Source organism: Juglans microcarpa x Juglans regia, chromosome 3S, assembly GCF_004785595.1.
Source record: "Juglans microcarpa x Juglans regia isolate MS1-56 chromosome 3S, Jm3101_v1.0, whole genome shotgun sequence".
NCBI lineage: Eukaryota > Viridiplantae > Streptophyta > Magnoliopsida > Fagales > Juglandaceae > Juglans > Juglans microcarpa x Juglans regia.
Genome location: NC_054599.1, coordinates 2,655,818 through 2,727,906, shown reverse-complemented (window position 1 = coordinate 2,727,906; position 72,089 = coordinate 2,655,818). Strand labels below are relative to the sequence as shown.

The 72,089-nt window shown below is 34.8% G+C and overlaps 3 protein-coding genes across 3 annotated transcripts; all 3 read left to right on the top strand.

Annotated features, from left to right (window-relative positions):
- Positions 1 to 36,221: 36,221 nt before the first annotated feature.
- Positions 36,222 to 39,995, top strand: LOC121257851 (O-acyltransferase WSD1-like). The gene is made up of 5 exons (XM_041159098.1): positions 36,222 to 36,772; positions 37,657 to 37,723; positions 37,981 to 38,093; positions 38,894 to 39,031; positions 39,810 to 39,995. Exons 1-5 carry the CDS (start codon positions 36,230 to 36,232, stop codon positions 39,993 to 39,995), a joined length of 1,047 nt encoding a protein of 348 aa, XP_041015032.1. The 5' UTR covers positions 36,222 to 36,229.
- Positions 39,996 to 45,981: 5,986 nt separating this feature from the next.
- Positions 45,982 to 48,033, top strand: LOC121257114 (heavy metal-associated isoprenylated plant protein 37-like). Its single transcript, XM_041158007.1, is given in 4 exon segments — positions 45,982 to 46,170; positions 46,330 to 46,405; positions 46,695 to 47,462; positions 47,465 to 48,033. Coding segments are annotated over 4 exon segments (1,161 nt in total). The 5' UTR covers positions 45,982 to 46,131; the 3' UTR covers positions 47,743 to 48,033.
- Positions 48,034 to 55,194: 7,161 nt separating this feature from the next.
- Positions 55,195 to 59,098, top strand: LOC121258089 (multicopper oxidase LPR2-like). The gene is made up of 3 exons (XM_041159444.1): positions 55,195 to 55,641; positions 57,146 to 58,603; positions 58,887 to 59,098. Exons 1-3 carry the CDS (start codon positions 55,315 to 55,317, stop codon positions 58,938 to 58,940), a joined length of 1,839 nt encoding a protein of 612 aa, XP_041015378.1. The 5' UTR covers positions 55,195 to 55,314; the 3' UTR covers positions 58,941 to 59,098.
- Positions 59,099 to 72,089: the final 12,991 nt, after the last annotated feature.

The following is a 72,089-nucleotide window of genomic DNA, read 5'->3' as shown; positions in this document are numbered from 1 at the left end:
CTCCAAGCATTACGGGCAAGCTTATGAGCTGCCCTATTCCCTTCTCAATACACATGATTAAAAGAACAACTTCCAAAACAACTTTTCAACCTTTGTACCTCTGCAAATAGGATCGATCCCGAGAATAGAATCCTCCATATTGTTTACCTTTAGAGATTGCACTAGCTACAAACAATCACTTTCAACAATTAAATTCGAAATACCCATAGTGCTACTACAATTAATAGGTCTTAAAATTTAATGCCACTAATCTAGTTGATTCTGATGTCTTCTTAATCCTTCCCTTTTACCCAAAAAGATAACGAAAAAACTTGTGGTACTGATTGGGTCCGTGTAATTTTCAGTATTGCTCACAAGTCATATCTAGCTTAGGTTAATGCTAAAAAAATCAGTTTTCCATTCAAAGATAGGCCAGCTTCCTGTAATTTTCAGGTTGTGGAAAATTCACTGCCGCACGCCATGCATGCATTGGTGGTGTCAATATTACTGGAATAGGCAATATTTTGATGTTTTAGTGATATATAAATTAGGACGATGAGCAATGCATATATAAACTGAGAGAGAGAGAGAGAGAGAGCGAGAGAGAATTGGGGGGGGAGGGGGGGGGGGGGGGGGGGGGGGGGGGTGGTTAACTTTTGACTTTTGAGGGGCCTTGCTGAGGCAATATTTCTGCACTCTCTTATCCATTTATCTAAATCGATCGAAGTTTATGTATCTAGGAAAGAATACAGAAATGCATGCGACTTCATCTCTATCTGTTTAGCTATATATATCAGTTTTATATTGCATGCTAAGCCATCCATATTTAACCGTCACTATAAAAAAATTACTCAGTTGTTGTAAGTTATTTCTTATAAAAATAATTATTTTCTATTAAAATAAGTCTGTTTTTATTATAAATAATTTTTTGATCGTACATAATTCGTCACAAATGTCATTTTTTTTTTGTAGTGCGTGGCAAATGATCAAAAATAATATTATTGGCACCTGGATACTCCACTAGAGGGCATACAAGTAATTATAATAAACTTGTTCTTATAATTGGTGATCCAGAAAAGTGGGTGAAAAGAGACATTCTCAAATTTTAAAAAAAACTTTCGTCCTGCAGTAATCTAATCATACCTAATAAGTATTATTATATGAGAAATATTTTGGCCACAAAGAAATTTTATAAAAATAAATTCACAAATTGATGTAGTTTAATGTAATACGTTAGATTGTAAAGTTGATTTTATTATAAAGTAAATTCATAAATTGACGTGTCTTGATATAATATGTCAAATTGTAAAGTTGATTTTAATAAATTCACATGATTTTATTATCATGTAGATTTATTTTTATGAAATATCTTTGGGCTATGTATGTATTTCTCTTATTAAATTTGAAGTTTGATAGTGTCATGTAAGTAGTTTGGTTCTGTTAACATGTCAATGTGCTATAAACATGATTGTTATGTACGTTTTAAAGAATCAATGAATAGATTAATGGGGAATGCCACGTACAGTTTCTTTTTCCACGCAAGAGAATATTAGAAATCAGAATATATAAAGAAAGAATGAAAAAAAGAGAAGCCGGGTAAACGAAAGTTATATATGAAAGATACATGATGTATGTAGATCAGATCACATTGATTGCATGTTACACTTCCTTCGGAAGTTTGAAATGAAAAAGAGAGGGAGATGCCACGATAATTTGTGTCTAGCTAATGGAAGTGGACGTGCATGAACATTAATTATTCTCCCAAAAGTAATGCTAAACATTTATACATTTGCAGCTAATTCTTCATGATCTGTTATTGCTTTGTTCTAGATTCTTATTAAGAAGAATAAAGGCAGCCAAACCCTCCATTCAACTATTCCTAGCCTTCCATTATCGACCACATGAACTACTTGATCATGGCGTTATGAGTTCTTAGTTAAGCAATGCATCAATTCGGTTAAAATAATTAAAGATGTACCAAAACTCCAAACTAGCTAGGGGTGATTCCATATAATATATGTCATGACATGCACGTCTACTGAATACAGCTTAATTGGATTTCAGATCTTTTTCGATCTTCTTATTTCTTTGAACTTAAGGTGGTAGATGTGACTCATTCCAAGTACTGTTGCGTTATACAAACAATAATATATGTTGTAGGACCTATATCTCTTCCACTTGAAACCCTCAAGTTCGCCGTCTAGCTAGCTAGCACCTTATGTTCGGTTCCCAACAAGCAGAGTGCTACTGTATATGGTCATACATCAGTAAGGAGGTCACCTAGCTCAGCTTACCCCGGCTTCCTTCCCTTTTATGCTAAAAAGAAACAATAAAATACTGAGGATGTCTTTCCGAAAGGTCTATGAAGCTGATCATGGATTAGAACCCAAAATCATTAAGATGCCAAAAGGTTAATTTGTTGGTAACGCAAGTCATCATGACATATGTCTTGTTTTTCCAAGCTTGAGTACTCCGAGTCTTTTTCAAAAGCATCTCATGTCAAAAGCATTTTCAGTATTCTAATTTTGATATTCTTTTATCTTTTTCTTTCACTGTTGACACAGCTAACTTTTTTCTTTTTGTTTTTTTTGGGCTCACAGATAGATCCCAGGCACAAAAAGAAGAACTTTTATTCATCAAGCTGTTAATGTATCAATTCCAGTAGAAGTTAGTCACGTTCAAAGGCCCTAGTAGTTGGGTAAATCCTAGTCCACCTAATTAAGGAGATAAAATTTAATGAATTACTATATCTTAGTGTCCCAAATTCCAATGAAATATGGAAATGATAGAAAATATATATAATAAACCATTAGATCATACACATGTAAATGTAATCTAATTCATGTTGAGAATATTTAACATTTTTTGTCATAACTGATCTTCTTGATCATAGGTCGAAGAGAGTAATATTATTGGGGGATGTAACTAAGTCCCGGTATTCATAAAGGGGGAATCCCAGTACTATCGAAACTTCATAGACAACCAATTAGCTAGCTAGCTAGCTAGGGAGTAATATTTTTTAACAATGGCATTTGCAACAGCATCAAAGGGGCCCTTATGCAAAACTTTATACGAAGAATCCAGCAAAAGACGCAATTTGACAGATCAGGATAGGCTTGTCATGAATTTTTATACGAAGAACCCAGGCAAAGCATAAAACGAGCATCGGCTTATCAAAAGCATGAGTACTAGCTAGCTTGTTTCCCCGGCTACCTTTCTTACAAAGTTTGAATGTTCTAAACTTGCTAATGTAAAAATAATATGTTGGCATGTTCTTATGATATTAAAACATAGTCCAATTAAGTTGTAAATATGTTGGATAGAGTCTAGGTTGAAATTGAAACAAAAAGTACAAAGATCACAAATTTGCAAGAGCTAATGAGATCGACCTAGAAGGCGTAAATTAGTCATGACGTTCGGTTCCCATATTGGATTAGGTTATCTTGGTGGAGTTGGAAAGCTAACACAATTATCTACAAATTTATGTTTCATAATGATCTTCAAATGACAATGTTCATGGGGTCAAAAGAGCTTGACAATGTCACGACTAGAAAACTAGATAGAAAGAGAGTTTGCTCAAGTGAAAATTTCAAAAATCAGTTTCTCATTAGGTATGGACTCTTTAAATGACCTATTTAAATCATAAGTATATATAAAATAATATACATGACTTGTAGGGCATGGAGAGAGGCTAAAGTTGCAGTATTCATTGTGTTCTTGAAATAAAATCCTAAGGAAATCCATTGCACATTGAAGATTAATTCTCTCTTGATAAACATACTTTCATCATATTGTACTCGTGTTCGAGTATTGCTGAGTCTACTAGTGTGAACGTATTCATTGGCCGAAAGGATTTTCGGAGCTGCCTGAGTACAGAGATTTAGTTGGTGCTCTTGATGAAATTATAGAAAAAACCAGTAGTCTGAAGTTGCCAACCAGATTTAGTAGGCCACTTGATCTCTGAATAGTGGCAATTCTAAACCATTGGCTTTTTCTATAGTTTCACCATGAGCATCTACTTGATCTCTGCGCTCAGGCAGCTTTGGAAATCCTTCTAGCCAACGAACACATTCAAGGGTTAATTTGTTAGTGTTTTTAAATTGGGTGTAACAAACTCAAATCTTTATAGTGAATTTTAGGTAGTGACTTACGTCTGAAGTGGTTTTAGATTTTGAAGACCTTTTTTAAATGAGTTTTCACTTTTTTATCAAAATTGATGTGTTGATTATTTCTTTTGATTTGGTTGATTGTTAAGTTGAATAGTTTAATAAATTTGGAAAATACCTATTCACCCCCTCTATGTATATTTGGGATCTGAGCCACTAAATTTTCATAAGCAAAATTTGTACAACAAAGCATAAATGTTTGTTTACACACTAACCAAATCTTGTTACTGTTAACAACGTTTTAGTAAAGCATTAAAGTACCTTTTAGATCTCTTTGTTTTTATTATTATTTCTTTTAAATTTATGCGTAGACTTTATGCCAAATCGAAAAAACCATCTAAACCAAACATCTAATGTGGCTTGTTGTTGTAGATCAGATTGTAATGTTTTTTTTTTTAACTATAAAAAATATCTAACGTATCTTATGTAGTTATATCGGTTTATAAATTTTACTTTTGTGAAATATTTTAGTAAACCTGCTAACATTTATCTTTTATCTCCTTAAGAATTCAGAATTCACGTTATTTTGTTTTAGAGGTGATGTTATGGGCTTGTCCGACCTAATTGGTAAAGTAGGCCTGGCAGGTCCAATTCATTGCTCATATAGTTTCGTCATTTGCGAGCATAGAACCAGTAGGTTATCCATAAATTAAGTTCCATCCATGTGTATTAGAGGCAACCTGGGCAATGTGCTTTCATAGAAAGCTGAGGTCCAGACCCCATCCGAATACGGCCCACCCTCTCCGTGTCTCTCTGTGTTTATCATCGGCATCCAAAGCAGACGAACTTGGATCCAAGTGTCAGAACTCACGCACCACCCCATTTCGGGGGTATCGCTCCAGCTTTTCTTGTTTGTTCATGAGACGAGGTTTCTTCCCCCAACCCACTCCCCCCCCCCCCGCTTTTTTTTTTTTAATTTTTAGGAAAACACAATGGGATGATCCAATCACCGGAAACACATGAAAGCAAGAATGAAAAAGCACGCCAGGATCTTCTGAAAATTTAAGATTATATTTTGTATATTGTAAACTAAACTTGTACATGAAAGGTTATCTATATGCAAGAAAAGAATTGTTGATTATGCGTGTAGTGAAATTGCAGACTAACTTTATGTTATGAACCCACTAGGTAGAACTCATTCTTGAAAACTAGCTTATAAGAGAAGGGTGTCTAGGGGCTTATAAACCATCAATCAATCTCATACTTAGACGATGTGAGATCATAACAACCACCATGCTCTGCAGCCGACGTCCACTGCGGGCCCCGTGCTCACACTAGCAGGTTGTGTGCTAGGTCTTTTCCCAGCTCCGGGCGAACACTGTCATGCCAGTATCACCCCTGTGCCGCACGATTGCAACCTTCGTAACATGACCTTAGACATGGGGTGGCTCTGATACTATTTGTTATGAACCCACTAGATAGAACTCACCCTTGAAAACTAGCTTACAAGAGAATGGTGCTTAGGGGCTTATAAACCATCAACCAATCTCATATTTAGTCAATGTGAGATCATAACACTTTACAAAGTAATTGCTACATAATTAGTCTGCTAGTGTGTAAGAGAAATTATATTTGTAGTCTTAGGATATACAAGTTTCGTGCAGCCCATTAAAAAAAGGGGTAAATGTTGGACCCACATGAAAAAAAAATTATTTTTTAATGGTGGATCTCACTTTTTTTTTAAAAGGAGTACGTGGGGTTTGCACACTCCAAGACTGTATCTAATATTACTCATGTGTCAATACTCCCCCTCAATATGGAGTGTGAATATTAAGCTGATGGGAAGCCAACAACAACAAGAAAAAAACCTAGAAGAACAAGTTAGTTGCAGAGTTAGAGGAAGGGAGTGATCTGAGTTACGTTCGTAGAAGTGAAGCTAAGGGGGAGTTTGAACAAGAAACGTCTACGTGGGAAGCTTGAAGGAAGTGCACCGTATGGAGTAGTCAAGTGAAATGGAGAGTTTAGCTGCTTTTAGAAGTCTAGAGTTATTTAATATGCAGCATTTTTTAATTGCTTTAATAAAGGGTAGTGTTTGTAAAGCACAACGTTTTGGGACTTAAAAACACCAAAGCCGTGCGTTTAAGTATCTCTGAGTTTCTAAAGTTGTAGTAGTCTGTGATGTGTTTTTATTATGCATGAGTCATGTTATCAAACTTGGGTAGTTTGTTAGAATATGTTTTGGAAGGAGACGAATATAGAAGGGAAGTGGGAGGAAGGTGAACCATCTGGAATATGTCAGGACTTTCATTGTAAGGAGGTTGGAATCCCTCGAAGTATTCCTCTTTTGAATTTATGTATGGCTCTCTGAAGCCTTTTCTCAAACACCTGTTGTCCACTTTTCTACTACATTACTGCAATATCTATTCTACTTTCATTATCATTCCTGTTTACATTCAGCCCACACTTAACAATCACACAGGTTCTTATCAATTGGTATTGGTATCCACCGATCCTATGGCAGAAAATACTAAATCTAAACTTCAACAAGAGGCACTTTTATAGCAACTCAATGAGGTTCAACAACAAAATGAGCAAAACCAGCAGACTATACGAGACCTTAAGGCTAATATGGAACAACAAAATGACATGATGCGCACAATAATTATGGGCCAAAATCAACAACAGCAGCAACATCAGCGTGGGCTTTAATATGATGTCCAGTTTGACCATGAACAACCAGATCAAAGGCAAGGCAATTTTAGGGGAGTAAAGTTAGACTTTCCTTATTTCCAAGGAGACCAACCAACGGCTAGGATCTTCAAGGCGAACCAATATTTTGAATTTCACCAGACCCTTTTGCCTCATCGTATGCTCATGGCCTCCTATCATATGGATGATGAAGCTCTGGTATGGTACCAAGAGTCTTTGAAGGGGGGCCATTTCTGCGACTGGGATACATTCACCAGGTCGATGCTAATTCGCTTTGGTCCGACGGCGTATGATGATCCCATATCATTGACGCGATTCAAACAAACCAGTTCCATCATTGCGTACAAGGCACAATTTGAGGCATCGGTTGAGAGGGCTCTCAGATGTGCACAAGCTGAGTTGCTTCCTCAGTAGGCTAAAAGATGAAATCCGTTCAATCCTGTCAATTTAAATGTAGTATATGGGTTAGCCAAAATACAAGAGGAATACCTCTTAAGTACAAAAACATCCAGCAAGCCTATAATGGAGAAAACTAGTGTAGCAGTTGGGGTTTTTTCCCAAGGACCCTTCTCGGGTAGCAATGGCAGTAAGTGGTCTAGGCCCATGGGCGCCACTAGATAGGTATCCTTAGCTCAAAGGGATGAGAAAGGCAAGAAAGGGCTATGCTACCATTAAGATGAGAAGTGGAGCCCAGCCCATAACTATAGAAATAAGGATTTACTTGTTACTAGCTAGTGAAGAAGAATTAGGGGAGGAAGAGGGCACCCAATCAGATGATCGTGTAGAAAAGGTTAAGAAAAAAATGGGTGCGAATAAGGAGGAGGAACTTGAGATTTCTTTGGCTGCGATTGTTGGAACACCCACGGTTAGAACAATGAGGCAGGTGGGCAACATTAAGGGGGAGAGGTTGAACTCGGGCAGCTCACATAATTTTATTGATTCCTCATTGGTTTCCAGACTAAAGCTGCAGGTGGACTCCTCTATTCAGTCAAGGGTGAGGGTAGCTAATGGCCAATGTCTCCTAAGTGGGGGGCTGTGTAGAGTTGTAAATTTAAGGGTGCAAAGTAATCTGTTTCAACCTTTCCTTTACTTACTTGATATTGCTAGATGTGACATTGTGTTAGGGGTCCAATGGTTAAAGGTCTTAAGCCCTATAACTTGGGATTTTTCAAAGATGTTTTTGAGTTTTTTCCATGTGGGAAGACTGGTGGAATTAAAAGGGTTAAAATCATGCCACTCGGTGGTAGAGGATGGACCAAAGATGTTAAAGGCCACGATAGCCAAGGGGAAAAGGGTTGTTATTACAGATTGTGCTTGATGAGAATAATGGAAAAGATTCTTATGTTGAGGATAATGAGGCTAATGAATTGCTATAAAGTTTTCAAGGGATTTTTAAGGAACCTAAAGGGTTACCCCCTACTCGTGCCCATGATCACAAGATAATTCTTAGGGAGGGTGCTCAACCTATAACAAATAGGCCGTATCGGTACCTCTTCTATCAAAAGACAGAAATAAAGAAGATTGTGTTTGAACTATTGAAATCATGGGTGGTGAGACCAAGTTTTAGCCCTTTCTCTTCCCCTGTTTTGCTGGTTCGCAAGGCTGATGGAAGTTGGAGATTTTGTGTCGATTATAGAGAACTAAATAAGGAAACGATGAAGGCAAAGTTTCATATTCTAGTGATTATGAGTTGTTGGATGAATTGTTTGGCTCGATTATTTGCTCTTACCTTGATTTGAGATTGGGTTATCACCAAGTGAGGGTAATGGATGAAGATATACCCAAAACATCTTTTCGAACTCATGAAATGCATTACGAGTTCTTGGTAATGCCCTTTGGCCTAACTAATGCCCTGACCACATTCCAAGGGTTAATGAACAATGTCTTTAAACCCTATCTCTGAAAATTCGTGCTGGTATTTTTTTGACAACATCTTGGTGTATGGTAAGAGCTAAGATGAACATTTGGGGCACTTAAGTAAGGTCTTATCCTTGTTGCAACAACACAGCCTTTATGCCAAAAGATCTAAATGTAAATTTTCTATTGGGTAAATTGATTACTTGGGTCATGTAATTAATGCTGATGGAGTGATGATTGATGCTTCTAAGGTGACTTCTATGCTAGAGTGGCCTGAGCCTAAGAATGTGAAGTCTTTAAAGGGATTCCTAAGGCTAACGGGATATTATTGGAAGTTTATTAGAAATTATAGGGGTACTGCAGCCCCCCTCACAACTTTACTTAAGAATAATTCTTTTCTTGGAATGAGGAGGCAAGGAAGGCATTTGTGGCCTTGAAATCGGCTGTTGCACATCCCCTAGTATTAAGGCTGCCAGATTTCAACAAACTCTTTACTATTGAATGTGACGCTTGTGGAACTGGGTTGGGAGCAGTTTTAATGCAGTCGGGGCAACCCATTTCTTATCTAAGTAAGGCCATTAAGGGTAAAGCCCTTTTCTTATCTACCTATGAAAATGAGATGTTGGTTCTTGTGACAGCAGTCCAAAAATGGAGGCTTTACCTCCTTGATCAGTCATTTTTTATTAAAACTGACCAACAAGCCCTCAAGCTTTTACTTGAATAGCAAGTGGGTACTGAGAGACAGCAAAAATAGGTGGCAAAATTGATGGGGTATGATTTTTTGATTGAGTACAAAAAGAAAGGGAAAATAGGGTGGCGGATGCCCTATCTCGAAGGGAAGAAAATGTAGAGGAATCTATGTGTTCTGCAATGGTTTCATTTCCCACTCCATTGCGGGTTGATGAATTGAAGCAGAGTTACCAAAACTCTAAGAAGTTGGCTGAATTGTTGGAACGAACTCCAGGCCAACCAAGACATCCCTAAGGGTCTTTCCCTACAACAAGGACTGGTCACAAGAAAAGGAAGGATAGTATTAGCTCCTGAATCTGAGTTAAAAAAAAAAAGTGTTACATTATGTGCACCAATATCCCCAAGTAGGCCATTCGGGCTACTTGAAAACATATCAAAGGGCTAACCGTGATTTCTACTGGAAGGGTATGAAGAAATATGTTAAAAATAAAGTGAAGGAATGTGACACGTACTAAATAATGAAGTATGAAACCTCACATCCAGCGGGGCTCTTTCAGCCCTTGCCTATTCCTCAACAACCATGGTCTAACATATCACTGGATTTTATTGAAGGATTGCCAGTTTCTAAATGGGTAAGTGTGATATTGTTTGTGATGAACCGTTTCACTAAATACGCCCATTTCATGGTATTGACCCACCCTTACACAGCACAAGTTGTGGCTGAGGAGTTCATGAAGCATGCTTTCAAGCTTCATGGATTTCCCGAGTCTATAGTATTTGATCGGGAGCCTCTTTTTTTAAGTTCTTTTTGGAAGGCCCTTTTCATTCTCAAGGTTCCTCACTAGATTTTAGCTTAGTGTACCATCCATCCATTGAAGTGGTAAACAGGTGTATTGAAGGGTACCTAAGGTGTTATGCTGGAATGAAACCTAAGGTTTGGTCACAAAGGATCTCGATGGCAGAGTGGTGGTATAGTACCACCTACCAAACACTAATCATGAGACTCCATTTGAGGTTGTTTACGGCTACTCACCCCAACTCTACTTTCATACATACTAGGTACTAGTTCAAATGAAGCAGTAGACCAACTAATGAGAAGCAGAGATCAGATTATCTATTTACTTAGGCACAATTTAACAGATGCTCAGAATAGAATGAAGCACTATGCAAATAAAAAGAGAACTGAACGAGAATTTGAAAAAGGAGAATGAGTGTATATGAAACTACAACCCTATAGGCAAAAAACAATAGCTCTGAGGCACAACATGAAGTTGGCCTCTATATATTACGGGCCGTTCGAAATTGAAGAAAAAGTTAGCAAGGTGGCTTACCATTTGAAGTTATCTAAGTCCTCCAAGATTCACCCCACGATCCATGTCTCTTGCTTGAAGAAGAGATTGGGCTCCCAAATCCAAGTGCTTCCAACCCTTCCTCCAAAGGATCAGATTGGGGAGATACATCCATAACTAGAGAGGATCTTAGAGAGGTGCATGAAGAGGCACGGCGACAGGGCAGTGATTGAGGTACTAGTGCAGTGGGGGGAACTTCCTAAGGAAGAAAGTAGTTGGGAGCTGCTATGGAGGCTTCAAGCCCTTTATCCACACCTTGTGGACCAGGTGCTCTAAAGGAAGAGGAAATGATAGGAAGCCAATGGTTGCAAGCAAAAATCTAGAAGAACAAGTTAGTTGCAGAGTTAAAGGAAGGGAGTGATCTAAGTTAAGTTCGTAGAAGTGAAGCAAAGGGGGAGTTTGAACAAGAAACGTCGTCGTGGGAAGCTGGAAGGAAGTGTATCGTATGGAGTAGTGAAGCGAAACAAGCAGTTAGCTTCTTTTAGAAGTCTGGAGTTATTCAATATATAGCGTTTTATAATTTCTTTAATAAAGGTTAGTGTTTGTAAAACACAGTTTTTTGGGACTTATAAACACCAAAGTCGTGTGTTTAAGTGTCTATGAGTTTTTGAAGTTGTAATGGTCTGTGATGTGTTTTTATTATGCATGAGTCATGTTATCAAACCTAGGTAATTTGTTAGAATTTATTTCGGAAGGAGACGAATGTAGAGGAGAAGAGGGAGGAAGGAGAACCATGTGGAATTTGTCAGGACTTTCATTGTAAGGAGGTTGGAATCCCTCGAAGTATTCCTCTTTTGAATTTATGAATGGCTCTCTGAAGCCTTTTCTCAAACACTTGTCATCTATTTTTCTACTCCATTACTTCAATATCTATTTTGCTTTCATTATCATTCCTATTTACATTAAGCCCACACTTAACAATCACACGGATTTTATATCTTGGATAGCCTTAAGGTCATTGATGGCCATAATCCTATTATCAACATATATCAAAAGAGCAAGAAATATTTTACCAGAAACTCAAGTAAATAGAGAGTAATCATACTTGGATTGTGTAAAACAATGTTGTAAGAGGCAACTAGTGAGTTTATAATACCATTGCCGAGAAGCTTGCTTTAGTCCATAGAGTGAATTTATTAATCTGCACTTCTAAGTCTCCCTTATCTGCCATAACCTTGAGGTAGTGTCATGTATACTTTCTCATCCAAATCTCCATGAAAAAATGTGTTATTAACATCTAATTGATGTAAATACCAATTTTGTGAGGAAGCAATGGCCAATAAACATATAACACTTGTAAGTTTATCTACAGGAGAAAAAGTATCAATAAAATCCAAGCTTTCTTGTTGAGTGTATCCCTTATCCACAAGCTTAACTTTATATCTTTGAATAGCACCATTTGATTTGTATTTAATTTTGTACACCCATTTACAACCAATGGAGTGTTTATCATGAGACAAATTAGTGAGAACCCAAGTATTGCTTTCCTTAAGAGCATCTAATTCAGCTGCCATAGCCTTTTACCACTGGGAAAATTTAATGGCTTGGTGGTAGTATTTAGGTTGAAAGTACAATAGTAAAAGAACAATGAGTTGGAGAAAATTTGTTATAAGAGGGATAGGCAGGCAAGAAATAAGGAGTGCTCACCTTGAAAAAAGCTGCAGCCATGGAAGAATCAGCATTAGACAAAGTAGAAGTGATCAAATCACATTGATATTGCTGCAAGTATTGTGGTGGATGCTTGATTCTAGTAGACCTTCCAACGGGTGGGTGATATATGAAGTTGGCTGCAACTAATCAAGGCTAGTAGAATGATTAGAAACTTCTAGAGAAACATTATTGATTGGGGTAAAATGATAGTAGGTGTGTTTGATGTAAAAATGAGCAAAACAAAGAATCTAAAGAGATAAATTGAAGACCTGAATAGATAGTGTTGATATTTTTGTGAGGAAAAATATGTTTATAGAATACTACATCTTGAGAGAGGAAAACATATTTAGAATGCAAACAATACAATTTGTAAAAGGTAGTTAAGGGTAGCTCACTCACTTGTATATCCTGTGAAATTGTATTAGATGGATTATCATCGACATAATTTACTCTAGACTTTGTGTTCTTGTAATTAAGAAGATACACGTGGAATTTGTAGCTTTTTTCTTTTGTGTGTCTCGTTAATCTACAATGACTACAGGTTGGCTTGATTTTTGTGAAGAGAATTTGGATCTTGGCTCTAATTTATGATAATCCTATGATTGTCTTATGGAAATTAAGGTAGCAGACTCCAAATTGGGAACTTTATCTAGGTTAATGTTACGATGATATTCTTCTGGAAAAATTAGAGAAAAAACCCTTTTTATGGGTGGCAAGGGATCTATCAAGAGTATTTGGGCTCTAACATGCGAATAACTCATTAAGCCCTATAAAAAATCTCATCACATATTCTTGTTGCTTAGATTCAATCATTCATTTCAACACCCCCACAGTTACAATTTGGTCCACATCCACAATTCAAAAAAGGTTTAAGATTCATCAACTCTTTCACATAATCTTTAACGGAGTATAGTAATCGCTCATCGACATATGTTCTTGAAGCAAGGATGAAAGATCCTTTTGTAATAGGAAAGTTCGTGGCCCATTCGATTGTGAGAATTATTCTTTTAGATTAGTCCAAAGTGCAGCTGTTGTATCTATGTAAATGCAAGATGTTGTTATTTTCATCAAAATTGAATTCATTATCCATGATAATACCATATCATTATATTGAAGTTAGGCATCGTGTGCAGGATTTGAAGGTAGATTCAAATTATCGTCAATAAAAACCATTTTATTCTTTTCTCTTATAAGAGCCATCATCATAGATCGACTCCAAGAATGATAGTTAAGTTATCTCCATCTAACAATTGAGAAACCAAAACACGTATACTAATTCTCAACTATGGGATTGATAGCAAGCTGCGATATTAATGCAGAAGCAGAAGCCATCAACGACTATCAAGTTGCATTTGATACCATGTAGGAAAATATAGTACTGGGATGATTCAATCACCCAAAACACCGTAGGATTCAAAAATTTTCTAGAAATTCAAGATTATATTTATGTATATTGTAAACTAAAACTTGTAAAAAGGTTATATATACACAAGAAGAGAATTAGTGTACGTGTATTAAAATTGCAAACTAGCTGCTACATAAGTCTACTAATATCTCAATTTATTTTGCCATACTTAAAGAGTGTATATAGAAGAAGGGCACTGCTTGTATTTTCAAATAAGAAATTTTCCACACTTTCATTGACCCTTCATAGGAAGTTATATACAAAGTTTATAGTTCTATTTTAAGCAATATACAAACAATATGATACTGAATTTACAGCAGTTACAAAGAATTATGGACATGATTTTTGGCTAGGAATCCGCCTCTGTTACTGAGCCTTGAGTTGTGCAATCTTCCTTAATATGCCCCCGCAAGATTGTGTTTCCATCGGCAAGACCAATCTTGTTGTGAAGAAGTTCTGTGCGTTGCCATGACAGTGCTTTGCTAATAAATCTGCAAGTTGATCTTGGGTGTGAACGTGACTGACATTGAGTGTTCCTTGTTGAACTAGATCACGCACAAAATGAAGATCTATTTGAATGTGTTTCCTCCTTTAGTGTTGGACATGATTGAAGCTAATGTGGGTAACTCCAAGATTATCACATAGGAGAGATGGTGGTGCATTGAGTGGAAAACCAAGTTCATGAAGAAGAGCAATAAGCCACATAGTTTCAGATGTTCCATTTGCAAGGGCTCAGTATTAAGCTTTCGTAGAGGAACAAGCAACAACTCTTTGTTTTTTAGAGCTCCAAGAGAATGGGTTGGAACCTAGAAAACTGATGTAGGCCAATGTAGAGGTGCAATCATCAATATTTCCAACCCAATCTATATTAGAGTATGTTGTTAAATAGGAGGCTGTAGATTTAGTAAGTTGGATACCATGAAAAATTGTTTGCTTTAGGTAATGAAGGAGTCTCTTGGTTGCTGTCTAGTGTGTGGTTGTTGGCTTGTGCATGAATTGGGATAGCTTGTTAACGACAAATGAGATGTCGGAACGAGTCAATGAGAGATATTGTACGCTACCAATAACACGGCGAAATTCAGTGCTGTCAACCGCAGACGTGCCATCAACTAATTGAGGAAAGGTGCTAGTGGAAAGAGGAGTAGAGATGTCCTTTGCACCGAGCATGTTTGTGTTTGACAGTAGATCACGAACATATTTTTATTGTGATAAAAAAAGACTTGCACAAGTAGGAATTACTTCCACTCCTAAAAAGAAATGAAGAGAACCCATATCATTCAATGAAAATTTGTCACCCAGTTGTTTAATAATAGAAGCCACAAAACTGTAATCACTTCCTGTAATGACAAGATCATCAACATAGACTAGAAAATAGCATGTTATAAAGCCATGTTTATAAATAAACAATGATGAATCAGCTTTTGAATTATGAAAGCCGAGCTCCAATAGAACATTCTTCAAAGTTGAGTACCATGCCCTAGGAGCTTGTTTAAGCCCATATCATGAGTACTTGCACACATGATCCGATTTGGACATATCTTGAAAGCTAGGAGGTTGCGTCATATATACAGTTTCAGTGAGTTCCCCATGTAAAAAAGTATTGTTAACATCCATTTGTCTCAATTCTCATCCATTCATAACAACAATGGTTAACACAGTCCGAGCAGTGGCTAATTTAACTACTTGGCTAAAAGTTTCTTTGTAGTCAAGTCCAGGACGTTGATTATACCCCTTTGTAACAAGTCAGGCTTTGAACCGATCTATAGAACCATAACTTTACTCTAAATACCCACTTACATCCCACAGGATTACAGTGTTTGGGAGTGAGAACCAAGTCCCAAGTGTCATGCCTCATAAAAGCAATAAGCTCATTGGACATGGCGTCAAGCCAAGAGGTTGTGATATGGCTTGACTCACAAATGTTGGTTCAAGGGTCTGAGGATGTGGATGTTTGGTAACTGTGTGAATTTGTTTGGGTTGAAAAATTTTGTTCATGGACCGTGTGGTCATTTGGTGAAGACGATGAGTTTGAGAGATTGGATTTTTGGGTTGACCTAGACTATTGGGAACAAAGGGTTGGAGTGAATTGTTTGGAATTGAGGATGAGGGATTATTGGGTATAAGATTTTTAGTTGAATTTGGTAATGATAGATTCGGATTCAATGCAGAGGAACCTAGGTTAACATCTGAAGTCACTGGTGGAGGTGATGTTTGAGTTGACGGTGGCACCGGTACTAGTGTGATGTTGAAGGGCTGAAGACATGGTTCTAGGGAAGGAGAAATTGCATGGGTGAATTGGGGCTTCAAGTTTCATTGAAAGTGACATGCCTAGAGATGTAAATCCTTTGAGTTTCTGGGTCTAAGCATTTATATGCATTTTGGGCTTGTGAGTATTTATGAAAAATGCATGGAATGGACTTGGGTTGTAATTTATGAATGTTGTAAGGCCTGGTGAGTGGGTAGTAAAGGCACCCACTCACCAGGCCTTACTACCCACTCACCAGGTGGGTAGTATTGGACCAACAGACAGCTTTATTGGCTCCAGTAGACATCCGATTTGGGCCCTGAGTGCGCTGAGGCCCATGCGAACTAGATTTTCTGGTTGTATAATTTGCAACAGCAACAAGTTGCTGGGTAGCAGTGTCCATCCAGCGTAGATAACTCTCATGTGCTACAAGAAGATCATAAAGGTATTCAAAAGTCAGGATTTCTCCCTTGCCCGAATAGGTACAGTGATCTCTATAAAATCGGGACCTAATCCATTGAGAACATAGAGGGTTAGGTCATCGTCGGAGATGGAGTGATCAATAAGTGCGATTTCATTGGCCAAAGCTTTGACAACATGCAAATATTCTAGAATCGATCGATTCCCACTCGGATCAAGGTGAGTTCTTCATTGAGTTGCATAGCCCGTGTGCGTGATCTACTAGCATACATAGGATTAAGTTTCTTCCATGCCTCATGAGAGGTTTTATCAGTGGCGATTAGGGGGGTAATGGTGGAAGAGGTGGATGCTAGGATGACATTAAGAATGAGTTGTCCTACTGAAGCCAGTGGGTTTTGTTTAAGGTAGAAGATGAAGTGCCATCGGAGGGAGGGCACATCGAAACACCATTGGTATAATTCAATAGATCATAGCCAATTAGAAGGGTTTCAAATTGAGCACGCCATTGTGAGAATGTGGAGGGTGTTAATTTCTCATTGATTTGAGCAGTGATGTTAAGAGCAATGAGTGGTGTTTCGGTGAAGGAGAATGGTTGGGTATTTAGATTTATGGAGGAAGACATTTCGAAAAACAGGATTGTGGTCTAGTTAGAGAGTTGGTCTCTTGATACCATATAGAAAAAGGGCATTGCTTGTATTTTCAATTAAGAAATTTTCCACACTTTCATTGACCCTTCATAGGAAATTATATACAAAGTCCATAGTTCTATTTTAAGCAATATACAAATAATATGATACTAAATTTACAACAGTTACAAACAATCAGAAATTCCAAAAATTATGGACATGATTTTTTATTAGGAGTCTGCCTCTGTTACTGAGCCTTGATTTGTGCAATCTTCCCTAATAGTATAAATGAGTTGAAATATATCGAGTAGTGTAGTGGGCGGTCACAAACACTTTATTGCTTTCTGTCTTATTCTTCTTCTTCTTTTTGGAAATTGCTAGACGAGAGTAATCTTCTTGCCACACAGCTTGAAGTTGTCTCCGTTGCATGGACTGGCCATTTTTGATCTTTTTCGTTTGCTTGTGTTTTATTAACGCTAACCCAAATTGCAACCGTACGTCTGATCTTTATTACGCTGGGAGTAGTTGTACCTAACCAAAATCTTTTGCACATCAAATTTAATGAGTGGTCATCTGAAATGGAGGTATGGACGTTACTGTCTACGAAATTATAATAAATTAGTCGTCTTGACTTTTGGGTGGAAGCACCTGCCTTGCAACTATATACGTACTCTTGTTTAAGGAACCAAAAAAAAAAAAAAAAAAGTCCTGCTAGGGCCACATGAAGTGCAAAAACAAGTGTAAAATGTATTTTTTAACAATTCTTTAACAATTAAATAAAAAATATTAAAAAATAAAATAAAATATGAATCGATAACTTTTATCGTGCAAGATTTTGTTGAAGAAAATTGTGCGGATATAGTAATCTGAAAAATAAATGCGACTTTGAGGCGTGTTGATCACTATTTTTAAGGTGATAATTGCCTCATCTCGAAAGAGTTTGCTACCGGGTTAAAAGTAATTCACCTCCAGGATACAACAAAGTCATCAACTGCAGATAGCAATTCTGAAGTTTTTCCTTCAGAGTTTCTCTACAAAATTGCGTAAGGAACTGGAGATACGGGAGAATAGAATGAATGAAATTCGTGGGTCTCATCCCTTATTTATAGAGAATGAAGTGACACAATGTGAAAGATCACAACTATTAACTTGTGACTTTTCAACTGGCAGTTACTGATTTAAAGGTTATGATGTTTCACTTAAAGACCAAATGGTATGTGCCTATCCTAGTGGTCAACAGGCACCTCCCTTGAGAAGGGAGGGTATTGGTTCGAGTCTCCAGAAGTGCCTATTCGGCCCATGTGCAAATATCCAAGTGTTGTGACTCTTTGGCCCACGTGCAAGGCTTGGCCGGCCCAAGCATTATACCTGTCCAAGTCCAACACTTCACAAAATTATAAATCGAATTGCACTTGTGGAGTTTCGAACTCCTACCTTTCATTTGAAACAACACACCATTACCACTGAACCAATGCATCTCTTTGAGATAATGGTTCACGTAAATAAATAATAACCCATATTCAATAAACTCACATATTTAATATCACAATATATAATAAATATAACAATCCCCTACTTAGATTGCGACATTAAATTTTCAGTCAAATACTGATATCCTCATGCATATAAGAAGGTATCTCTCGACTTAAACCTTCAATTAGTGTAAGTATTTCAAATTCTTAACAATGTCAATGGTGGCCTAGGCTTAAACCAAGACTCTATACGCTAAGAATGGAAATACCACACGCACGATTCTATCCAATTTTAGCGAGATAACTCACCAATTATTTGCACTAATGCATGTGCTCCATCCTGTCATTCATGAACATTTACAAAAGTAAACCTTAAACCTTTGCTAGAAGTTGTCCCCACCTCTTATGTTCACATAGGTAAAGTTCTTTTCTATGTCTCTCTTACTTCAGACACTTATACAACTATTGAACTTCATTAAGAGTATAATACTCATCCTACATTTAGCGTAACAGCCAGCACTGACCATCCTGGAAGGGTTTCTCATATTTAATTAAATTTCAGTGCTATCCCAGCCATATAACTGTAACTTGTTATTACCAATTAAACCTTAGACTATTTATTAATAGTGTAAGGTTGGGTTCCTATTACAGATGACTTTTAAAAGAAATGTTTCAAACCCATTCCACTAAATGTACTATTCACCATACTCTCGAGAGTCCATTTGTTAAAGGATCCGCCAAGTTTTTACTTGACTGCACATATATAATAGTGATAATACCATCACTTATTAATTGTTTGACATATTCATGTCTCAAGCTAATATGTCTAGATTTTTCATTATAGAGCTTACTATAAGCCCTAGACATAGTGGCTTCACTATCACAGTACAAAGAAATGGCTGACATCGGTTGTGGCCACAACTTTATGTCAAATAACAAATTCCTCAGCCATTCTGCCTCTTTGCCTGCTGCCGCAAAGGCTACAAATTCAGATTCCAATATAGAATGTGAAATACATGTCTGTTTCTTAGAAGCCCATGAAATAGCTCCATTACCAAGGGTGAAAACCCAACCAAATGTAGCCTTATTATCACTTGCACTAGTAATCCAACTAGCATCACAATATCCTTCTAGTACAGCAGGAAAATTGATATAATACGGTCCTAATGAACTAGTTCTTTTAAGATACCCAAGGACTCTACCAATTGTTTTCCAATGCTCCGTACTAGGATTACCCGTATATCTAGAAAGTTTACATACTGCAAAGGAAATATCTGGCCTAGTGCAATGCATTCCATACATTAAACTGCCAATTGCACTAGCATATTCTAATTGAGCAACCGCTCTCCCAACATTCTCGGTTCATTTAAATGAAGAGTCGTATGGGGTATTTGCTTCTTTAATTCCTAAGTGTTGAAATTTAAGAAGCATTTTTTCAACATAATGAGATTGACATAAAGCATAATCCCCACTATGTTTCTTTACTTTGACACCCAAAATAATGTCAACTTCATTAAAATCCTTCATTTTGAACTTTGAAGATAAATACTTCTTAGTTTTAGATATTCCTTCCATATTTGTTCCAAATATAAGCAGGTCATCCACATAAAGACATATTATAACACCATAACAATTCGTGAATTTACAATAAATACACCTATCAACATTATTATGCCTAAATCCATGAGATAAAATTATCGAATCAAATTTCTCATGCTATTGTTTTGGTGCTTGCTTTAATCCATACAATGACTTAATTAATTTGTAAACTTTCTTTTCTTGCCCATGCATAACAAATCTCTCAGGTTGTTCCATGTACACCTCTTTATCCAATTCACCATTTAGGAAAGTAGTTTTAACATCCATTTGGTATACATATAAGTTATATATTGAAGCCAGTGCCATAACCACTCTAATGGATGTAAATCTAGCCGCTGGGGCATATGTATCAAAATAGTCTATGCCCTCTTTTTGTTTAAAACCTTTGGCTACTAATCTTGCCTTAAAAGTTTGAAGAGACCCATCTGTATTGTATTTTCTCCTAAATACCCATTGACAACCAATAGGTTTTGATCCAGGAGGCAAGTTTACTAAAACCCAAGTATTATTCGACAATATTGAGTCCATTTCATCATTTATCGCCTCTTTCCAAAATGCAAAATCTCTAGAAGTCATAGCTTCTTTAAATGTTTTTGGATCTTTTTCTATATTTAATAGAATGGGTATATTATTTAATACATCATCTCTATTTCCTTCCAAAAGGAAAACAATAGCCTGAGATGACACAAAATCTGGATCCAAAATTTTCTCTTTTCTAACTCTTTGACTTCTCCTTGATTTAGTCAATGTGTAAGGAATTATACAATTCCTTTTCCGATTCAAGTTAGATTCTAGTGTTTGAGTAGGATCTAATACTGCTTTAGAGTCATTATAGAATTTATCTTCAATAAATTCTACGTCCTTTGTTTCTACTATAACGTTAGAATCCAAATCCAAAAGTCTATATGCTTTTGAATTCTCAGCATATCCTACAAATACACTTTTGATTGCTCTTGGACCTAATTTTGTTTTTCTTGGGTCCGGAACTCTATAAAAGGCTAAACAGCCCCATACCCTTAAGTATTCTAGATTTGGTTTTCTACCTTTCCACAATTCATATGGTGAAATTTTGAATTTAATAGAAGGTATTCTATTATGCAAATAACATGCCGTGAGCAATGCTTCTCCCCACAAATTAAAAGATAATTTTGCATTTAAAATCATAGCATTTACTATATCAACTAGTGTCCTATTTTTTTGTTTCTGCTAAACAGTTTTGTTGTGGGGTATAGGGTGCACTACTTTGATGTATTATGCCATTCTCTTCGCAGTACAAAGAAAATTCTATAGGAAAATATTCACTGCCTCTGTCACTGCGAAGAATCTTAATTTTCTTTTCCTTTAGATTTTCAACAACAGACTTATAAGATTTAAACATATTGAAGGCTTCATCTTCACTTTTCATTAAATATACATATGTATATTTTGAGAAATCATCAATAAAAGTAATAAAATATCTATTGCCTCCTCTAGTTAAAATACCATTTAATTCACAAATATCATAATGCACAAGTTCTAATAATTGTGTATTTCTGTCTGTTTTAGGAAAATGTTTCTTTGTCATTTTTGCTTGAATGCAAATTTCACATTTAGCATCATGTCCATGATTATATGGAATTAAACTATTTTTAGACATAAACTTTAAAGATTTAAAATTCAAATGTGCAAAACGATTATGCCACAAAGTAGAAGACTCAACTATATAAGTAGAATCAGAACTTATTTTATTAATTCTTAGTTTATACTTTCCATCACAAGAGTACCATTTTCCAACAAATACTCCCACTTTGGAAAGAATTACATTATCAGACTCGATTACGATCTTGACACCCTTCTTACAAAGCAAATTTGCAGATACAAAATTTTTCTTTATTTCTGGGACATGAAGAACATTAACAAGAATAAGTTTCTTCCTAGAAGTGAACTGAATTTCCACAGTTCCTTTTCCCTCAACTTTTATAGAGTTGTGATTTTCCATTAGTACTACATGTCCATCTGTTGCAACTTCATAATTTTTGAAATGAGATTTCTGTTTGCAAACATGAACGGTAGCACTTGAATCATACCACCAATCAGAAGACTCCATTATTGTAGCCATATTTAACTCTGTAATCATACTAATGTGCATTTCAGAGACTATGGCCACAATTTTCGAAGTCTCATTTTTCGATCAGATTAGCACTATAAGGATTGCCATTTTCTTTCTTGTACAACGCTTAAAGTGCTCATTCTTTCCGCAATTGTAACAAATTTTTATTTTCTTGGACTTGTCACCATTGTTGGAAAAGTCATTAAATTTTCTCTTGTTTCCTCCAAAATTACCTTGAAACTTATTTTTCTCATCAACAAAATTCACTTTAGAGCCATTTTGAGAAAATAATTTCTTATCATGAATTCGAGTTTCCTCTTCAATTCGTAAATTTTTTTGAATTTGCTCTATAGTGAAATCTTCTGTTGTGTGCATAAGTTTCTTTCTATAATTATTCCAACTTGGAGGAAGTTTGGCAATAATAGCCCCAACTTGCAAAGATTCAGAAACTTCAACATTAAGATCTCAAAGTTTATTCATCAAAATTTGCAATTCATGGACTTGATCCATCAAAGAAGTATTATCATTCATTGTAAATTCAAAATATTTCATAATAAGGAATTTATCCGTACCTTGCTTTTCGGTTCTATATTTTAATTCCAATGCATCCCAAATCCCTTTTGATGACTTGATTGATGTAAATAAGTCGTAGAGACGATCGGAAAGTGTATATAGAATGAGTCCTTTACATACCACTTCATCTTCTTCGCGCTTCTTGTGTTCCGCCTTTATTTGATCATTATCGTCAGATTTGGATACTGAAAGTATTGGCAAGTTCGAATCCAAAACATATGCAATCTTCAATGTAGTAAGAATGAACATCGACTTGTCTTTCCAGCGATTAAAATTTGTTCCATCAAACCTATCTAGTTTGACAAAGTCTTGATTCATCATCTTGAAAGTCGTCATATCAGATTCTGATCCCATTGCAATTATCACCTAAAAATTGTTGAAGAAAATTGTGCGGATACAGTAATCTGAAAAATAAATGCGAATTTGAGCCGTATTGATCACTATCTTTAAGGTAATAATTGCCTCCACTCAAAAGAGTTTGCTACCGAGTTACAAGCAATTCACCTCCAGGATACAACAAAGTCACCAACTGCAGATAGCAATTCTGAAGTTTTTCTTTCAGAGTTTCTCTACAAAATTACGTAAGTAACTAAAGATATGAGAGAATAGAATGAATGAAATTCGTGAGTCTCATCCCCTATTTATAGAGAATGAAGTGACACCATGTGAAAGATCACAACTATTAACTTGTGACTTTTCAACTGGCAGTTACTGGTTTAAAGGTTATGATGTTTCACTTAAAGATCGAAGGGTATGTGCCTAGCCTAGTGGTCAATAGGCGCATCCCTTGAGAAGGGAGGGCATTAGTTTGAGTCTCCAGAAGTGCCTTTTCAATTAAATTAATTTTTGAAACATTGCACTCTATTAAAGTGCCTGTTCGAACCATGTGCAAACACCCAAGTGTTGTGTCTCTTTGGCCCACGTGCAAGGCTTGGCCGGCCCAAACATTGTGTCTGTCCAAGTCCAACATTTCACAAAATTATAAATCAAATTGCACTTGTGGAGTTTCAAACTCCTACCCTTTCATTTGAAACAACACACCATTACCATTGAACCAATGCATCTCTTTGAGATAATGGTTCACGTAAATAAATAATAACCCATATTCAATAAACTCATATTTAATATCACAATCTATAATAAATATAACAGATTTTTCCAAAAAAAAAAAATACACTTTAGGCACTTTATTTTTATTAGTAAAAATTAATGATATATTCATTTTTTTATAATTATAATTTAAATTAAAAATATTTCTATAAAAATGGCAGCTGTAACCTGTACTAAGATTGAATCGACTAATGCTGTAACTGTTTCAATTCCTTTTCACAATATTTAAGATACCCCAACTACTTTCATTAATCAGCCAGTTTGTAATCAATTCAATCTAATTTTATATTAAATCTAATATCCAAACACCAAATTTTCAAATTATTAAATTTATTTCAACTCAAAACTTTTTTATGCAGAAGACACACAACCTTTTTCAACTCAACTCCTCTTTATATGCGGGACCCACAATATTTTTCAACTTCTCAGAAATACATCTAAACTCATTTTAGGTAGGTCTCACAAAACTCATTTCATCATCTTAACTTACTACTATTCATAAATAACTCAACTCGAGTCAATATCCAAATGTGATCTAAGGCATTACTACGACTAGTTGGGGTTGTGACCAATCTCTGTCTAGAACTGGTGGCAGTTGTAACTTGTACTAGGACTGGTTGGGCTTTCTAATTAGTCTCTTGTCCCATTTGCATGTTGAGCTGAGTTGATATGAGTTAAGTTCTTTATGAATAGTAGTGAGTTGAGATGGTGAAGTAGATTTTGTAGGGCCCACCTAAGATGAATTTAGATGTTAAGATGAGTTTATATGTATTTATGAGAAGTTGAAAAAGGTTGTGGGTCCTGTATGTAAAGTTGTGTTGAGTTGAAAAAGGTTGTGGATCCCATGTGTAAAAACTTTTTGAGTTGAAATAAGTTTAGTGATTTGAGAGTTAGGTATTTGGATGTTAGACTCAACTTAAAAGTAGACTATTCAATCCAAATTCCAAACAGGCCTCTAATGTTGCATTTGGATAGTGATATGATCTTAGATATTCTGTGAATAGTAGTGAAAAATTAATGAAAAATTAATGATAGAATATTAAATAGAATATTAGTGAAAAGTAAATAAAAAGTAATAATAAAATAATGAATAATAGTAGAGTATTATGAGAATACTCAACTACCCAAACTACCCTGAGTCACTGACCCCACAATCGTTATGAAGTAATGCATATCGTATATATTTGATAGTTAATTCATGGGATCTCTCTCTGGCCACAACCCTCTATGGTTGGTTCTCATTCACCGTGAGACAGTTCCAAAAATTAGAATAATGGTTCATATTTTTCTCAAAATCTTAGGAGGAAGAAAGAAAGATATAACAATATTTTTTACAACATTTACGTAGTTTTTACAACATTTACTAAGTACTTAATCAAGAAAAAAAAAAGAATCCTCATGGAGGCAATTACAATCGTTTAAGTGTTTGCTTATCTTCTATAGGAGTTCAGATAAAATTTGTCGAAGTATTTAATGTTATCAGATAAACTCAAATATAGAGTAGTAAATGTTAGAGGATTTACTTTATGTGTCAATCTCCTTTATACTTAATGTACTTAAATATTTGTCTTTGAGTTCAAACAAGAATTACATCGTGCTAAGCACTATGTAATTCTTGTAAAATTTAACTTTATTTTTTTCTTGTTTGGTAAAATCTTCTGGCTAAAACTTCTCTACAAGATCATATATATTGTCAATATTATACGGTTGATAGGTATTTTTGGGAGCTAAAGGAGAAGTACTAAGCACAAGAATCTCCATTGTCTTTGCACTAGATCTATTATTTAACTCTTGTAATTAAGAGTCTATATTAGCAATGAATATGTCCACTCTATAATGATGCTCGATTGTCATTTCTTGTAAATTACGATGAATGCAACTAGCAATAAAATGAACGTTCATATTATGGATCTAAATCTCGTGACTTTTACAAAATAATAACACACTTTCAAATAATGTTTCCCTACCCCTGTTTCTCAATTTTTGAATAAGTTTTTTGTACTTGACACCAAATTCACAACATTCAAAATGTCTTGGGGATTTTTGTTGTAATTATTGACAAAGACTATCAATGAGCCCCATATTTTCTTCATCAAGTGCAAGATAAATATAGATTAATATGATGTTATTGTATCATAAGTTGATGAAGCATCCCTACGTTGGCTATAAGAGCTTCCTTCATCAATGCATAATATGTTTTAGAACTAAATAAGTTGGACTAAACAGTCTTATCAAACAACGAATTGACTGAAAATGGGAACCCCAATGTGTATCTCTGGCGCATTATAATATTCTAATTTGATTAAGCCATGTATCAATCTCAACTTCATCAGCTGTAATCAACTTGGCAGTTTCACTTGCTTGATGGATGGAGATATCCTCCCTTGAGGTTGTAATAAAAGTTAACTATAGCTTGTGTGTTAAGCAGTGTACGTAGTATGCACATGGGCAATCATGTGAAAATAAAGCTTGCAAACCATTATACTCACCTTGCATATTATTAGCGCTGTCATACCCTTGACCTCAAATATTTTGAACATTGAAATTGTGATGAGATAAAATATTAGATATCTCATTCTTCAAAGTTTATGAACAAAATATTAGATATCTCATTCTTCAAAGTTGATGAACAATATCCTTAGCATGTACAAGATTAATAACCAGCTCTTGAATAAATCCTTCTCTGTCAAGAAATCTTAAAACAATAGCTATTTGTACTTTTGTGGACTCATCACAAGATTCATCAACAATAATACAAACATTTGCATCCTCAATATCATCACGAATTGCACTTTGAACATATATTACAAATATAGACAAAATCTCCTTTTGAATTACTGATGAAATACATTAGTCATTTTGCTGGACATTTTTCAAGACTACTTCATCAACATCTTTATTTATTTATATATTTTTTTGATAAAAGCAATCACATTTCATTCATAAAGAATATACAACTTTGATTTAAAAAAGTTAGTTACAAAAGTTAATAGCTCCCCAGCACACTTCTGTGGCTGACATGGTCTAGTCCATACGACAGATCTCTAAAGACTAGGTCTAAAGGATCTGTCATGCACAAATTCTGTCCCCGACAGAGAAAAAGTAACCAAACGACAAAACCCATACCCCGACTACGCGGAGTAGGGCAACCCCATACACCGCCTAAGCGGAGAGGGGACATCACACTGTTCGGACCAAGGTCCGAAGGGACAACATTTTTGAATTTTTTTTTTCAAAAAAAGAAAAACAGGACACGAAAATAAAATACAATGGAAAAACTACTGTAGCAAACAGAAAAGAACAATGCTCCACACGGCTACGGTGGCGCGTCCCTGGGAGAAAACCGCCGACCGATCTTGGAAGATCCAGACTCACAGACACCAGTGGCGCCGCGCGTGACGACGGCAGAGGGCCTCTTGGCACCGAGAGAGAGCCATTTGCCGAACGTCTCCGAGATCTTTTGGCCGCGCGTGCGAGCAACTCGCCGCTCTGATTGGCGCCGCCTTTGGAAGTCTTGAAGATCGGCGGCTGGGCAACGCCATGGAGAGGCGCGTGCTGATCTATAGTAGCCGGACATCCAAGATCCGCGATTCTCCCTTGTTTAGCTTGCAAACACAACAAACACAAAAAAACCAGAGCACTACACAACGGGGACGATGGAGGATGAGGGGAGGGGAAGGAGCCGAAGCTCCCACCCCCTCAAGACAGGTCTGTAATGAGGGTTCAAGAAGGACGGGGGTTTAGAGGGTTCGAGAGGGACGAAGCTCTCCAGATCGTTTTCTCTGCATGAAATATCTTGTTCTAACATCTTTATTATACAAGGCTAAAAGTTCCAACATTTCAATAAAATTACCTCGATTTTTAGAATTTAAGTTTGCATTCTGACCTCTAAAAGCATTTGTTTTAAAAGTGAGCTATCAAATGACATATATTGAAGCCTTAAGCCAAACTCGATTCTTCAAAATCTGTTGTATTGTCTGTTGACGCATCACTTTGTCAATATTCCATCAAATCTTCATAAGCTTTGACCGCAACATTATGTGGTCAACTGAAGTCTTTATTTACATGATACAAAAAGGCACAGTCTTTTTCGTTGTTAACTTTTTTCCAATTGCGAAAACCCTCTATCATAAACAAGTTTGAGCACGGTGTCTAGTTGGTTTCTTATTGAAAAGATAATATGGAAGACAAAACACAACATATTTTGTTAGTTAATACTCCAACCAATCAGGGAACTTAAACCACTCAAATTGAAATCGACACGAATGACCAGCTTTTTCAGAATATGGGTATTTTTCTTTAAGAAACTGATATGAGCCAGCTATGAGATATGCTCATCTTATTTCATCACGTTAATTTATATGATAATCTTATATTGGAGGAAGTAAACCAGGATCACATACTAATTTAGAAATATCAATTTCTGCAGGTTGAACTTTAGGTATTTTTGGAGAACATTGCATAAAACTTGAAGTATCAACATTGGTGGCCGAAGCAAATACAACATGCGAAATATCAATATCTTTTTTCTTGAAAATGATTTAATAGTTTTTTTATTGCCCATATCAATGAGCCTAAATTTATCAAAATAAAATAAATAAAACGACCTATTAAAAACTCACAAAATAAAGTGCAAAGCTAATGTAATCAATTTTTTGATATGGCAACACTAACATATGGTTAAATATTTAAGAGTACTGATACCCACACAACATATTACACAACATATTTTACAATACATGATATAAAATAAGGATATTTTTATAAGATGATGTTACTCACATGCGGCATACCAATTCTGATGTGGCCTTTTTTTTTTTATAAATAATAATTTAATTCTAGCTAAACGTGCATTTAGATAGAGAGAAAACGAAAAATCATTTTCGAATCACCCCGCGTTCTCCCCACCCCCCCGCCGGCGCGTTCTTCCTCCCCCCACATTCTTCCTTTGCCAGCGACTTCTTCGGCACCATCTAGGATCGCCGAAGCCACGATCGACCCACTGCTGTCTGCTAGTGAATCTTCTCCTGAAGATTTTTTTTCTCTGTTTTATAATCTTTGAGAGGAAACATATTTAAGCAAGTTCATAGGTTTATTTTCTTTGCTCAGGTGTTTTTCTTTGCCTTTTAATATAAGTTTTTCAGATGAAGTAGATAAAGTTTTAGGTGATTTTCTTTGCTTAGTTTATAGTTTTTGAAGTGAATCTTGCAAAACCTTTCTTAACTTTATTTGGGCTTGAAGAAGCAGAGAACATTGTAGTTAGTTTTCCAATTAGCAACTAATTATTTTTTGGGGTTTTATTGTTAAATTTTCTTCTTTGTTGAAAAATCTTTAAATGAGGCTATAATGACGTTATGGTTTTTCATTGTTCAGGTGGTTATTTCAGTTCAATGTGGAAAGTTTAGATTATGGTTTGGATTTTTCTTAAAAGTATCGAAAATCACTGTAGATAAAGTTCGGATTTTTCTTTGCTTTAATTTTTTGTTTACTTCCTATTGAATTTTATGAACTGTGACTTGGCTATATAATCATCATGTACAATGTAAGCATTGGAATTGGCTATCGCAAGTTCATTACATTGATTTTTTTACTCTTTTGTCTATATATTTGATATATTTCATTTCCCAATTTGTTTGGAAACTTGGAACTTGGGGTGTTAGTGCAAGGTAATTTTTTTTTTTATGCGTTGTATAATAGTGTGAACTATTTTTTTGACGTGTTGTATAAAAATGGGAATTATTATTACTACTTTTTTTTTTTTGGATTCAAATCCAAAATTGAATGATTAGAGCCATATGTAGAATATTAGTTTGAGTTGGGTAACCACGTTCTTTGTTTTTTTTTAGTTGGATAACAATTTAATTTCTGTATCTTTAGTTGAAATAGCAGGATGGACAAAGAGGAAAATGAAACACCACCTACGCCATCTACATCGATTTCATCAACTCAGGTATGAAACATAATGGTCATTTGGAAATGTCGTTGTATCTGATATTGCCATTTAGTTAAATCTATTTTTTATTTGTGTATTATAGGGATATTATGGTCCAGGAAACCCGTACTACCCACCATTTATCATGCCTCAAAATACATATTCAAATCCAAATACATGTGCTTGGGGTAGCCAGGTAGATTCTTTTTAAACATTTTTAGTTTTTTTTCTTATATGCATTTGGGAAGTTCTAACACCGTACCTAACTACAGCTATCGTTGATGCCACCTTTTGCACCAACAATGCCCTACCCTCCATCGAATAATCCGGAGGAGTCCACACGAGTTCAACATACCTACCAGGTATATTCCTTTTAAACCTCTTTAGTTTTTTTTTTCCCTTATTATGCATTGAATTTATTTGAATATCGTGCCTCATTACAACCTCCATCGAGTAATCCGGAGGAGTCAACAAGATTTGAAAAGACTTTCCAACTAGCAAGTGAATCATCAACTGTGCCATTGCCATTGGGTGTTGAAACTGAAAGGAATTTTAGAGGTACATCACACACGATTGATCAAAGCTGTCACCTGACTAACAGTATTGGACTTTTAACTCAATTAGTAAACATCTAGTGTTATAATATAATTTATAATACAAAACATACATTTTTATTTTCAGAAACTTCGTCAGACATAAATAAAGAGGCAGAGGCCGAGAGAACTAATGAAGTATCGGATGATGATGAATGGGTTGAGGAGCCGAAACTTTGTATGGAGTTCGCCACTAATAAAGAGCTTCTGGCATATTATAAGCGATATTCCAAACAACAAGATTTTGGTGTTATCTCATAAAGGATGAAGAGAGATGCATCTGGGAAACCGAAGTATGTGACAATTGGGTGTGCACGTAGCGGCAAGTATCATCTGAGTCACAGTAATATCTCGAAGCCGCGACCAACAATTAAAACGAACTGCAAGACAAAGTTAAATGCTCACTTGGACAAAAAGGGTGTATCGATATTAACCATTGGTGAGAATACTCACAATCATAATACTGTTAGCCCACAGAAGTCTAGATTTTTAAGAAGTCATAAGTGTTTAGATGAATACAGTCAAAGAATGCTTGATCTGAATGACAGAGCAGGTATTCGAATGAATAAAAATTTTGGAGCATTTGTTGTTGATGCCGGGGGGGGGGGGGGGGAGGTTTTGAGAATCTTGAATTTCAAGAGAAAAATTGTTGAAATTTTATTGATAAAGTCAGACACTTAAGGCTAGGTAAAGGAGGTGGTGAAGCACTTAGTGATAACTTTAAGAAGATGAGGAAGATGAATGATGGATTTATTTCTGTGATGGATGTGGATGATGAGTTGTGACTCAAAAATATGTTCTGGGCTGATGCACGTAGTCGAGCCGCGTACGAGTATTTTGGAGATGTAATTCACCTTTGATACGATGTACCTAACAAATAGTTACGGTATGCCTTTTACTCCCTTTGTTAGGTAAACCATCATGGGCAATCCATACTGTTAGGGGTGGGCTTGATTTCAAGCGAGGATATAAGTACTTTTGTGTGGTTATTCCGAGCATGGTTGGATTGCATGAATGGTCAGGCTCCAAAAGCAATCATAACAAACCAAGATCGGGCAATGAAGAGTGTCATTGCAATGGTATTCCCAGAAACTCGTCATAAATATTGTATATGGCATATAATGCAGAAATTGCCCGAGAAATTGGGATCCCACTACCAATTCAACGCATGATTGAAGACTGACATTCAGAGTGTCATATATGATTCACATACCTGTGCAAAATTTGATGCCAAGAAAATACTCTACTCTAAAAAAAAGAGGCAAAATATTTATATTCAATATCATTACATATGCTTTAAAAGGCAAAGAAAATACTCTACTCTAAAAAAAAGAGGCAAAATATTTATATTCAATATCATTACATATGCTTTAAAAGGTAAAGAAAATTCTCTACTCTACTCTCAAAGTTCAAAGAACAAGACCCTATGGTCGGGGGATTCTTACTATTGGAGAAAAAGGCTAGTGCTCATGAGAGCCATTAATACAACCATCACTAATTTTTTGATAAGTGTATACATTTCCTCTCATTGTACCTCCTTCCACCGTAATTAATAGTGTTTAGATGCAATTTAAGATCTAAGAGTCATTATAGCTCTCTCATATATAAAGAAATTTCATACAAGCCCCACATAATAAAAGTTCTATAATTGTTTATCCATCCATGAAATTTTCTACGTGGGGGTCCAGGTCAAGCCTGATAGAGAAGACTCAATGTTCCCAAGGTCGAAGCCTTTGTTGTAGAGATCGAGCAACAATTTCATTCTTCTCATCTTCCATAGCAAGGGAAATCAATTTCAAACTAATTTGATAAAAAGGAACAGTAGATTTCTTTTACTATAAATTTGAAAAGGAGAAAATGAAGGATAATGTTTTCCATGGAAGAATCAAACTCTGAATTCCAAACCTTGTTAAATCAATTTTTATATATATATATATATATATATATATATATATATTATGCCATTGAAATGTTAGAAACTGAAAATAATTTGCTATCCACACCAGATGAGATTCAAGAGCATGTTCTACAGTTTTATAGTTCTCTCCTAAGTGAGACCGAAGTTTGGAGACCCAAAATTGATGGCTTGAATTTCGAAGTTGTGGATGCTTTTTCAGCAAGACTGTGAGTTTGAAGGAGAAACCAGCTAAGTGATTTTTTCTTCAAAAATTTATCAAACACTTTGCATGCATTTTCAGCATCCATCGTAGCAGCTCTTTTATTTACACCGTTTCTTTCTTAATACAACCAAACTAACAGCAAGTTTCTAAGACTCCAAATACAAGAAATTGAGTGAACTGAAATTTCTATTAATTTTCTTGATTTTCATCTTCATCTCAACGCTGCTGGGTAGTCATGCTGTTCATCTCCATTGTTACCCAAAAGATTAAAATGAGAAACTTCACGGAAATACACTTTCGCGAAGCTGTACTGAATAAAACTCCATTTATTCTGAAGCATACAAATCAAACACGGACTAGCCAATTCACCTTCCTCATCTTCACGCATCTTTTTTAAGAATAACATGCACCTCATCTTGCTAGTCTTACCGCTTTGGTCCTATTGAAGAAGATATTTTACGGTTTTTCAAAAATTGAGCCATAAAGTATGCAAGCATACCGTTCTATTGCATAAAGTTTTGATTGAAGTAGCTTCATCTCATCTATTGCCAAAGACAATCTTCTTTTCTATTTCTGAGAATCCTTTGCTCCAATGTTATCTTCCTCACCAGAGGTCTTCGATTCCTCTTATTTCGAATCTTCTATAAGGGGTGGCCATAATACCATAGTGGGAGTAAAACAACAAGTTGTATTACAAGTGCGAGAATAATATCTCATCCATTACCATTTCCAAGAACCCCACTCTTTCCCTGACCCCAAGAGCAGAGCTTATATCCATCATGTGCAACGAGAATAGTATGCACAGCACCACAAGCGTGAAGGCACTCTCTCTCACAGACGCTATATTTCTCAGTACTTTTTTACTGTCTTCATCCTCATTGAGAGAGAGAGAGAGAGAGAATATGAGTTTAGAGAATGAAAATGGGGTGAGAAAAGTGATAGCTGGAGTTTTGGGCTTTTGGCAACAACTTGAGTTTTTACTTTTTTCGTTGCTTCTGTACATAATTGATTGTAAGGGAAAGATGGAGAACGAATGGAGAGAAGGGAATGAAATGAAAGTTTTTATCAAAAGGCGTGCTGGTTACGCGAGGATTCCTCCATGCGGTTGCAACAAGAGTTTCTCATAATAGAAATATTGGCAATGGTCTAGTCATTGTCAAGTCTAAATTTTGTAAAAGTTGAGATTTTGGTTAAAGCTAATTCCATTAATTAAAGATATTAATCCACATTGGACTATCTATCCCAAAGTCAATATAATAATATAATATTATGTATTTTAAGTATTTGGGGCTTCCTTCCTTTGTGGGGAAGTCTAGAAGTGCTACCTTTCAAGATTTAAAAGAGAATGTGTGGGGTAAGCTTCAAGGGTGGAAAGAACTTTTACTTTCTCAAGCCGGTAGGGAGATATTGATTAAAGCAGTGGTTCAAGCATTCCCAACATATACTATGAGTTGTTTTTTGTTGCCTAAGCGAATTTGTAGTGAATTGGAGTCTATGTTTGCTCGTTTTTGGTGGGGACAAAAATATTCTCAACGTAAGATGCACTGGCTGAGTTGGAAACAGTTGTGTAATTCGAAGTTTAGAGGAGGATGGGTTTTAAAAATCACAAAATGTTTAATTTAGCTTTACTTGCTAAACAAGGGTGGAGGTTGTTGTTGGAACCTTAATTTTTGTTCTCTCGGGTCTTTAAAGCTAAGTATTTTCCCAATGGAGATTTTTTGCATGCTAGTTTACCAAGAAAGCCTTCTTATGCATGGAGAAGCATTCATGCTTCTAAACAAATTCTTTGCTCTGGTTGCAAGTGGAATATTGGTAAGGGTGATAAAGTCCAGATCTTGATAGAATGGTTGCCTATGAATGTTCAATTGCGAGCTCAGTCCACTCAGCATATTATTCAATCGGATACCACTGTTGATTATTTATTAATGCAGAATTTACCTTTGTGGAATAGGGAGCTGGTGTTTTCTACTTTTCCTACTAATGTGGCTGCCTCTATATGTTCTCTACCTTTGCTATCCAGACGGGAAGACGATAGACTCATGTGGTTGGGCACTAAGAATGGGGTATATTCTGTCAAGTCTGGATATTATGCAGCTCTAAAGTTGCTGTCTCAACATGATGGTCCTGAGAGCTCTCATTTAGAAGCTACCAAGTGGTTTTGGAGAAATTTATAGAACTTAAAGCTGCCTAATAAAGTGAAGAATTTTGGATGGAGAGCATGCAAGGATAGCCTACCAACAAGCTACAATCTGCTGAGAAGAGGGATTTTACAATCAGCCCTTTGTGTTCACTGCAAGCAGTGGGAGGAAGATGTTTTTCATGCAATTTGTGGCTGTCCTTTAGTTCATGAAGCTTGGGCACTACGTTGTCCACAGATTTTGCATCATTTACAGAAGGTGGTAAGCTTTTCAGAGTTGGTCTGGATTTTGTTGAAATCTGATCCTAGCGTAGTCCCTATATTTCTCACCATTTCATGGGGAGTTTGGAAGTATAGGAATCTGAAAATTTTCCAGAACTCTGATTGTTGTATCCTTGAACTTATAGATAGATGTCTTGGTTATGTTGAGAGTTATCTTTATGTGAAGAAGTGCCATGTAGTGCTGTATAAGGAAAAAGTCCTTTCGTGGACGGGTCCTCCTCAAGGAAAATTGAAGCTTAATTTCGATGGTGCTTTATTTCATTTTTTTGCTTCAACTGGCATTGGTGTTATTTTACGGAATGATAAAGGGGATGTTTTGATGGCTGCAAGTCGTAAGGAACATGGGGTTTTTGAAGTTGATGATATTGAAGCTCTAGCAGCCTTGCGGGGTTTGCAGTTAATTCTTCATTTGGGATTGTTGAATCTGATATTAGAAGGTGACTCACTTAGTATTGTTGAAGCTATTTGTTCCAATGAAGTTAACTAGAAGAGGGTATGTGATTGATGAAATCAAAAGCCTTCTTAGTCGTTTTAATTCTTTTGAAGTTCTCCATGTTGGTCGTCAAGGGAATGACACTGCTCATCTATTGGCAAGACATGCTTATTTTATTGATGATACTTTGCAATGGTGGCATTCTTGTCCAGAGTTTATACAAGTTAGAGTTGCCTTAGACGCTGCTGTGTAACTATGCAGTGTTTTATTTGTATTGACATTCTTTTATGAATGAAGTTATGCTGTTGTTATAAAAAAATAATAATAATAATAATAATTGTTTTATATTTTGCAAATACACTCTATATATTAATTAATAATTCACTTTTTACTTAAAATTATTATTTTCCAACTATTTTTTATATCAACCTAATTATCCAACATAATATAACATTGTTTACAAAAAATATTTTCTGAAAAATCTGGACATAATATAACCTTGTTTACTAATGAAAGTTTTAAAAAGAATTTAATAAAGTCTTGTTGATTATTTGTGAATAAAATATGAGTTTGATGGTTGAATAGTAACTCTAATTTTGAAAATTACTTTAGAGTTATTGTAGCTCAAAATCTAAGTTAAAGGTTTTTAGTTAGTCCAATGCAGATTATTTATACAAAACTTTGCTATATTTTAGATTTTACTTGTTGGTTAGTGAATGGCAGTGCTCTTCTTGCAGTACTTGTTTCCGCTAGTAATAATTTTGATTTTTTTTTTTTTCTTCTTGTCGATCGTTTGCTGAAAGAAAAGGTCGTCGATGGAAACAAGTACTACAAAAAGAAAAAATGGAGTCAGATGAAAGTAAATCTGGAGGATCATGTTATTGTTCCTGAATTGGATCCCAACATAGATTTTCCAGACAGATTTGTTGAAGACTATGTGTCAAATCTCACGAGAACTCCCTTAGACCTCTCCAAACCATTATGGGAACTCCACCTTCTCAACATCAAAACCTCAGATGCAGAGGCTGTCGCAGTTTTTAGGATCCATCATTCGATGGGCGATGGTGCATCTCTCACATCTCTTCTCCTAGCATGCACACGTAAAACCTCAGACCCAGAAGCATTGCCAAGTATTCCAGTAAAAAAAGGAGCAGCGCCTACTAATTCGAGCGGCTTTTGGTGGTTCTTTTTAGCGGCTTGGTGGGTTTTAAGGTTGATTCGGAACACTTTGGTGGATGTCGTGCTGTTTGTAGCGACCTCTCTATTTCTGAAAGATATGAAAACTCCGATCAAGGGTGAACATGGGGTTGAACGGAATATCAAAAGGTTTGTGCATCAGACGGTCAGTTTGGACGACATAAAGCTAGTCAAGAATGCAATGAACCATTTGATTCATGTATTTGTCATTCGAGCTCAAAAACTAATGGCCTCAACTAAATCCAATACTGCCACTTGATTGGGAAGGAATTTCATGAAGTTTTCTTTGTTTCGTGTACATTCCAACTTCTTTGCATGGAATGGACTCGAACAGAACTCGTGTGATTTTGTCAAAGCGTCCTTCCCCTGGATTTTGCATGGGAAATTTGAACAGCATTTTGAATAGCATTTTGTCAAAGAATTGTGAAAAGGGCCGGGCTATCTATATTATTACTCTTTCTTTTTTTGAACTATCCGCTTACTCAAGATAAGTACTCCCTATTCTAATCTATTTTCACCATACCACTTATATCACATCTTAATTTTATTCTCTTTATAAATTTGAACAGCATTTTGAATAGCATTTTGTCAAATAATCTGTCACAAATGCTTATTTTTCTTGTAGTACAAGTAGGCAATTATTCTGTCTTATTTTCAGATTTTTTTTCTGCAATTTAGGATTGTAGCAGATTGAATCAAGCGATTTTTGAGTGTTCAAGTTATTTTTTGTTTAATTTTAATTTTTATGTTAGTTGAACTGATAAAACTCATCGCTAAGTTGCATTTTATGTTCACAATCGACTCATGGTTACACACACACACACACAAAAGCCTATATTATAAGTTTGAATTCATAAAAAAAATAAAAAAAAATGTTGTATTTGTAATAAGTCCCAAAGTCTTACACACGGCCACTTGGTTATAAACTACTCTCCAAAACGTTCTGTCTTAAGATTGTTTCAGGCACATGCGTAGTCGATAGAAATTTTTTCTACATGAGTACGTACTTTCTTTGTACAATTAATCCTAATAAATGAAGCTTTATTTTTTTTCATAATTCTGATCATGTGGATGAATTTGCAGACCGTAAACGATGTTCTTGTTGGAGTAGTTCAAGCTGGCCTCTCGAGATATCTGAACCGTAGATACGGCAAGTTTCCATAAAATCCATAGACATTAATCATATTAATGTGATTAAGTACTAGTACTGCATTGTTAAACCTCATTCTCATGATCATGTGATTAAGTTTCCTTAATTCGATTTGCATTTAGCCTTTGTTTTAGTTGTTGTAGTGATTCCAAAGGAAATAGCTATTTTCTGCTAGAAAAATATAAACTACTTGTTGTTCATGCTTAAATATATAATTACCTTATCCCTAATGCATATATATATAGTTCACTCATCAGGTGAGGAGCAGAAAGATGGGCAAGTGAAGCAGAGGAAAAGCATTATTATTCCAAAATGTATCCGCCTTAGGGCAATCATTCCCGTCAATCTAAGAAAAATCGCGGGAATCCAGGTAAATTATCTTCCATGCATGATAGTTTAAGGAATTTATAAGTACTGCATCCCAATAAACCTTGATGTTACGTACGATATAATCCAATTAACTCAAAAAACAAAGATACAAACTCTAAATGACTCGTAAAAAAGCATTAATTAATCATCGTATATACCACTGAATTGATAGAAAGATATGGATTTGATCACTCAATTTTAAACAGGATTTGGCTGATATGATGGCTAAGGGGCCGAAGACTGGGTGGGGCAATTTGTTCGGCTATATGCTCCTCCCCCCTCAACATTGCTTTGCAAGATCAAGACCCATTGGATTATGTTAAAAAAATGAAGGCCACCATTGATAGAAAAAAGCTCTCACTTGGACATATATTCACATGTTCGTGTGCAACGTTACTGTTCAGAACATTTGGAGCCAAGGTCCGTACGTACATGTACGTATACGTACATGATTCCTTACTCCTAATTAGCGATATTAATAGACCTAGCACTTCATTTTTATAAACTTGCCATAAGTACTCAAGCTCATTATGGTTCAATAAATAATTACCAAGGAATTAATCGTACTTTGGATAAAAGAAAAGAAAACGTAAAGCAATAATATTATTCCCTTTGTAAGTTCTGATATATTATCACATATATATATATATATATATAATTGTGGATAAAAAAAGTAGGATTGCACTAGCGAAAATGTTTATGATCATCAGATCTAGAGAGGAAGTTCAACGAGTTGCTGATGAATAATGTCATAAAATAATATGCTTACATCATGCATGCATGGACAATATATAACTGCAGGTTGCTGCTGCTATAATACACCGAGCAATCTTTCACACAACAATGGCCATTTCTGGATTGGTTGGTCCGCAAGAAGAAATTAGCTTTTATGGCCATCCAATTGCTTACCTTGCTCCTAGTGGTTATGGGCACCCAATTGTGATTCATCCAATTATTATTAGAATCGTGATCTAATTCCTTACTTGATCTATATAAACTGACTACTTATAGTATTACAGCAACAAGCTTTTATCCATTACTTTTGCTAATTAACTCATATTTCGGACATTTTATTCTCTGAGCCGGACTGAATTGAACTATAGATATATATAGAGGTTAACATGATATAATGGGATCAAGCGTAAAAAGATTCTCTCACAAGTTATTGCACAAACTTCATGAAGACCTCAAATAATTAAGAAAGGAAATTAAATATAAATACGTACATAAAGTGGCACTACAATATAATTAAGTGGGTTTGAAATATTTGTTCGATTGGTGAAAAATTGTTATTGTAGGGCTTATTCATGTGTGGTTTATCTCTCTTCTACTTGAGGTACTCGAGTTTGGGCACAAACTTGTTGGGACCTTGATTAAGATCCCCTCAAGGTTTGTAAGGATCTCTAAAAAAATGAGATAATAAATGAGTATTTATTATATCCAACAAATTCACACTGACAATAATAAATGTTGTATAACTCATTTCATATGTCAATTTCTCTTCAACTCAAAACTTTCAAATTAAAAAAAAAAATAATAATCATGAAACTTTTTCACATAGGATGGAATATTTAATAAGGAATGTCTCTGTATTAAAGCGCACATGAACTTTTATGATGCTATTTCCAGCAAGTGTCTTTTGAAGTCCAAGCTGTGATCTGTTCCTTTCTAATCTTAATGCTTTGTTCTTCATTTTTTTCCTTTGTTTCTATTGCAGGCATTGACTGTTCATTTCCAAAGTTATGCGCACAGGATGACCCTTGCTTTGGCAGTCGACCCAACTGTGATTCCCGATCCTCACCTGCTCTGCGAAGATTTAGAAGAATCGCTCAAACTTATCCGAGACGCTGTACTGAAAAAAAAGACTTATAAAGGATGCTGTCTAAGAGGAGTATTTGTCTAAGGTTTTTTTTCAGCCAAAAAAATATAATTGTTGTCTCATGAGCATTTACTGCCCTCATAATTTACTTTCTATAATGGGAAAAAAATAAGAACAGGCTGGCCATATTTTGAAGAAGAGAAATGGAAATGCACTTGTGTGATTAGGCTTTATATTTCTCTTAGCATTTTTCTAAAGAGTGGCATTACAGCCACCGCTCCCAACTATCGCTGGGAGTTACCGTTAGTGGTTTTAGGATTTTTTTTTTATATGTATTTTTTTAACACATTTAAATATTTAAAAAAAAAATTCACAATATTATTAAAAAGTACTTACTTAATGATTAAGTAAAAAAATAATTAAAAAAAACACAGCGATAAAAACTAGCGGTAGAAACAATTGGTAAGAGTAGTATTGCTCCTCCAAAATCCATTTCCCTCAAGTGCCCATTCCCCAAAGCCAGGTTTTTTTGCAAGGGGGTAGGGCAGAGCTTTGCCACCCTTTCCTTCTCTCATTTTCATATCTTTCTATTATGTCTATAAAGTTTTCCAACTTTCTAGTTGTTATTGTTGTCCCTTTTTCTCCAATATTGAGAAAGACTAATCTGTAGATTTTCGGGCAACCTCGAGATGCACGAGTTGTACGACATGACTCCTAGGCAGTCGATCCTTAGGATAGCAGCGACGCATGGCACCTATGCACCTCCGTCTCTTGGAGAGCAAATTGTCATAAGTGGGGGCCTAAAAGATTCCCCACCCTTAGATATTGCAAATATGACATTCACAGCTACACTGTGGTCAGTGCGTTAGAGCCATGTGCTTGCATTGTTTCCTTCGCCTTCTGGAGTTTGTCCAATCTGTAATTAGTTCATTCTCACATATATCCTATTGCTTTCCCTAAATTTAAGAGTTGGGATAGCTTTGCATCTAAAAAGCAAAGAAAAAGATTTGAACCATTGTTGTCTGATTATCCCCACCACTCTCCTAATTCCTTGGCGTTCTCTTTCTGCCACAACCCCCGATCCCAGCCCACATTTTTCTCCCCAACTTCCAACATGAGAACCACACGTACTCCTCTGAGAGAGTGGAGTTTTGCTACTACGTTTAACGCAATGGAATTAAAATTTTTGATTTGAGCTCTTAATATAAGAGTTGTTCTCTTTTGCAACAGTATCGTGAAGACAAGGAAGTGAATCTCTCCAACAACCAATATAGAACAATGAAGTACATTCACACCAACTACCATGGCCTTCAATTCATTTGTCAGATTATTCAAAATCCGCCACTTTGTAACGTTCTTGCTTAGTGAAGCGAGGGAGTGTTAAGATATAAGTTAAATAATTAATATGCTCATTTGCATTAGCTTAACATTTTGGGACAAGTGGTGATTTCACAGGGTTCAAAAATCTTCAGGCTTTTTTTAGTCAAAATTTTGAAATGAAGGATTTGGAACATCTTAATTTCTTTCTTCGTCTTAAGGTTACTGCCTATATAGATGGCTATTATTTGACTCAGGCTAAATATGCTTCTGACTTGCTCTCCAAAGCTGGGTTGAAAAATAGTAAAATAGTTACTAGCATTTTTTAGTATAATGCCAAGCTTTTAACCACATATGGTACCTTGCTTCCCGATGCGATTCTATATCGACAACTCGTTCATAGTCTCATATACCTCACTATTACTTGGCTTGACATCTCATATGCAGCTCATTTGGTTAGCCAATTCATGATTGCACCTCGCTCCACTCACTTTGCAATTGTTCTTCATATTATGCGTAATATCGAGGGTAATTTGTTCTATGGTCTACACTTCTCTTCACATTCATTACTTGGGCTTCAAGTTTACTCTGATGCTGATTGGGCTAGTGATCCCACTAATCGTCTCTCTACCATAGGTAATTATTTCCTATTTGGCACTTCCTTGATCTCTTGGTGTAGTAAGAAGTAGTCTTTTGTCTCCTATTCAAGTACCAAGGCTGAGTACCATGCACTCGCAAAACCTTTTATGGTTATCATGGCTTTTGACCGACATGGGTGGTCCCAAAATGACTAGCTCTCATGTACATCATGATAATTGGAGTGCCATGCAAATAAATCACAACGATTTATTTCATGAGTATACTAACCACATTGAAGCTGATTGCCACTTTGTAAGCCATTATTTCTGCAGGGCTCCCTTCACTTACACTCTATCTCCTCTGAAGCTAATCTTGTTGCCATATTCACGAAATCCAATCCACCTGGACAGCTGAATGATCTTGTTTCCAAACCTTGAATTTGAGGGGAATGTTAGTATATCAAGGACTATTTCCTTGTATATTTCAAATTATTTTCATGATTTGGTATATCTTAGATTATTACCATATTATGAAATATTCTTAGGTCAAAATATTTTGACATTAAACCTTCGTTTGGCAATATAATTATTTTTAAGTATTCTCAGATATTTTTAAATATTTTCTTCCCAAATATCACTTAAACAAAAAATACTTTCAATTTCAAATATTCAACTTTTTCATCTAATGATTCCCTAATTATAACAATTTTTTCAAACTCTCAAACAAAGCACAAAAAAAAAAAAAAAAATTACATTTTCAAATCTCAAAATAAAAATAAAATTATAATAATACTTTAACTTTATAATATTTTTATTTAACTTTTTTTCTCTTATTTCTCAAAACATAGTAAAACATATTAACTCAAAATGTTTCACTACTATTTTGGGTACCAAGAGTACCTCAAGTACTCTCACTATTATTATTTACTTTATTATTACTTTTCACCTACTTTTTTACTATTCATTACTTTTCACCTACTTTTTACTACTATTCAATATTTTATTATTACTTTTTAATTACTTTCTCACTACTATTCACAAACATTCTCAACACTTCTCAAGTATTCTCACTATCCAAACCAAGCCTAAGGCTTCGTTTGGAAGCCAAATTCATCTCAACTCATCATAACAACTTTTTCAAATTCTAACATAAAATATAATAAACAATTTAAATTTTTTAAATTTCAAAATAATAATAATATTAAAAAATAATATTCTAATAATATTTTATCATCTCAACTCAACTCAACTCACTTCAACATCCAAACGCAATCTTAGTATCTCAAGAGGCCCTAAGCCTTCTCTCATTTCTCTATCATTTTGCAAATATATTTAGATACTATTAATATCCCAACAGGCCCTAAGCCTTGATTGTATATGTATTTATGTTCTGATTGTGTATCCTTGTTTACCGCAAGCCTGTTCAACTATAAATAATTCCTTTTACATTAAATAGACCCACTTGAATATACAATTTTCAATACAGGAGTTAAAGAAAATCACAAAAAATATAGATATGGAGACTTAGCACATTTCCTTGGAAGTTTAAAATGAGAAGGGGATGGAGAGGGAGATGCATGCCAGCATGTGTCTAATAGAAGTAGACAACATTAATATGTTTTAATAATTTGTACAAATCCACCCCAATAGACAAGTCTTACGTAGACACTTTATAAAATAGTAGATTCCACGATGAAAATGTGTATTTTTTTTTTCTTTCTTAGTAGGACTTACATTTTTATAAAAAATCTGCATAAAATTTATCTATTTAAAATTTGTATTTAACATTATTTTTTATTTTTTAATTTAAGAAGTATTATTTATTAAAAAACAGTTGAGCTGGAGTATGCGATCCCAATATTGTGGGGAACCATTGGACATCTGTATCCTACACCATCCTGATCTCATGATCCCGACCCCTCCTTTTATTACATGTACATATCTAACACAACTTTAAATTTCTTCAGCTGCTGATGATCTCAGAAAATTTTAAATTTTCAACCCCCATTTAAGAAGATGAACGCTTTCCACAGGAAATCGTAGTAGAAAATCCCAGGCTTGGGGGAGAAGCAAAGAAAAGAAGGAAAAGAAGAGGGTTGGGGACAACATGCAGATAGATTTGCAGGTGCTGGGGAGCATGTAATGATGACCTAACACTGCCAGCCTCCCTACGTCCTCACTTCTTAGTTCTTACACATTTCGCTTTCCCTTTTGCCTTTGTGTGATTGCGTGCTCTGCGTCTCAGTTCTCCGAAACACGAACCAAAGCCTTGGAGTTGGCACAAACATGTTTGCTGTGTTTGTGACATTATTGGGTTTAAAAATGGTTAAAATATGAGGCAGTCTGTTTGGAAATTGTGGCCCCGAAGTGGTTAAAAAAGTGGTTCTTCACTTTATCTTTTGGTTTTTCCGATCTCAACTACAGTAAAAAGTGCGAGCATCTTTTCAGCACATGTGACCATTCAATTGAATTTGCTATTATTTTTCAACTTAACGTCGGCTTTTCGAGGTTCAACTCCCAAAGGTTCTTTTTGGTTTCTCATTTGGATGCTGCATATTTCAAGATAACCTCCTCAAATGCAAAACTGACCTCATTCAGTCATTCTTCATCATAAACAAAAAAGCTTTATTCTTGTGTTAGTGTGAGCATTAAAATTAAGAAATGCCAAAAAAAAAAAAAAAAAAAAAACGAAAGAAAGAAAGAAAGAAAGAAAGATGGCGAACTCAGCGCAATGTATGACAATGAAAACTCTTCTCGTGTGAAATTATAAAGTTTTCTAGGATCATTATTTAAAAAACTAGTTTCAGTTTAGAGATTCACCTTTTGAGCACACATGAAAATTTGCAAAAAATTTATATTTTAAAAAAATCACATGAACATGTCAACTCTAGTCTTCCGTACGTGTCTAGGATATATATATGAATTCTCGTTAACTCCGAACACAAGTCCTTTACAAAGACAAATCTTAAAAAAAGCAACCCTCATCTGTAGAGCTTTCCATTAAAATATGATAAATGTTTAAGACATTTTTTTTATATAAATAAATAAATTTAATTACGTTAATTTATAAATTTACTATAACCAGATCTCTTTATTATTATATCATTATCTTAAGAATATTGGCATTAGACTAGTCAAATACAAATGCATCTTCATACTTTGATTAGGCATAAGTAAAATCCTCTATATTGGACTAGCCAAACCATTAAAACTAGCTGTGTTTGGATGTTAAAATGAATTGAGTTGAAATGATAAAATATTTGTTAGAATATTATTTTTTATTATTATTAATATTTTAAAATTTGAAAAAATTTAATTGTTTATTATATTTTGTCGTAAAATTTGAAAAAATTGTAATGATGAGTTGAGATGAGTTGAATTGTATTTAGATTCCAAACGTAATATGAGCTACAGTAAATTAAGTTCTGTAGTCATCTTTAGCTAGATACTATTCATTCACTAAAGTAATATTTTAAAGTTTATATTATTAATTTTAATTTTGATAAATAATCTGTTATTTTCTATCTTATTTCATTAATAATAATTAAATTATGAAATTAAAATTAAATTATTAATTAATATATGAAGTCAAAATATTATAATTTTTTGAAATATTATTAAAATATATAATATTATATTATTATTTTAACTTTAAAATAATTAATCTAATTTAAATTTATTTAATCTAAAATTAATGTTATAACCAAAACTTAAAATTCTAACTAAAATTCAGACTCTAATTGCGAATGCTCTTAAAATAGAGTACATCTCTCTCCCTGAAGAAAGGAAATTTACCACTAGAAAGACAACATAGATTAGAGGTCTATTCTATCTAATTAATTTACCGATAGGTACGAGGTACACGTGACAGAGCAGAAAGAATTCAGTCTGTTCTTCTTTTATTGTTTTTCCTAAGTATTTAACGTTAAATCACATCATTTCAGAGCTGAGAGCACCCCCTTCAATATCTCTCCCTCCCATATTTCACTGTCTCAGTCCATCTTCTGACTTTCAGCTCCCTCTTACTTTTATCTCCAACTTTTTCCTTGTCTTGGCATTTGGTCAGTATTTTATTTTGTTTGTGTTACTATTTTTGTATTATTCAGTCAATGTTTAGTTTTCTTAGAAGTTCAAGACCCATGTGCATTTGATTTTTGGTTTTTGAGGACCGAAGAGATAGGAGGGAGTGAAAGGGAGAACGGAAGAATCTATTAGTTACAGAAAACTCACGCCAACCCTTTTTACCCCCACTTGATTAGGTGCTATCCTTTTCTTTTTAATAGCAAAGAGAGGAGAGAGCTTTCAACCCGAACAGCGCCGAAGAAATGACTAAAGATGAAGACTTTAAGATCCTCAAGATTCAGGTCTCCCTTAACCGCTTTCCTTCGGTCTTCAAGTCTTTCCCTTTTGTTTTGTATATTTATTACACTGAATAATGCATCCAAGTTGGATGGTTGTCTTTTCCTCGAGAACCTTCGTCTTGCTTTTATTATTCACTTTGTTCCTTTTATTTTCATATACAGACGTGTGTTCTCAAAGTGAACATATACTGTGATGGATGTAAGAAGAAAGTGAAGAAACTCCTTCAGAAAATTGAAGGTGCTGCTTTGTTTTCATCTTCTCAGTTTTTTATTACGTCTACTTGTCTTCCTCTTAATGTTTACTCAGTGTACTGCATTGCCTGCTCAATGCACATATATTTTCCTTGTGTGTACAGTTTTAGTTTGGTTGCCCAGAAATGATGACGATAAATTATGAAATTGAATATCATTTTGTGGGCCCTTTTTTAAAACAAACAAGTTAACAACACGAACTAAACTGTGCCATCAGTTCTAAAATTTAATCTTGTGCTTTTATAGTCTCTTGTCGCTTTCCCCCGTTGTTACAGGCGTGTACCAAGTAAAAATAGATGCAGTGCAGCAGAGAGTCACAGTTTCAGGAAGTGTAGATGCTGCGACATTGATAAAAAAACTAGTCAAAGCTGGTAAACATGCCGAACTATGGTTTCAGAAAAACAACCAAAACCAAAAACAGAAAAAGGCCTGCATCAAAGATGATAATAAAGACAAAGGCAAAAATCAAAAGTTGATCAAGGGTCTTGAAGCCTTGAAGAATCAGCAGAAATTTCCTGCTTTCAGCTCTGAAGGAGATGATGACTATTCTGATGACGAGGAAGGGGATGATGAAGAGGATGAGCTGCGCTTTATTAGGGAGAAAGCTAACGAACTTGGTCTTCTCGGGCAGCAGGAAATTGATGCAAATAATGCAAAGAAAGGTGCTGGAGTCATTGGTGCTGCTTCCAACAATGGGAAAATTAACAATGTTGTAAATGGGAATGCTGGAAATGGAAGGATAGGAAACACAAATCAGAATATGGGAATGAGAGTTAATGCAGGTGAGATTGATCCGAAAACCATGGAAGCTCTGAAAATGAACACTGCTCCGTTGGTTGTGGGTAACATAAATGCTGGAGAAGGTATAAGGGCAAATGACATCAATTCTATGATGGGTATGGCTGGTTTTCGTGGAAATGGGCTCAATGTTGCTTCTGCTGCCGCTGCTGCAGGAGGGAATTCCAACGGTTTGGGACGTTTTCAAGTCCAAAGCAACAATGCGTGTCAGGGCTCTTCTGCTGGGTTCACCACTGGTGCATATGCCCTGGTCAATACCCATCATCCACGCTGATGAACATGAATGGTTATACCCCTGCACCACCTCAGACAATGAACATGGACATCCTGGCCAGGCAAGGCATGCAACAACAAACACAAACGATGTATAACCGGTCTCCCTTTGTTCCCTCCAGCACTGGCTATTACTACAATTATGTCCCAAACCCCAACCCGTACCCTCCCACTGAACCTTATTACAGTGGTCATGACTCTGCAATCCATATGTACAGTGAGGAGAACACCAGCAGCTGTTCCATAATGTGATGAAAGAATTAAATAGATACATATGGCGTAGTGAAAAAGTAGGGTGTTGACCGGAATTTCTCTGTTAGTGCGTTGGTGGCTTTTGACTTTATTCTGGTTAGAATTAGGATGGCGGATGTGATGGGGTTGACCGGAATTTCCATGTTGTTGCTTTTTTTATTTTATTGTTTGTAGTATTTGCCCTAGTTCTGTTTGTTTGTTCTTCAGTTGTTTCAGAACTGACTACCATATGGGGCTGTTTGGTGTGAGCCACAGTAGTTCTAGTAAATAAACAAAGAGAATGATTATTGTTTTGGGTTTTTTCTTTGATCGATCCATTTAGAGAAGAATTGATATTGGTCAGTGGGTATAATTGTAGTGACATGATTGTGAGAAGCTCTGCTTATGCCTATGAACTGTAGCGGGCACAAGAAGGTTGAAATTTAAGCTCTTAAATTTCTCTTTAACTCATTTTAACTCATTATTACAATTTATTTAAATTTTAATACAAAATATAATAAATAATTCAACTTTTTTAAATTTTAAAATAATAATAATATTAAAAAATAATATTCTAACAATATTTTATCATCTCAACTCAATTCACTTCTGTTAGTCACATATCAATACGAAATTAATATTCCAGTAAATTAGTAAATTTCGGGGGTAATGATATTCTAATTACTATCTACTACTATTCCTTTACTACCCAACCTCAAGTAGCTTTATTTATGTATTTTTTCCTCGTCGGCCTTTATTCTGCCTTTCCTCTGCCCGAAATTTGAGATTCAAATCTTTTAGCTTAGTCCCCCTCCCCAAATTTCTCTATCTTACATTTTCCTTTTGAAATTAAAAATACAATCTCAGACCCTAACATTTTCATTCCTCTGTCCAGTACACATACTCTCTCCCACGCTAATATCGTTTATTTTCGTAAAATTTTTTTAATTCATTTCCTTTAATTATTATAAACTTTTTAAATTTTTACATAAAATAAAATAAATAATTTAATTGTTTCATATCTAAAAATAAAAATAATATTAAAAGATATATTTTAAAAATATTTTATTTAATTTTTAAATTTTATTTCAATCCATCTATCTCATGTAACGTGTAAAAACAAATAAAATAAAATCTGAATGATCTAGCTATCTATCAATGGTTAGTGGTAGTGGCAGGCTGAATCATCCTAACGGTCCAACTGATTCAATGATTAGTGGTAGTGGTAGTCTCATGAAAAGCCAGGAGGCAGACAATGAAAAGACCACCATGGTGGAAATGGTTGGACAAGGACTAAGGCCGCTCAGCCTCGGCCTATGAAAACCAAATCATCCTAACCAACTTATGAGCGCTAGTTCACAGTCTCAAGCTCGGAAATAAAGAGTCTAGCCCCATTTGAATATAAGAAATATTTTATCTATTTTATTATTATAAATTTGGTAAATTTTCACATAAAATATAACAAATAATCAATTTTTTCAAATTCTAAAACTATAATAATATTAAAAAAAAATTAATACTCTAACAATATTTTATTCAACTTTTAACTTTCATCTCAACTCACTATCAAAATGACATCTTAGTAATTTAATGTTGTGAATATGCGAAGGCAGTGTTTCTTTTGTATGTTTGGTTGTAAGATTATGTTATATTTTTGTTTTACCTCAATACAACCTATTTCACTTATTTGCTTTGCTTGTTTGCCATTAATTCCTGACAGTCGTTCTTCTTTAGGATTAACAGTTGGAGGGGTTGGTGGCTCATTATTTCTACGGTGGCTTTTGGTCTGAGGGGATGGATTTTGGTAGAGATGAGCTTCTCAGAGGGGAGACAGAGTTTTTGGGCAAATGAATGGACACAAAAGGGAGACAGATGGGATACTTATCCCACAAGCTTTTGACAGCTTTTGAATGTTGGACAGAGGAAAGGCAAAAGAAAGGAAAAGGAGAAAAATAAATAAAACATGGGTAATAAAGGGGTAGTAGTGGGTAGTAAGGATATTATTACCCTAAATTTTGCAAGTTAAGAGAAAAAAACTCATAAAATGTGGCAAAATTTCAAACTCCTACCCATGGCATAAACGTGTTACAAATTCCACAGATTAGGACTAACCATTCAATGAGCTTTTTTTGTTTACCTGGTTCAACTTGTAGCCAGGGATGAAAAGCATTACTGATAGTGCTTTTCTTTAGTTTTTATGTTTTCTTTTGGAAATTTGGCTCTTTTATCAAGTTTTTATGTTTTCTTCAAGAGCAAGGGGATCCTTGTTGTAAGAATTCGTGTAAACATACACAGAAAAAGAAATATCTCAAGGTCAATCTGTGTAGTTATTTCACGAGTGAGTCCTGCATTCAAATCTCCGTTCAATCCGAGTTCGTCTCCGCCTGGTATGTGAGCGCGCTATGTAGAAAAATCTAGAGACACATTCAAGATGCCCATAGCCTAAGAGCTTTTCACAGAGAATCAATATTGAGAGAGATTCCTAAACACTAAAAATCGTGTGTATCTTAGAAATGGAAAAGACTGATTTTAAATCAATCCTCGTATGTAATAGTTTGTTGGCCTTAAAAGGCCAGCTATCATTACCTCTCCATAACTCCAGGCATAACGCCTGGCATCCCAATATGGGAAGTAGCAGGGACGCCCTTAGTGAGCGTGCCCATGCTTTATTATATCTCTCACTTGCATATAGTGGGCATGCCCTAGGCATATATCTTTCAATATGTTCTCTATCTCATTCATACAAACAAATACGTTGTGCGACCATTGAGTACACCTGAAAAAATTGTGTGGGAGCACTATACCAAATCTCTCCTATAGAAGACCAGTATAGCAACATCCATAAAGTCTCTTGTATACCCTAGACTCATTCGATCGCATTTGATCGAGTATATTTGATCTATCTTGAGTTTAAAAAAAAAAAAACTCAAAATTATGCTTAATTGCTTCTAAGTCACGTGATGTGTTCACAAAATTTGTCACTACCAAATTGTAGCACCAAAGTTTGACTTTAGTAAACACAACCGATGACGCGTTGTCTAATAGTCTTCCCTTCGCTATCATGTCCCTCAATTTTAGTCTAACCTCTATCCCAGCAATACCTCTTTAGATCTGACCAAACATGGTCAAAGACAACACGTTAGAGTAGCAAACATCAAAACATTCATCTTATGATATTGTCAAAGGTCAATAAGGGTACTTAAAAGTGAAATACAGGACTTACACAGTGATAAACAGGGAACCATTCATTCATTTGCATATCTAGTTGCATAAGCACATATAGTATGAAAAACGTGCTACGGTGGATCTCTCTTTCTCAAATAGCATATCTCTATATCAAACACCGTACAAACCTTAGTCTTGATGCTATTTTTGTGTTTAACCCGAGTCTCTCTATTTACTTGCCTCTAAGGTGCCAAAAAGAGTCTTGCAACTGGCTCACTACAGGCTATATAGATTGTGAGGTGTCCATGCACAATCCTCTTAAATAAGGTGAACCTCATCTTAGCTTTCACTAATGCAACATATATTTTTGTGTCATGCAATTTATCACTCTCTAGACAAGTACCAAGTGATATATTGTCTCATCTCTATTCGTTACCTCTTTGTAGTACCAAAGGCTATCATTTGAGTGAGTCGATCTAAGCCTATTAATATACCTTCATACCTTGTGTGTATACAATTCATGCAATATGATAAAGATAAACTGAAAGGAAAAAATATCACACTGCACTAACATTTTCAAGGAAAGTTTACATTGCTATGTCAGCTGAAGAATAAATTATAATCACAGTCTACGCACTCCTAACATGAGCCATAAAAGTGTCTTTTGCTATAAGCTTAATTAGGGGATCAACAACCATTCAACTCTTAGATTGATGTTTGAAGAGCACTTCCTTTTATGCTATCATGTCTCTAATGTAGTGATATCGAATATCAATGTGTTTGGTTCTTCCATAATATTTTGGGTCCTTAACATATGCAAGAGCAGTCATGTTGTCGCAAAAAATCATCATAGGATCAAAATAATTTGCGCCGATATCTAGGTGCTGAAGGAACCTCCTCAACCAAACAGCCTCCTGAACTGCTGTTGAACATACAATGTACTTTCGCCTCCATGGTGAATAAGGCTATGCATGGTTGTTTCTTTTGACTCCATATAATGACGCCATTTTTAGAAATAAAACACATCCATTATCGATTTGTGCTCGTCTAGGTCACTGCAATTAGCATCATTGTAACACTTTAGTTACAAATCTGAACCCTGATTGCACAATACATAGTCTGCAATTCATTTGAGATATATGAAAATCATTTTGACTGCTTTCCAATGGGTTAGTCAGGATTAGATTGGAATCTACTGAATAAGACAATTGCATAGCATATATCTGATCGAGTAGACATCATTGTGTACATTGACTACTAATGGTGCTATTATAGGGAACACGAGTCATCTTCTCTATCTCTCTTGGAGTCTTAGAATACATTTTTTGGCATAAGGCCTCGCCTTTAGCAATAAAAGTGTCAATGAGTTTACAATTACTCATTTAGAAGTGCTCAAGGACTTTTTTTATGTAAGTCTGTTGAGACAAATACAGAAGTATCTTTGAACGATTTCTATAGATCTTAACTCTAAAAATGTATTTTGTTTACCAATGTCCTTCATCTCAAAGTTGAGTGACAACTTAGTGGCGACAATCATTCTCTTATCATTTCCAGCCAACATAACGTCATCAACGTATAGTGATAACAATAACTAACTCATTTTGGACCATTTTATATAAACGCAATGATCTTCTACAATCATCGTAAACTCATTTGAGAGAATATTTAGATGGAATCAGAGATACCACTGTCTAGATGATTGATTTATACCATATATATATCGTTTGAGTTTACACACTTGATGCTCTTGACCTTTGATTACAAAGCCAGAGGGTTGATCCATATAGATCTCTTCATTTAATTCTCTACTGAGAAAAGTCGTCTTAATGTCCATTTGATAAAACTCTAAATCCAAATATGCTATAATGACTAGAATAAGGCGAATTGAGGCAAACTTTACTACTGGAGAAAAAGTTTCCTCATAGTCTAAACCCTCATGTTGGATATATCATTTCACCATGAGGCGAGCTTTATACCTCTATATTGACCCATCCGCTTTTTGTTTGACCTTTAGAACCCATTTGTTCCGAATGGCTTTCCGCACTGATCATAGTCTACCAAATCCCAGATCTGATTAGTCCTCATAGACTCTATCTCGTCATTTAATGCTTTCATCCACTCCTCTTATGTAGAAGATGAGAGAGCCTCTTGGATGGTTCTAGGCTCATCATCATTTTGTAGCCCTACCATGAAAATTTCTCATTCAATTCCAAATCGACAACGAGGCATATTTCCACGTGAGCTCCAATGTGGTTAAAGCTGTTGTGGATGACCAAGAAGTGGTATGTTGTTATTTGGAGCCAAGTTACTCCCACGGTTGCTAAGAGCTTGAGAAATTCCATCATTCTCAACTAGGGTGCTTGAAGTGGCTTCCTCTTGATCCACAACTTCTTGGAGTTCGAAACTCCTATCAATCTCACCTCTAATTGAAAATTCATTCTCGATGAAATTCCATCTCGTGGCTCAATTTCAGATACCGTTCCATCAGGCTATTCGTTGATCAATACATATCCCTTAGAGTGGTTAGGGTATCTTATAAAGATACACTTCTTTTCTCTAGGGCCCAGCTACTCGATTAAGGATGTAGGCCGTAGTTAAAAGTGTGTCCTTTCAATATGATATTGTTAGGTTTACTTGCGCCATCATCAATCTAACCATCTCAAGCAGTATCTGATTTCTTCTTTCTATCATGCCATATTGAAGTGGCTTATGTGGTATCGTTAACTATCTTTTGATTCATTTTTCATCACAAAGTCTTTTAAACAGTTCAAATAGATATTCACGTCCGCAGTCAATTCTTAGAGCCTTTATACTCTTGTCTAATTGATTCTCAACTAAGCTCACATATTATCTAAACAGTCTAATACTTAAAGACTTGTGGGAGATCAAATAAGAGCAATGCTACGTATAGTTCCCATTTGGAGATTGCATTGTAAACCTAGTTAATTTTATCTTTAATTTTTTTTTAAATTACTATAATGTCCTTATCAAAATTATATTTTTTTCTATTTAATGAAGGGCTTGCACATACAGTCTCTATTTGGAGACTGTAAATAGAATTTCTCATCAAATAAATATGAACATATCGTGAAAAATCGTCTATGAAGCAAGAGGGGGCGTCCCCCACTTTATTACACTTACATATTGTTGCAATTTTTTATTCAATTGTCTTATTATCATCAAATTAGAATTTTGTGGTAATAATTCTCTTTTTAATTTTTTCTAATTTCAAGAAAATTATAATACAATGATATGCACATTATATTATTTCTCTTTTGAATTTTGTAATTATCTCGGTGAAATATATTATTAAGAAAAAAATAAAACTTAATTCCTATATAGCTCATTTCCATAGTTTCTTCTTTTAATTGCAACATATAAAAATATTAGACATAAAATTATCAATTTTCTTAGAAGAATGCAAATTTAATTAGGAATTCTTTTTTCTTTCTTATTTTTTACTCATCTTATCAATTCATCAACGACTAATTATTCTAGTGTAAAAGTATTTGGCCCCTCTAATCTTAGAATTAATCCTTGCTTCGTCCTGCTCGTAGCACTTTAATGTATTCGAAAGAACCATCTTATATCGCTGAAAGCTTATTGAGTATAGGATCAAGTTGATAAATGAGATCACAAACCAATTGAAAGTAAAAAAGAAAAAAACAACTCAACTTTTATAATGTTTTCATGAGTTAATTGAGTTATAATTTTGACTAATCTTTTGAGTATGAGCCCTAATGTAGAGATGTGAGAGATGAATTATGTCATCTATATGACTTTAAAGAATCATAAACTAAGTTTAGAATTGTTTCAGTCTAGAGAACCGTTGTACAAGATCAATACCATTCCGTCTGATTGTCCAATGACATACTACAGTATTAATTGCATTACCTAATCGAAACCTAGTCATTGATAGTGCCAGTGCTTCAAACTTCAGAGTTACACCTGTCCACTACAGATATCTGGTCTGCCACTCGAGTTACACCTGTCCACCAAGCGAATTGGCTTTATGCATTTGGCCACATATGTCTAGTCCCCATCAGAGTCCATGGAAGGAATTGACCAAAGTTTGAGTCTTTTAGACGCATGGCTCTCTGGAAAAGAAGACCCCAAGCTAGATAGTGATGCCCCTGCAGGTCGCACGCGTTTAAAGGGCATGAAAAGCAATATACTGAATATTATAGATGGAATAAAGTAGGAGAAGCCCTTAAAAAGTTGAAGACGAGAGAAAGTTCTAGCAGATCGGGAAAACTGGCCTGCTAAACTCATTAGCAGGTATTAATATTGTTGTCATTAGATGGTATTAATATTTCTACTTTGTCAGTGACAGCAAAGTCTACCCAGGAAAAGTTAATGGATCCCTTTCATTATCACCAAGTAATATTCCTTTCATACTGTAATAAATATAGTTAATTGAACCTACACATGCCCACCACACGCCTGGGGTCTCCCTTCAAATACCCAACTCTTTCCGTCTTTAACCATCTGTGCTTGCATACAGCCAAGGCTCAGGAAACAAACAAGCTAGGCACCATGGTGGCCTGCGTTTTGTTTAAGTTTCTTGACCTCATTTCTTTTGCTTTGTTTGGAGTACTCACAGCTTCAGTGGCCCAAGATAAACAGCTAAATTCATCCAAGTTGGAAATGTTTGTGGATGAGCTTCCACATCTGCCCAAAATCCATGGCTTCGATGTTGTTTCAGGCGTTCCCCAATCTAAGTCCCTGGTGATCGGCATGTTCAAGAAGAAATGGGTAAGATTTTTTTTTTTTTTTTTTTTTTTTCATTTTATAAAGATTTCTCCTTCCTGTTTTGAGTTTATACATTTTTTTTTCTTTTTCTTTTTTTTTTTTTTTTTTTTTTTTTTTTTTTTTTTTTCTGTTCATCTAAATTTGTAATATTTTAATAAGACTGGGTGGTGGTGTAATGGTCTTCAAGTGAGTCGTATAAACCGATCGAGCAGCCTTAATTCATAAACTGCCAAAAAAAAATGTAACGTTTTAATTTAACAATCTTTGTATATTTTAATTAATAACGTTTTAATTTATCATTCTTCATGTAACAGCAAAAAAAAAAAAATAGCCTAATTCGGCGTTAATCTGGTGAATTAGTTCCTCCTCAATATGATATGAAAAATGCTATGCGTTCCGCTCCCAGCTCCTACCGCTTGCATTAGTGTGCGTCATTTCTGAGTAATTGATGTTTGCTTGAGGGCATTGATCTGACATTTCAATACCCCTGAAACATTACAAATGGTCGTCTTTTGTGGCCTCCGATCTACTGTATGCATCACCAGATTGATGTCTCGCCCAATATCTTTCATATATATTGATTGCATTTCTCGGAGTTGGTTAGTTCATAGAAAGGATCATGTACCTACAAAATATTAACACATACAGCCACGTGAATTATGTTATTCCATCTCTGTGTAGGCATATATATATATATATATATATATATATATATATATTTTAGAAGTTGACATTTCGTAAAGGTAAAATTTTAAACTGACGTAGTTATTGAATATTTATTTTATAATAAAAATAATGTATCAATATTTAATCATGTGATTTTATTTTCTTAGTTTGTTTTTAGAAAATTTTTCGACTCATTTCATATAATCATTACAATTTAAATTTTTTTAAATTTTTTTTATGAATAACAGTGAGTTAAATACTAGGAGTTATATGACCTATCTAAACTGAGTTTAAAGTGTATTTAGATGTTAAGATGAGTTTAATATTTTTTATGAAAAATTAAAAAAAGTTGTGGATCTCATGTATAATGACGTTTTAAGTTAAAAATGTTGTGAATCTCATGTGTAAGATAGTTTTGAGTTGGGATGAATTTAGTAATTTCAGAATAAGGTGTTTGGATGTTAGAAACTCAACTGGGTTTAGAAATCAAACGCATCGTGGCCTTGTTTGAATTCTCAATTCATTTCATCTAATCTTATCATTACAATTTTTTTAAATTTTTACATAAAATATAATAAATAATTTAATTTTTTTAAATCTTAAAATAATTTTTTTAAATTTTTATATAAAATATAATAAATAATTTAATATTTATTTTATTATCCATAAACTATCTCAATTCATTTAGAATTTAGAGTACAAATCCCTCCTAATCATACGTGACTTGTGAGTTTTACTTTTATCATATAACATTTTTTTTAATACCTTTTCTATTAATCCGTCGCACGATGGAAAAGGCTGGAAAAAGGCTATCTGTTCCTTTTTCCCTTTTGCTTTGCAGAAATTCCACAGAGATCTCCCTCCAACGCCAGTTTACGCCTACGGTGTATCCGAAGACTTGGCTACAGTTCCTGGTCCAACAATCGAGGCCCTCCAGGGAATCGATATCCACGTGACGTGGCAAAATCACCTCCCTCCAAAGCACATACTGCCGTGGGACCCAACCATCCCGACTGCCATTCCAGCCAATAAGCTGGGCATTCCTACTGTGGTCCATCTCCACGGTGGCGTCGTGGAGCCCGAGAGTGATGGATTCGCAAACTCATGGTTCACCCTTGGATTCCAAGAGAAGGGACCCACGTGGACCAAACAAACATGTCATTACCACAACCAACAACAACCTGGAAACCTATGGTATCATGATCATGCCATGGGATTGACAAGAATCAACATCCTAGCTGGCTTGTTTGGGGCCTACATCATCCGCCACCCGCAGTCGGAGGCCCACCTTGGACTCCCCACCGGCGATGAGCTCGATCGACCGTTAATCGTTTTTGACCGTAGCTTTCGAACCGATGGTTCCATATACATGAATTGCACGGGAGATAATCCCTCCCTACACCCCCACTGGCGACCGGAATATTTCGGTAATGCCATCATCGTGAACGGAAAAGCCTGGCCACGTGTGACAGTACGACGTCGTAAGCATCGGTTTCGAATCCTAAATGCCAGCAATGCCAGATACTTTAGGTTCTTCTTTACCAATGGTCTGCAGTTCACCCACGTGGGATCTGACTCGGTGTATCTCAATAAACCAGTGGTAACCAATGAGATTCTGCTGGCCCCATCTGAGATAGCTGACGTGGTTGTTGACTTTTCAGAATCAAAGACCAATACTGCTATTCTAGCGAACGATGCACCATATCCTTATCCGGATGGGAGCCCGGTCAACGAAGCCGATAGCAAGGTCATCAAGTTTTTCATCCTAGAGCATCGTGAGATTGACAGGTGGAGAGTTCCAAAGATGTTGATGCAATACCCACGTCCTGATTTATCTAGTGCATCGCGTTCACGGTACATAACTATGTACGAGTACATGAGCACGACGGGCGAGTCAACTCATCTATACTTGAATGGAAAGTCATTCGAGGCACCGGTCGAGGAGACACCAAAAGTGGGGAGCACGGAAGTGTGGAACGTGATCAATCTAACAGGGGACAATCACCCGTTGCACATTCATATGGGGCTGTTTGTGGCGTTGGACCAGATTGAGTTGGTGAATGCGGAAGAGTTCAGGAAATGCATGATGAGAATGAACGATGCGATCAAGTGCCAAATAAGCAAGTATGCACGTGGGAAAAGAGTAGAGGTGCCAGCTCACGAGAAGGGATGGAAGAACGTGTTCAAGATCAAACCTGAATTCGTGACAAAAATTTTAGTGAGATTTTCATACATACACTCAAATGAGTCATATCCGTTTGATGCAACTGCAGAGCCAGGCTACGTGTACCATTGCCATGTAAGTAGTCTACATTGTCTTCTTCAAATTCGAATAATGATATATACAAACTCAAAATAATTTTTATAAAAAAGTAAATCCCACTGCAAAAATGTATAAAAAATTTACTTGTGCATGTAAGACTTGTTCATATCATTAGTTGATGTAATAACATACTTGCCATATTGTCACATCGCTCCTGGGACGTACGTTAATTTAAGTCTGAGATACCGTATCAGTTCTGATCTAGTCACTTTGGATTTAATTAAAAGGCTATGACATGTACATGAATCCATGCGCGCAGATATTGGATCATGAAGACAACGAGATGATGAGGCCCCTAAAGTTCATTGAGTAAAGAAGGGCCAAGAGGAAGATGCAAGAATACTGAAGAAGGTGGTTTTCAATCTGAAACCTTGCTATGTACTACATGCTTTTACTGCTAAGTAATTTAATGTGTGCATATGTCTGTGAATTTTAAATTTGTTGTCCTCTTGTGCATGCAGGATAATTACTTTTCTCATCTACAAGAGAATTGGAATAATCATGAGATTAAGATTGAGGAATACTATAAGAAAAATACTTATTTGAAGTGAGTTATTTCATGTGAAAATGATTATTTTTTTATTAAAATAAATTTATTTTCATCTTAAATAATTATACTCTCTTTATAAATAATTCGATATAAATAATCTTTTTGCGGTAGAGTGGCCGGATTGGTGGATACGTGACTCAGAAACTACAAATATTGTAGAGTGGCTTGTCAGTAAGATTGACGTATAATGTTTTGCTTGATAAAAAATAAATGAGTTTGTAGATGTACGTTCAAATTTGGGGCGATCTGGGTTTCCAATTTCCAATTTTTGGCACGTGTGCCTCGTATATATGTACACAATATGGTGTCATTAGATCATCAAAATCTCTCAAAAGTTATTAATGACGTTCGTACCAGAAGGTTTCAAGCTGTGAGAAAAATATAGATAAATAAAATACATTATTTATTGTTGTCTATGTAGATTCTCAAACATGATAATTAGATCGATGATTTAGGATTGATTTAGTTACACAAAATTAAACAATATCATTTTATATAATTATTATAATTTTTTTTAAACTCCCTCATAAAATATAATAAATAATTTAATTTTTTTAAATCTTAAAATAAAAATAATTAAAAAATTATATCATAACAATATTTTATTTAATTTTTAATAAAATATCTCATCTTATCTGAATAGTATAACTAAACGAGGCCTAAGAATGGTTTTCTTTACACTTTTTTTTAGTGGAGTTTATTTTTTTACAAGGATTTGTTGAGAAGAACCATTTCTCTTTTACTAAAGACAAATTGCATAAATCTATATTTAAATAATTTAAATTAATTATTATTTTTTTTTAACTCAAATGAGCTGAATCCACGTCAGTACCATACCTAAAATTCTGCCATTTAACTAACAAACTTATTATTACTTTCTTCTTCTTTTAATTTTAGCAACTACTTAAAAAAACATTATATTTATTAATTACCCCTAAACCTATATTCTCAACATGTAAAATACCAAATGTCTTGCTTATTCTTAATTGATCTATTTAATCCATCCGTAACAATTACATCTTTTCTTGTATGATAGTATGTTAAGAGGAAAAATCATATATACATATTTATCCATAAATACCCCCACTAAACTTTGCATCAACTCTGAAAAAAAAAAAAAAAGAAAAAAAGGAAAAAAGAAAGAAGAAGAAGAAGAAGAAGAAGAGCTAGCGTGATACACTAAAGACACTACTTCATGGATACAACTTACAAGATCATCACTTCATGGGGTGAAAGAATAAACCAAAAAATTGACTAACCTTAACCGGTTCAGTCTTGTTCAATACGGATTCAGTTCCTAGAAGCCAAAATCGATTAAAAATCGATTGGTATTGATTTTGGTGATTGCATTTACAATTGTTTGTGTATTTTTATATAAATTGATGTCTTTTTTTAAAATAATTTTTTAGGCTATACCATATTTGGGGTAAAAGGAAATTCATTTGGGTCAAAAAAACTAATTAACCTAACAAAAAAATCGAAAACCGAATTATACCTATAAACCGAATCTAGCTGGACCGAAATCAAAAAAATTGAAAGTTCTAGTTTCTAGGATGATTTGTTCTATATTGGTTATCAGAATTCCAAAACCGATCGACTTAGACTAAATCGATTTTAAAATATATCCAAAACCGGACCGAATCAAATGGATTACACCCTTAATCATGAGCCGACACAAAACAAGTGGTAAAAATGTTGGTAGATCCAATGAATGGGCAATCAATAGGGATGGTTAAACACCCTGGCTCATTATCGAGAGCTCATTAAAAACAAAAATACTAATTCGATAAGCGTTTTATTTTGAAATGGTTGTATAGACTCTGGTTGACCAATTAGAGGGGTGAATGCAAGCCATTAATGAAGTTGGACACTTGTTTTTCTTTTCTATATGCCCATCATATTGTTACAGTCACTCAATTTTAAACGTACTGAGCATATAAAAGCATGCAGGACTAGAGCTTCATCATACTCCCTCTCTGAGATGAGTACAGTATGATACCAATTTTTTTTGTTTGAAATGAGTTATTTTAGGAGTTGCATATAATAGCGGAAGTTTGGAGTGAAATAACTTCTATGCTAATTGCTCTTTCTGCTACTGCTTCTTTTTATCGATCATTGATCCCATCTTACCTCTCTTTTCCTTTTTAGATATGGCATCGTTACTTTTCAAGTTCAGCAAAACACTGTTCATATTAATTCCAGAAATTTGTTTTCCTTGGTTCTAATTAGTATTGGATGTCAAGTAGTTTGTGTTTGTGGCTGTAGATACTTGTGGTTCATTGAGATTTTTGTCAAACAGCGCTTGAGCCATTGTTTTTCTGCCCATATATTGTAGTATATGAATTAAAACAGTGTTGCCTTTTATTACTTCTCATGGTGATCCTGTTGGATTTAGAGAATTCGAATTTGTCAAAATCTGGAGGTAAATTGTCGTTGTAGAAATTTATTAAAGATCAGAGCATATCTCTAGCTATTGGAGAGAAGAGCACAACGTTTGGTCTTCCACATCCAAATTCTCTCTTTGAAAAAATAACTTACAGTGATGGGATGTGTAGAGTCAATAATGAATTTGGAGTGGGTGACCATAACTATATATAATACTTGAATTCTAATTTTGTCATCATAAAATAATAGAATTACATGGGTATTTAATGGGTCACATGAATTGGACTCGTACCGCTTTAATGCTCATAATCTAACTAAAATCATGTGCTTCTAGATATATGTCAGTAGCCCAATTATATCACTTTATTGATCACGCTAATTATTGAGCTATTTACAAACATTATCCAACCTTTATATTTGACAATTATACAATGTATGATTTATTATTTATGCAAGTCTATTAAAATATTTTCAACAATCTCCTACTTGGACCATATATGTCTTTGGAAAACATTGTAAACTTTATGAACTCAAACTGTAGTTACTGAATTCTTTGGATATCGTCTCCAAACAATATGGTTCATTGAATAATATCAATATATATAAGATCATGGTAGTCGTCACATTTATCGTGATATGACCCCTCTATGGTCACAAACACTAATATCATCAACAACATAGATCAAGTACAAATGCGTAACATGAAAATCTCATGTAATATAATCCTTTATTATGCCTATTTCCAACCAGTCCAACTTCATGACTCAAACATGAGTCCCTGCATCATTATTTTAAGGCTTATGTATCACCACAATTTGAAGGAACTGCAATTTTATTTTATAATCATCAATAAACAAAAATTTGATCATAATAAGTGTCTATAAAATAAATACATAACAGACTAACTCCCACTAGTAAAATATGTCACTAGGACTAACCACTCCCATATGAGCTACATGCTTCTTAAACACTTTAGATGGCAATCCCTTAGTTAGTAGATCTGCAACCATAAGATTTGTACTAATGTACTCAATCACAAGCTAATTATGAACTCTTTTTTTCACAACAAGAAATTTTATGTCACTGTACTTAGACTTTAACAAACTTCTCTCATTCTTGGAATATAATTCAGCGGCATGCGTTATTATCACAATAAAAATTTAATGAATTCTCAATGTTATCCATGACTTGAAATCCGGTGATAAAATCCCAATCATATTGCTTGATTGGACGGCTCACAAGTCACAGCAAGAAATAAATTCTCCTATCATGGTAGAAGAAGCTATTATATTTGATGTTTTTCCATGATATAGCTCCTCTAGCTAACATGGAAATATAACTTAAAGTGGATCTCCTACTATCGAAGCACCCAGAAACGTCAGAGTTCGAGAACCCAATAATCTCTAGATAATCCGACCTCCGATATGGGAGCATATAGTCTTTTGTTCTTTGCAAATACTACATTACCCTTTTAGCAGTTTTTAGTGATCAATGCCTGAATTGCTCAAATATCTACCATGCATTCCAACTACATACGTAATATTTGGACTTGTACAAACTTGGGCATACATAAGGCTCCCTATAACTTATGCATAAGGGATGTCCCCCATTTTTTTTTTCAATATTGTTCTTTGGGCAATGGATCAAACTTAATATGTCACCTTTTGCAATGGGGGCATCTCCAAATGCACAATTTTGCATGCTAAAGCTAATGACTATTCACTTGATATATGCCTTTTGTGACAACCCAACTATATCACATGATCTATCATGATGAGTTTGTACGCCATCACAAAAGATGCGTTACTGAGATCTTTTCTTTCAAAGTGTTTCAAAAGAAGTATTTTAGTTTCATGTAACAAGCCTATCTCACTATTCACTAGTAAGATGTCATCGACATATAGCACCAAAAATAGAAATTTACTTTCACTGATCTTACGATAAATACATTGATCCACATCATTTTTCTTTAAACCAAAACATAATATTACTTAATCAAACTTTCAATGCTATTAGCAAGATGCCTAGTTTAAATCAGAGATGGATTTCTTCAGTTTGCAAACTAAATGGCTTGATTCATCAGTCTCAAAGTCCTCTGGTTGCATTATATATATATATATATATATATATATATTGTCTCCACAATATCACCATTAAAAAAAGTATTTATATCCATCTGATGAAGCTCTAAATCATAATGAGTTACAAGTGCCATAAAGACTTAAAACAGTCTTTCGATCAAACTATAAATAAGGACTCTTTATAGTCGTTGTCGTCCTTTTGAGTAAAGATGCTTGCAACTAAATGTGTTTTATACTGTTCGACATTGCCTTTAAAGTCTCACATGGTTTTGAAAACCCATTTACAACCAATTGGTTTAATAACCTTAGGCAATTTGACAAGGTCCCAAATGTTATTGTCCTTCATAGACTTTAACTCATCTAGCATTGCATCTATCCACTTTTGGGAATTAGCAGTTTGTTTAGCTTGATTGAAAGGGATTGAATCATTTTCTAGCCTTATACCAAACTCATGTTGTTGAGGATAAAAAATGTAATCATCTTAAAATATTGATGAGATTGTTCAAGTTCTTTCGTATTAGTGAGAGACAATTAAGGAATGCTTTGGTGATCTGCATCCACATCCTATACTATGATAAGTGTGACCATGTCGCTACTCTCAGTATTTGCCAGAGGAGTTTCAATTTGTTCATTTTCAAATACATTATCCCTAGGTTGTGTACTTCGGCTATCTTGAATATCCTCAATAAATTTGACATTATCCATCTCAATTATGGTATGACTTGAAGGGAAATAAAACTTGAAAGCCCTTGATCTCTCAAAGTATCCAACAACGTAGCAGCAAACTGTTCTTGATTATAGTTTTCTTTCATTAGGCCTATATGGCCTAGCCTCAGTTGGACATCCCCAAACATTTTCAAATGTTTGATACTAGGCTTTTTTCTAGTCGATAACTCATATAGGGTTTAAGCTACTATTTTACTAGGTACTCAATTTATGATGTAAACTGGTTCTTTAAGACCTCCTCCCATAATGACTCTAGTAACTAGCAAAAAAGAATTAAGTTATCATACTCCTAACCATATCTTTTAGGGTTTGATTTTATCTCTTAGCTACACTATTTTGGCGTGGAGTCCCTAGCATGGTGTATTAAGGAATGATGCCACATTCTTCTGAATACCTTGCAAATGGCCTAGGACATTGTTAACCTAATCCGTCATATCTCCCATAGTATTCCCTACCACGATGAGATCCAAAGGCCTTAACTTTCTTATCAAGCTGATTTTCAACTTCAACTTTATAAGACTTAAAAACGTATTTGTGATTTCTGATTTATCAAATATAGATATCTATAACGAGAATAGTCATCTATTAAGTGATTAAATATCATTGGCCATTCCAAGATGTTGTAGGAATGGACCACAGATGTCAGTGTGTATCACTTCTAAGAGGCCTGAACTCTTATTGGCACCCATTTTCCTTATACTTGTTTGCTTTCATTTTATACATTCAATATAGATTTTAAATTCAAAAAAATCAAGAGGATCAATAATTCTAATTGAAACAAGCCTATAAGTTCTCTTTTTCAAGATATGTCCCAAACGCTTACACCACACTATAGACGAATTTTCATGAATTAATCTCTGTTTTGTACCATAACAATTTGCATGTAATGTTTCATTTGTCTTTAAGTGAGAGGCATGCAAGTCTAACAAATAATGATTATCAATTACAGAGCCAGTGCCAATAACATTTTATTCCTGAAAAAGACTAAATTTGTCATTTCCAAATGAACAAAAATAACCAGATTTGTCCAAACAAGAAACATAAATTAAATTATGTCTAAATGACAATACATAAAAAGTCTCATCCAAATCCAAATCAAAAGCAAACTCTAATTTTAATTGATAGACTCCAATTGCCAACGCACTAACTTTATTGCATCTCTCATGCAAATAAATTCTTTAACATCACTAGGTTTCGGCACTTTTGGTAACCTTGCATAATATTAGTAGTTCCCGAAGCTATCCACCAAATGTTAGGTGGCACAATAGCCAGATTAATTCCAGTGTAAACAAAAATAGAAAAATCACATTTCTTTGCAAGCAACTTATGTTACTGGTGACAATCCTTCTTCAAATGACTAGTCTTCTTATAAAAGTAAAAACCTTGTCTTGTCCTTGTTGCACAATCGCCTGTGAAATCCAGACATCCGCAGTTACCTTAGTTTTATTATTTTTCTTTCTTATCTTGGTGCCAAGATTTCCACAAGGACGAGTTGCTAAATGTGCAGTTTTTGTCATTGCTTTGATTTCTCTTCTTCTTGCACACAATGAGCAATGGGCTCATTAATAGTTCATTTTCCATTTGAGTATTATAATTAATCTTAAAATGACCAAATTGTGCAAAATAGAATTCAAGATTAGATGCACAAGAATCTTATCATCAGATAATTCTAACTTTAGTGCTCTCACTCTAGTAACAAGAATTGACAATTCCAAAACGTACTCCCTTATATTCCCTTTCCCATTATACCACATTGAGACAAGTTTGCTAAAAAGTGTACTTATATTTAACTTTTCTGATGCAACAAATGAGTCTGTAATTTGGTTCACGTACTTCTTGGTAGTTTTCTCTTTAGGCATTGCACTTCGAATAGAATCAGGAATACAATGATTCATTATCATAAGATTTATGTGATTAGAGCGCTCCCATTTCTAATAGGTTTTCCTCTGATCAGCTGGCTTAGGAGGGTCCTCAACCCCCAATGCATAGTTCCGATCTATATACCCAAGATTAACGGTAACATACTCTTTTCATCTTGCAAAATTGGATCTATTAAGAACTGTAAAGTTATTCAAATTGACAGATATCGAAGATGCATTCACTATAACCAAACAATATGAACTTATAATAAATAAATATCCCCTCAATTTTAAAGTATTGACAATGACTAACAAGCCATAATTATCATTATGAAAGCTTTATTCTAGTTGAACAAAAAAAAAAATCAATCAGACAACATTAAAACTAAAAGAAAACTTTATGGTTTCATAAAAATCGGCCCTTATGAGATACTTAGTGCATCATTGCAATTAAGTTTTTAGACAGTAATTACAACATGCAATTGGTCTTCTCCAAATAAGGTCAGTTACCATATATTAAATAAAATCGGGACTTGGCCAAACGATAGTCATCCTTTGGGCCGACTATTAAATGCATAGGTTAGTTCCAAAATTATACAATTTATATTTAATTACCTTATACCATCTATGGCTCGGCAATTGGCCAAAAAAACCTTACTTTGGGCCAATTTTTATTCACATAGATATAGATGTACCTAGATGCAATTCATTAGACTCTTTTTGGGATGCTACCCGCACCCCTTGAATGGGGGGACCCCCATCCCACACTCTGCGCCCGGTGGGGTTTTGCCCCTCGACACTCACCCCCACACACGGGAGGCAGGGGCGGACACCTCAATTTTATAAAAATTGACTCAAAGAGCAAAATAATGTCAATTTTTAGAAAATTATGTTTTTTTAATTATATTGCATGATTACATTGGTTGATTGAATTTATTTTCACAAGATCATGCTAGAGGGTCATGTTCTGATATTTTTAGTTTAAATTCAAAGAACAAAAAGAAAAACAAAATAGCCTAGAAAACAATAGTAAATGAGATTTAAGAGTATCATTGGTGGGGGAGGGCTAGAGGCGAGCAGGTGGCCCTGCCACAGGCATCTAGCTGATGGGGGATCTGCCCAGCCACCCATGCAGTGCAGGGGCGAATGGGGGCGAGGCAGCGGGGTGCAGGGCCCTACTACCCACCCCTAGCTTTTTTACCTTTTCAGGCCCAAGAGAAATCTCTATGCTATAGGTCACTTAGGTGACAAAACACTTTATTTTCCCTAAGCCACATGTAAGAATTGCTACTAAATATCTCAAACAAAATAATTATGTACATAAATATGTTATAATATTAAATAACATGTTTATATTAGGGATTTTAGAGGAAAAAAAAAAGAATTATTTATTTAATATTTTTTTGGAAAAAAATATTACTAAAATAATAATAAAAATATTATTTTATTCTGTAAGGGTCAATGGTTGAATGGGTCAGGGTCATGGGTATGGGCCTTATGATATGATTCGGCCCAATAGAGAAACCCAAGTGGTTTAAAGGATGGATCCAAAAATTGGGCCAGACCATTGCAAGCCCAATGCTGATTGACACAATTATCCTTAAATCTTATTAATGGCTAGACCCAAAACTGGCACAACTAAGGCCGCAAGCCCAAGCCTTACGTAAAGGCTTTTCCATTTCAAGTAAAAAAAAAAAACCCTATCAAAATTAGAAAAACACGACTAGGAAAATTAGGAAATTATTACAAAAAAAGTATAACCAATGTGTAAACACAATGATATGACTTTATTTCCAGGAACTAGAGTCCAAAGCAGTACCACTTAGTTAACTTTATTTGCCATTTAAGGATATATCCTTAAGTAGCAATTGGATCCTATAATTTGGTCAGCTAGGGTACGGTACATGATCTGTATATCGTTTGGAAAGATCAGATGAATTAGTACCTATAAAAAGACTGATCATATATGTTGGTAACTGCAATTTGCGGAAAGAAAAGGGCCAAGGGGGTGCAAGTGACCATGAAAAACAAAGATGATCACTTTGCCTAGCTAATGGCATGCATGGGTCATTAAAAAATCCATATTGGAACTCCTTCTTCCGTCTGAATTACAAAACTTAAAGTAGTACTCTTCATGATCTGTGTATATATATGGCTGTTGAACGGAGTTCAACCTCTTATACAAGAGGTCCAGTCTCAAACTACTATATATATTTGGGAACCTATTGTTGTCAATATTGCCCAGTCGATCACAGGCGGCAGGAATCGACCCACATTCATTCACTCAGGAGACCTCGATCAGTTAAAGGAAGTCCCATGAGCTAGCACTGTTACGATTTTTTTTCGATTTGTGTTAGAAACGATGGAAGTATTATATATACATCCATCCAATAGTGTTTATACTTTCAAAAGTTCACTATAGTTGATCATGTTTGCTGGAAACCAAAAACATTGGTTATAATAGATTCTATAACAAATGATTTGTTGACGCACTAACGTTGATTTATATTTCTACAACATGCGCGCAGCAATATCTTTGCTTTCCTGTTTCTGCTTACATCTGTTATATATTACATAGGTTGTTTGGTACTTAAAGCATTTATTACATTAAAATTATATCTCTAGCTTAGTAGTGAGTCGAAGAAAAAGAACTTCAAATTAGCAATATCATTTTTTTTAAAAAAAAAAAAAAAAAGCCTTTTCTTATCTAAATTTATGGCTTAGTGACTTTTTCCAATAATATATAATATACCGCTCTTGGATGTAATCAAACTTCCCTTTGTTTTATTTTTTTGGCCATACTTTAATTTCGCTTCATTATTTACAATTACACAATCATGTAATATATAGGAACACATTGTTGGGTTGCATGTGGAGCATGGTTTGTGAGAAGAAAATCGCAGAACAGAGAGTTCACTCGACTATCGCTCAACCTGGCGCTCGAGGGAAGCTTAGCCCATGAGTTCACTCAAGATGCGCTCGACAGTGGGCTGTCTTAATTATCATGAGACAATTAACCCAATTGAAAAGAAACTCCATTTTCTGAAAGAAAAAAAAAAAAAAATCTTTATTCAAGCAAAAGTCTGGTTTTGGGAGGAGGTGGATATATTAGTGGTTCAACCGATTGAAAAACACGATCTCCCGCAGCTGTATATATCCGCTGCATGTAGCTTTTTTAATATGAAAAAAGATATATATATTTATAATCATGAATTGTGTAATTATTGTGTAATTATTTTAAAAAAATAAATAAAATATAAGATTTAGATGAAAAAAATAATTTTTTAATAATAAATTTTATTTTTTTTAAATGATTATACAGAATTTACGTATTTCACAATTATACGTGAAATTATACTTCTAATATTTTGGAAAGACTCGGCTGCCATCGATCGCAGGTATATATATATATATATATATATATATATATATGGATATAATATATATATATATATATTTATATATATCCCCTTCCTGCAGAATAATATATAACAACAGAAAAGGTCCTGAAAATTGTAAATTAATTACTGTAATTTTCATCTCATATGTACGTCGACACTGCCGATCATCAATTGTGGGAGTTGTTGGAATCTTCAGAACGGCCATGTCTAATTAGTTAATAATGTGACAAGATTATTGGAAAAGCTGTCACTCTTTTTATGTACAAGTTTTTATTTTTTCTTGAAGGTTTGAGGTTCATGCTGACTCAGAAACTGATAAGCTTATCCACAACTAGGTCTCTCCCCTCTTCTCCATATCAATCATTGAGACAAGAAATAAAGAAATAAAGAGGCAATAAAATAGTTTTTTTCTTTCCAATTATCTTTGCCTCACTCATTAGCTAATTAATTAATGTGTAAACACAATGTACATTTGTTAGAAGTATAATTAATTGTTAAAGGTAGTGAGGGGGCAGCAAAACACCAAACATTTCGACCCCGCGACCGTTACACCAAACCTAGACTTGGCTGAAGTAATTAATGTCATTTAGGGAAACTTATCCATTTCTCATGAAGAAAATATCCGATTAATTACGAAGAAGGCTTTCATGGGCCATCCCTAGCTTAATTTACTTATTATTAAGATATATATATATATATATATATATATAAAGAGAGTAGATAGAACGTGTGGCCTCCAACTTCTACCAAACACGCAGTCCTAAAATTATGCGTCATGATTTACTTGCAACTACTTTCCTGATCTAGTACGTGGTTGCTGTTGAATCGTTGATGTTGATGAAGACAATCTTGGAGTATTACCCCCCTTTGAGAAATGTTATTATCTCCTATAATTTATACTACTTATTTTATTTTTTTGATGGAGTGTCTCGTGACTTATTAGAAAGAATTAAAAATATAAACATAAAAAGTATAAAAAATTTAAGATTTTTGTAATCTTCCTCATTTAGTGTTTTCGGATGTGCGATATTTTCTTTTGAATATATATATATATTTTTTTAATAAGCTGTGCATGGCACCACATTAATGTAGTATCGCATCAAGAGAGCAAAGTAAATAGTATAAATTAGATATTATGGTAGAATTATTCTTACCCCTTTGATCGACTGAACGTAGTAATTAAATTAATCATTTATAGTTGCAACTGAGAAAATGGAAAGATCATCGTCAAGACATGACAAATTTTTGAGCTTGAAGTATGTTGAACGTCAATCTAGGTTCCATTTCTTGCAACTAGTATTGTGAGGGAGACCATTCCCAGTGTTGGGTCAGACCTCACAGGCTCGACCCACGAGGTATTGATTGGTCTAAGGACGACCCGGTAGGACGACGTCGGTATGAGAGAATATGATGGGTCGAGCCGGGCTAAGACGGCTGGGAAAGCTTGGAAGGTGGGCGCATCTGACTGAGACCACATTGCATTTAATGAAGGATGGAGGTGGACACGATCAGGCATGGATGGCGTGTCGCATGACAGAGAGTTGGCAGACGACATAGCTTGGGTACAAAGCGGCATCACACCACAATCAGCTTGTCAAGCGATCACCCCTACCAGGTATATATATCCCCCTTCGGAGATAAAAAAAAAAAAAAAAAAAAAAAAAAAAAAAAAAAAAAAAAAAAAAAAAAAAAAAAAAAAAAAACTCTACACACTTTCATTTGAAGCTCCCTTAAGTCACAAACCCAGAACCCAAACTGACTTAGGCGTTAGTTATATAGCCCCCACCACTCCGAGCCCTCATTTCATATTTTTGCAAGAACAAATTAGTTGTTTGGACTGTGAAACATGACATTAGTAGATATGAATGTGGCCAATCTCTAAACTTGTTCACATATTTGGAAGGAACAACAGAACAAGAAAGGCAATGAAAATGAACTCTCAATAGAGTGAAAAGCCTTCGTCAAGTCTATTTTGATAGCACATACACTTTGACCCTTACATATATCCTTTTCATAATTCACCATCTCGTGAGCGCGCAAGTAAAACGTTTTTGGACATATAGAAATTTCGCGAAAGAAAATTTATAATTGATAGTAGCGTGGTATAGTATTAGATTGTAAATTTATTTTTCTTGTAAAATAGATTTAACATATCAAATAAAATAATATTAATTAATTTCTAGGTTTATTTTTTAGTAGTGCTACATGTACTTATAATTTTATTTATATTTTTACTTATAAGACTCATTTTATTAATTTTTTTTTAAAATTCAAATTTTGAATTTTAAATTTTATAATTTTCAACATATCAATAACTGACATGTGGAGAAGTAAATTTTTCTTAAATATAATTAGTATTTTTCTTTATTTTTATAAAATAAATTTATGATTGTATCACTTCTATTAGATCTGATCACAAATATAAATTTATAAGATGATGTTATAATTTGCTGTGTATAT

What these genes read in the sequence shown, in the direction of transcription:
- LOC121257851 (XM_041159098.1), top strand. Translation starts at nt 36,230, where the DNA reads ATGAAAGTAAATCTGGAGGATCATGTTATTGTTCCTGAATTGGATCCC. An exon ending in CAATGAACCATTTGATTCAT is followed by an intron (nt 36,773 to 37,656) that starts GTATTTGTCATT and finishes ATGAATTTGCAG; the next exon opens with ACCGTAAACGATGTTCTTGT. An exon ending in GTGGTTATGGGCACCCAATT is followed by an intron (nt 39,032 to 39,809) that starts GTGATTCATCCA and finishes TTTCTATTGCAG; the next exon opens with GCATTGACTGTTCATTTCCA.
- LOC121258089 (XM_041159444.1), top strand. Translation starts at nt 55,315, where the DNA reads ATGCCCACCACACGCCTGGGGTCTCCCTTCAAATACCCAACTCTTTCC. An exon ending in GCATGTTCAAGAAGAAATGG is followed by an intron (nt 55,642 to 57,145) that starts GTAAGATTTTTT and finishes TTTGCTTTGCAG; the next exon opens with AAATTCCACAGAGATCTCCC. An exon ending in GCTACGTGTACCATTGCCAT is followed by an intron (nt 58,604 to 58,886) that starts GTAAGTAGTCTA and finishes CCATGCGCGCAG; the next exon opens with ATATTGGATCATGAAGACAA.